This window comes from Phalangium opilio, unplaced genomic scaffold (assembly GCF_054372755.1).
Source record: "Phalangium opilio isolate 3A_F unplaced genomic scaffold, DU_Popi_V2 ptg000246l_1, whole genome shotgun sequence".
NCBI lineage: Eukaryota > Metazoa > Arthropoda > Arachnida > Opiliones > Phalangiidae > Phalangium > Phalangium opilio.
The window spans coordinates 78224-149779 of record NW_028324225.1 but is presented as its reverse complement, the minus strand read 5'-3'; the positions used below and the strand labels follow the sequence as shown (position 1 = coordinate 149779).

The following is a 71556-nucleotide window of genomic DNA, read 5'->3' as shown; positions in this document are numbered from 1 at the left end:
GGTAAAAGGGTTTCGTTTATATTGTTTAAATATTTTCTAATTTGTGTTTATTAAGGGTCTTTGGGTTTTGGGTTAATTGTATTTTTGATTATATATATTATATATATATATATATATATATAAACTGTTAATTAAAATAAAAATGTTTATTAATCAAGATGAATCCAGCCGAGTCAGTCTCGCATTCTTTAAAGTTTCTAATCGTGGGGCCAACGCAAGCGGGAAAAAAATTTCTTTTAAGTAACTTATTGCAAAATCATCAGCTTATGTTTGACCCACCGCATAAAAAGGTTATTTATTGCTACGCGGCCTGGCAGCCAAACTACGAAAAATTGAAACAATTGATTCCGGGAATTCAATTTATTCAAGGATTGCCAACGGCTGATCCAGACTTTTGGGAAATGAATCGCGATTCCTACTTGATACTAGACGACTTAGCTAGCCTATTATTTAAGCAAGCTCATATTGCCGATTTAGTGTGCGTGACGTCGCATCATTTAGGGTATACGGTCATTATTATTACTCAACAACTGTTTCCCAAGGGTAGCCAATCGCGGATAATTTCTCAAAACTCTTCCTATTTTATAATAATGAAAAATCCTCGATATGTTGCCTCTATTAGATATTTAGCGCAACAAATAAGTCCAGATAACCCGAGACGTATTACGGATGCGTACAGGCTAGCCACTAAAGAACCCTATAGTTATTTGTTAATTGATTTAAAACAAGAAACTCCGGAAAATTTACGATTAAGGTCGCGTGTTCTACCTCACGAATCGCCTATGTATGTCTATGTCGATTAAATTTAATTGTCATTTGAATTATGGCCCCACGCGTTAAACATCGATCAGGAAAACGCTCCCGACTCGTCGTAGCCCGTCCCTCGACAAAGTTTGCCAAATTTGTCCCTTATTTACAAAGTTTGCGTCAAACTAGCTGTAAACAACGGCGAACCCTCTTAAACAATAGTAGCACGCCCCAATTAAAAAGCATTCAGACACTTTGTAAGAATTTAAAGGGCGGAGGCATTTATTTGAGTAAAGACCGTAAGAAAAGGTTAGCAAAGTACAAGAAAATTATTAGACAACTCGGATCAAGTACCTTGTCGCAGAAAAGCAAAAAAAAGCTGTTGTTGCAGCAATCAGGTGGTTTTCTTACGACGTTGCTTGCAGCAATTTTGCCTTCAATTGTCCAAGCCATAGCTGCTAAACTATGAAACAAATGGTGCTAGTGCCGGCTAGCGCCGTAACTTCAACAGCTGCCCAAGAACATTCGGCCTTGGACCGAGAGATTGATGATATTTTAAAATCGCCATTGAATGCTTACGATAAATTATATAAATATTTAGACGCTTTTAAGAAATATTTAAGTATCGAGAAACAAATTCCTTTACCTAAATTTGAGGTCGTCAGTCCTACAATTGCAATGTCACCCACGCCGTCATTACCGGTCACCCCTAAAATGCCGCCGCGAAAAAAACAATTGTCATGGCCGAGCTATTCCACGTCATCACCGACAACAAGCACGTCGGGCAGTTCTTTTGCTACGCCTAAACGAACCGAGCCTCGACAAAGGGTTTTAAAAGCGAAACGGCTGCGGGGACACCAACACGAGAAGATTTTTACCAACAATTTGGGCCGACCTATGTTGGAGATATGGTGAAACGGCAAGCCGAAGTTCTGGCAAATCGTTTGCAAAAAAACATTTTTTACGCCAAAAAGAGAGCTAGAAGAAGGTGCTGTTGGTTATGCAAATCCCGACGACGCTTTTCAAGAAGAAATTGCCGATGAACAAGAGAATCTAGAGGAGGCGGAAGCGGACAATCTAACGGACTTGGAAAACCTGTTTGAGACGGCCTCCGCTAAACAGAAGAACAAGAAAAAACAGAAAAAACCTCGGAAAAAGAAAGACGAGCTTCAAAATCTCGGTACAGTAGTTCCATCTAACGAACGAAGAGCTAAACACCATAAATGGCGTGATATTGATTAAATGTAATATTAAGACAAATAAAAAATTGTTTTATTGTGAACAATATCTGTGTACATGTTTTTTTAAATGTAAAGATAAATATAATAAGGCGACATAGTCGTTAAGTTTAAGGTTATTAGCGTAAATGGCGTCTAATATCGTCTTTCGAGCCACGCCCTCGCAGCGGAGTGCTAGGTACAGACTACAATGCAGACCGCACAGTTGAAAAAATGGATGTTGAATTTGTTGTTTATTGTAAACAACTCGTTTCCCGTATCGTTTTAAATTAACTTTATAGTATCGCGGCGACTGTCCGTAAGTGCAAAACATTTCTACCGTGTCATTGTTAGAAAAGCACGCTATCCAATGTTCTCCAGCCTCTCCAGCAGCTTCGTTATTGAATATAAAGCAAAATTTGGGCCATTTAGGATGTGCTGGGAGTTTATCTACAGGGAAGCATCCTAAATAGTAGGGTCGCGTTCTTTTGTCGCAAGTTAAAAGAGCGTTTATTTGCGAAGTGTTCATAATTTAGTCTTGACAAGGCCCGTCTCGGGTAACGAGACTTTTTGTAGTTCAGCGCCGTAGAAAACACCTAAAATTTGTTCCCCCTTTAAATCCGCTACGCGATAGACGGGTGGTGACCTGGGTATGACGTCAACAACGCGAAATATTTCGTCAGTAAACGTGCCTCCCGAGCTAGTTTTTCTAAATACTCGACTAGCTATAGAGAGACGCACGTGATCGCCAACTTTAAGCCTCGGTGCGTATCGATTAATTCCGTTTGACTTCCCGTACAGTTTATTCCAAATGATTGATTCGTTATCTATATTAACATGAACCGGTGCAATTCCAGTAGTTGAATGAACCCGTTCATTATAGGCTTGAGTAATTAAAGGTAAATATTTAACGTAATTTTTATTCCCTGTGGCCGTAATAACCCGGGCAATTTGTTCCTTAATTGTTCTAATAAAGCGTTCCGCTAGACTGGCCTTATGCTGACTCCGGGCAAAATGTATTTGCACATTGTGACGTTTCAAAAAGGAAGCAAAGTTGCGCGAACTAAATTCTCCACCGTAGTCAGTGTATATTTTTAAAGGGATCCTCTCTCGAAATATTTTTTTAAAAGCTTCGATAACCTCGCCAGATGTTTTGTTTCTAAGAGGTATTGTCCATCCGTAGCGGCTTAAGACGTCAATGACGCACAAAACATAGCGAACATTTTTATTAAAACGTTTTAATTTCGGTAGATCCAACAAATCAGCTTGAAAAACGTCATCGATAGTCGAGGCGTACACCTGGTTGGTTTTGAATCGGAAACGTCGAAATCGGTGTTTCGTGTAGGCGGGTTGTTTCTCGAGAAAGGTGACTAATTTTGCTTTTGGCACGTGCGGTAAGGCCTTTTGTAATCTCGCTAGCGACCCATAGGCGGCCGGATTAGCCACGTCGTAATAAATTTTTCTAATTTTAGCGTCCATGTCTTAACAAGTATAAATAACGACTAAATGGTTTCCCAATAAACAACTTTATTTAATACACACAAAGGTATTTTATAAAAACAATATCAGTTAAACAAATACGATATATCAGTACATTTATTTTAATAGCCATAAATCAAGGCATTCTTTAAATCGGCAAAACTGTTGACAAAATAAGCGTAAATATCCTCTTGATCTTCAATCCATCCGTGTTCAGTCTCAAATTGATGCAAAATTTTCTCACGATCCAATTGAGGCAGCGCTTCGTGCAAATTACGTTCGACTCGATCACTGAAATTTGTGTCAAATTCCGAGCAGCTTTGAGAGTGGCATATTTGTTTTCGACACTCGACGTTGGCGCAAGTGGAAGTGACGTCAAACAAGGGTCTTGTACATAATCCCCCTGGACATAATCCCCCCGGACAAAATCCCCCTATTTTGGATTTGCCAAGACTTTTTCCCCCCGATTTTAGACGTGTTTGTACAAAATCCCCCTAGAGAAAACGTCCAGGACAAAATCCCCCAAAAGGAAAACTGTTCAACAAAATCCTACCGAAATGATCATTTTATTGAAAATCCCCCAGATAATAGGCATTTAGAAGTAAAGGTAAACGGAAGCCCAAATCCAAAGATTATCTTTAATAATAATGCAAAAGTATAATTCACAAGAGTGAAAGGTATTGCAAACAATGTTCCTAAACCAAAAGAAGTAAACTACTGATTTTAATTTAACTTATTTCCAAAATTCCAATATTTTGGAAAAGGCGGCATTTTATGGTTAGTCAGCAATATTTTGGAAAAGGCGGAAATTTATGGTTAGTCAGCGATATTTTGGAAAAGGCGGAAATTTGTGGTTAGTCAGCAATATTTTGGAAAAGGGGGAAATTTATGGTTAGTCAGCGATATTTTGGAAAAGGCGGAAATTTGTGGTTAGTCAAAAATATTTTGGAAAAGGCGGCAATTTATTGTTAGTCAGCGATATTCTGGAAAAGGCGGCAATTTATGGTTAGTAAGCAATACTTTGGAAAAGGGGGAAATTTATGGTTAGTCAGCGATATTTTGGAAAAGGCGGAAATTTGTGGTTAGTCGGCAATATTTTGGAAAAGGCGGAAATTTATGGTTATCAGCAGTATTTTGGAAAAGGCAGAAATTTATGGTTAGTCAGCAATATTTTGGAAAAGGGTGAAATTTATGGTTATCAGCAGTATTTTGGAAAAGGCGGAAATTTATGGTTAGTCAGCGATATTTTGGAAAAGGCGGAAATTTATGGTTATCAGCAGCATTTTGGAAAAGGCAGAAATTTATGGTTAGTCAGCAATATTTTGGAAAAGGGTGAAATTTATGGTTATCAGCAGTATTTTGGAAAAGGCGGAAATTTATGGTTAGTCAGCGATATTTTGGAAAAGGAGAAATTTATGGTTAGTCAGCGATATTTTGGAAAAGGCGGAAATTTATGGTTAGTCAGCGATATTTTGGAAAAGGCGGAAATTTATGGTTAGTCAGCAATATTTTGGAAAAGGCGAAAATTTATGGTTAGTCGGCAATATTTTGGAAAAGGCGGAAATTTATGGTTATCAGCAGTATTTTGGAAAAGGGGGAAATTTATGGTTAGTCAGTGATATTTTGGAAAAGGCTGAAATTTAGGGTTAGTCAGCGATATTTTGGAAAAGGCGGAAATTTATAATAAGTCAGCGATATTTTGGAAAAGACGGAAATTTATGGTTAGTCAGCGATATTTTGGAAAAGGCGGAAATTTATAGTTAGTCAGCGATATTTTGGAAAAGGCGGAAATTTATAATTTGTCAGCGATATTTTGGAAAAGACGGAAATTTATGGTTAGCCAGCGATATTTTGGAAAAGGCGGAAATTTATGGTTAGTCAGCGATATTTTGGAAAAGGCGGAAATTTATGGTTAGTCAGCAATATTTTGGAAAAGGCGAAAATTTATGGTTAGTCGGCAATTCATACTATTTTCTCCATCATTGGTTCCGCTTTTCCTCGTAGGGGGAATACTACTATTTTTACTACTATCCTACTAAAAAAAAATTCCACTGTGGAAAACGACCTCTAAAATAGGAATGACCCCTGAAGGGTTCCGTCTCCAAGGTGGGGATTTCGTTCCGTAAGCGGGTGATTTTGTCTCCAATTTGGGAGGGATTTTGTCTCCAGTTTGGGGGGATTTTGTCTGCAAATGGGGGGATTTTGTCTTATGCCCATTTGGACGGGGGGAAATTTTTGGGGGGATTATGTCCAGGGGGATTATGGGAGTCACCCCGTCAAACAAAGTGGTAGTGAGCTCGTTTAAAATTAATTCGCGCATGCGACAGACAGCTATCCCTTTAGCTTTGAGATCCTCGTCAATCAGCGGCTTTAAATCAATCAATGTCTGTCATCCTGTTTTGTTCAGGCTGAATCCTTCGCTGGTGCTAAAGTTCAGGAAATAACGACTGCCGCTGCCTCGTTCATAGTATCGAAGATCGATTATACGTTCATCTTTCGAGTTGACGAAGCATTCCAGCTTGAGGCGCTCTTTGACGGGCAACCAAATATGATAGCGAGGTATTTTTCCGTCAAAAAAGGACGTGAGTTCATTTTGAAACCGAAACAAAGCGTACCAGGCGTTAGGTTTTAATATAGTTTTTGTACGCGTATCCGATCTTTGAATTAATATTTTAGGTTCAATTGACTCAATGACGCAAATGTCGAGCTTTGGCGTGACGGTGTGTACTGGGTGCATATTGGCGCGCGACTGATATTGTATTTATAAAGTTTTAGTCTTTTATACGTTGGGGTGATTATAAATAATTTCTCTGTTTTTAGGTATTATTAATTGGTTGTTTGGAAATTCGGCCATGACAATGCACGTGACGTTTTCGGTTAGCGGCGAGCTAAATCTTAACGATAATCTCAAGTTACCAGTCTGGGGCATGGAATTTAGACCTAACGAAGCGAGATGTTCTCTACTCAAATCAAAAACAACGACAAAAAAGCCTTTTTTATATAAATCGTAAGAAATTATATTTTCCCGGTCAAGACCTAATATCTCGAGACCCTCGAATAAAGAATTGTAACATCTAACGTATTGATCATCGTCAAAATTAGGCGTAAACGGGATATCGGGATAATTTTGTGAATTTAAAGAGAATTGCATGAAATCGAGTTTGAAATGTTGGAGATCCAGGGGGTTGGAAGTTGCTTCCCCTACAAATTTTTTATTAGTAACGAAAGCCACGACAGTTCGCGAGGGTAATTGCCCTGTAAACAAGCTGTCCCTAATAAAATCTTGCGTTCCGGTGGTTATTAAGAAATTTTTCATAACAATAGAGTTTACTTCGTAGCGAGCGTTTATTCCCGAGTTTAACATCTGAGCGTGAGCTAGTTGCAGTTCGGGATTAACCTCAATTTCGCGCGTAAACAAGGTGCATTCCGTTAAATCAATCTTATACTTTTTGCCCGCTTCATTGTGAATAATAGCGAAATCCGTGGAGCTTCGATGAAGTCTAATTCGCACCTCGATATTATCTAGTAAGAATTTGGGCGTTTTGAACATATCCAAAAATAATTCGCCAATTACATCGCACGTCTTTGATTTTGCCACGCGTTTAGCGCGACGACCAATACCATTATCTTCCTTGTTAATATTGGCATCTTCTAAAGCCGCCGCCGGATCGATAATGGTATCCAAATAATATAACATAGAAGTTAACAAGGAATTGGCCGCTGTTTGTCCATAATTTAAAAGTATTTTAAAATAGGCCATGTATGGGTACATATTATTAGGTTGCTGGACGGCGACGCCATTAAGAAATAATTCTACTTGACAAAATAGCGAGGCAATTATTAAATTTGTTACCGAGACTTTCTTTTCCGCATCTGGAACGGCCGTGCCGTCCTCGTGTAAAACGCGAAATTTTAATCTCAGAAGAGTTTTAGTCAAATCATGATAATTGTTAGAGGGAGGAATGATAAATTCTACATATTTAGCATTAGTTAGTGGAGCAATTGGATAATGAGCAGTCGTTTTAGTCCCAACAATATTATTATTCACCACTGGCTTTTCAAATACTTCAAAGTCGGAAAGAACACTTTCGTAGGTCGACATGTTTAGTCTAGAAAATCGCGTTTAGTGCGTCGCTCAACACGTTTGCTCCGGCTTGTTTTAGCAGTCCTCTTCCGTTTTCGGCCCGTCCCGCTTTGAGTGTTGACGAACCGGTCCACGCCTTTATGTAGTAGGGAATTTATAGCTTGCTTGACATTTCGTTTAATTGATTCTCGAGGTGATATTCCGGGGTTTTGGGCATCGCTAATTACTCTACTCGTTAACCCAACAGCTTCGGATGCTAAAGTACTAATGGCCGGCCTAATAAAGGGTGTAATTTTGCGCAATGAAGAATTGAAAATACCGCCTACACTAAAACGACCCCCCGATTGGAAAACGTTTGCGTGTAAAGCCGGAAGGGAGGATCCTCTGTGGAAATACAGAGTATATCTATTGGGTACCATTGCTCAAGTTCTATTGACGTCGACGCCTAAAAAACAGTTTAATATATACTTTGCCTAAATTAAACGGGATATTTTCCCCGTAATCGGATTTCAATTCAATTTCAATTTCTTGTATATCGCTGGTTGAAATTGGATAAAAATCGATATTATTAAATATTTCCTGGTTCTCCTCGTCTAGCAGCGAAAAAGCCGGCATTTTTATGAAACGTAGCAGAGGGGCTTGACCACCACCCACTACTTGTTGACGGATAATATTGGTATAAACAAACATGGCATCGACGCCTATCATGATATCCGCGGGATACTCCGACGTCTCGTTATTGATATACCGATCCAATTGATTACTACTAAAACCTAACAATCGTCCCAATCCTCGTCCGGGTGTTGTTTTGGGAAACAGGATAGAAACCGTATCGTTTAATTTTGAAACCGTCACGGTTCCGTCTACATTCTGCGTAAATTTTAGACTTTTTCTATGCGTCGGCGATATGGCTTCGCTCATAGCACTTAAAACATCGCTAATATGATAATATACCCCGGGAGGAATCTCGCACGCGAAATTATCAACTCGTCTGGCTTGAGACCCGGGTAAATACGGCTGGTCAGCATAGTCGGGATCTTCTGGAAATCTATCCACATCGTATTCGCTAGTTCAAAAATTATTATTAGCTGTCAGGGTCATTGATCTTAATCGAGGATTTACCAAAGCTACTCCCGAGTGACTGTGTTTAAAAAATTCTCCCTCTTCGGGAATGTTAAATAACTGAGCCATTGGTCCAGCTACCGATACGCGAACACCTGGCTCTATTTCGAGACGAACATAGTATCTATTTTCCGTTTCCGTTTTGAGAATGTACATTTTAAAATACTGGCGGGGCATATATTCTTGAACACCCAATAACTGATTTATAATTTTTAAGTGTAAAGAGAAGGGAATTACGGCCCCGGTCGCCGTCAAATCGCAGGTATATTCGCCCGCGGGTATTTTGATTTTTGCGAAATTAGTCTTAGTAAATAGATACATTAGCGAGTCATGAACGCGATAATTTACAAATGTGTCATTAGTTGTTTTGAAATGCGTAAAATTACGCTCTAAAGGTTTAGTGGATAGAAAGGTTCCACCAACGTATTCAGCTTCTAAATTTAATATATCACGCAATTCCTTTGGGAAGAGCATTTCAATTTTTGCCGGACAATGGACTCTAAAATAACGTTCCGCTCCTTGTTTAATAATGCTAAATTCGACCTGTTGCAATCTTAAAGGGTCAAAATTGCGCGCAGTTATTTGGAGGTTTTCGGCAATTTCTTCATAAATCTTATATTCATTTGTCGATCTAAACTCGCCTGACATTTAAAAAAGAAATAAAGCCAGGGTTCTTCCCAAGCGGTATAGCGCTTTATGGTTCTATTGACTCGATATTCTAGATACGCATTGTTTTCATTTATGGTATATTCTTGTACCGTCATCCTCAAAGGACCAGATTGATTGCGTCCTGTGTAGTATTTATTGGGGTCAAGTTCGAGCAATTTAGCTAGTTGGGGAGAAAATTTAATTTCCACCCATTCCGGTGTTTTAAAATTATACATGATAGCATCACCCCGATTATCTATAGTGTGATATGTTACTTCAATATTTTTAAATACTAATTTTTCTAAAGTACGCGTTACGGCTCGATAAAGCCCTTCGGCGTTTTTCTCTGGCGTTTTACTGGCTCTAAAAGTTTGCGGTAAGAACAATATTTTATAGTTATCATAATCTTCAGGGTTAATTGGTTTTGGCTCTTCGGGAATAATTGGTTCAGGCTTTTTTTCGGCGGATCAACCGGCTGCGGAAACAAGGGTTTTTCATCAACCGGTAATATGGGTAGCTCAAAAGTAGAGGATGTTGTAGAGTCTGGAGATTTTGAGAGGTCAGGCTTGGATGGGTCGGGTTTTGATAGGTCGGGGTTCGGTAAGTCAGGTTTTGAGGGGTCTGTAAATATATATATTTCCTCAACCTCCGTTGGCGATGGGGTGGGCGTAAGTGGTTCAAAGGTAGAGGGTTTTGGAGTCTCGGATGCTAGAATCTTCGGGAGTTCGGGAGGAGGAAGCTTTGGAATCTCGGATGCTGGAATCTTCGGGAGTTCGGGAGGAGGAAGCTTTGAAGTCTCGGATGCTGGAATCTTCGGGAGTTCGGGAGCAGGAAGCTTTGTGGAGTCTATGGTGGGAAGCTTCTGAGAATCGGGAGCAGCAAGATTTGTGGGATCTGGATTAACAAGCTTCGTAGAATCTGGCTTTGGCTCTGGCTTTGGCTGTTCAACTTTTGGTGCTTCGGACTTTGCTGTCTCCGGCTTTGGCTTTGGCTGTTCAACTTTTGGTGGCTCTGTAGTCAAAATCTTTGAAGGATCTGAAGTAGACGGCCTAGTTGTTGTTGTTGTAGTAGTAGTAGATGTTGGGCTAGTTGTTGTAGTAGATGTTGGGCTAGTTGTTGTAGTAGATGTTGGGCTAGTTGTTGTGGTAGATGTTAGGCTAGTTGTTGTGGTAGATGTTGGCTTAACCGTTGTGGTAGGGGCTGAATTAGTCGAGCTTGGAGGTATTAGTTTATCCGTACTTGGAGGTATTGGTTTATTTGAACTTGGAGGTATTGGTTTAGTCGAAGTTGGAGGTAACGGTTTACCTGAAGCTGGAGGTAACGTTTTAGATGGGTCAGGCCCTGATTTTTTTGGATAATAAGGCTTTGGAGAGGTTTGTTTTGGAATAGTTATTTTGGGTGGTGGTGGTGGGGGAGGGGTTATTTTGGATGGCTGTGGTTGTACAAATACTACGGGTTCAGTCGTAGCAATAGGTATCGGAAGAAAAGGCGTAGTTCGCGGTAAAATAGGTATAGATGGCGGTAGAGGTTTATATTCTGGTTGAGGTTTTTTTCTTATTGGCGGAACCTCGTGGCTTGTTTTACGTTTAATGGCTGCCTTAGGAATGTACTTGTAATCAAATTTTTTTTTAAAACTATCTCCAACATTATCAATTTCGATTTCCACGTAATTGTTAGTGTAATTTAAACTTATATTTTTAGCATGCTTTGATACAGGATATTTGGATATATAGGGAACATCTTCGTAATTATTCTCCTTAAATTCAAATAGCGTGGCCAAGGGGGAATCAGCTGGTATTTTGAACCGTATGTTTTCCTCTCCTAAAACTTGCAGGTAAACGGGAAAGTTTGTATCTAACTGTTTTCCTAGGGCCCCGTCTTTATATTTATTCACTAATTTAAAAGATAATTTGCCTTTTAAATACGGATGACTGTTTACATCATCATTTAACAGCTCGACAAAATTTTGGGGCTGTTCGTACTCTTTGGTCTTGGTATAACGATTGACAGGTATCTCTATTTTTTGATATTCAACAGGCTCTCTAACAGCTGCATAGTTGTCACGGTTTGGGTCACTTACGACCTGAATTTCAAACTTGTTAAACTCTTCGCTTATATTCACCCAATGATTTGGAAATCATTTCTGCCAACCCAACTTCATAATCACTAGTCAAGTTAAGGGGTTGATGCAAATAATTTTTAAAACTTGATTGGGTATTGTTTGGGTATATATCTAGACACGTATTAGACGCTAAAGTTAAAAAAAGTCGTCATTCATGACTAACGCCTGTTTATCAACTAACCCCAACTTCTTAAACAAGCCTTATTTTATACATAAAAAGATCGTCCATAGCTCGGTAGACTGGCCGGGATTTGAACTCGCCACCTTTTTGGGTATCACATTAGTAAACCCTGCCTTTACCCACTGAGCTATGGACGATCTTAAAAAACACGCCGTTTATTTTTTATCAAAAACTTTAAAAATTCTTAAAATTTTAAAGTCGCACCTCGATATTATCTAGTAAGAATTTGGGCGTTTTGAACATATCCAAAAATAATTCGCCAATTACATCGCACGTCTTTGATTTTGCCACGCGTTTAGCGCGACGACCAATACCATTATCTTCCTTGTTAATATTGGCATCTTCTAAAGCCGCCGCCGGATCGATAATGGTATCCAAATAATATAACATAGAAGTTAACAAGGAATTGGCCGCTGTTTGTCCATAATTTAAAAGTATTTTAAAATAGGCCATGTATGGGTACATATTATTAGGTTGCTGGACGGCGACGCCATTAAGAAATAATTCTACTTGACAAAATAGCGAGGCAATTATTAAATTTGTTACCGAGACTTTCTTTTCCGCATCTGGAACGGCCGTGCCGTCCTCGTGTAAAACGCGAAATTTTAATCTCAGAAGAGTTTTAGTCAAATCATGATAATTGTTAGAGGGAGGAATGATAAATTCTACATATTTAGCATTAGTTAGTGGAGCAATTGGATAATGAGCAGTCGTTTTAGTCCCAACAATATTATTATTCACCACTGGCTTTTCAAATACTTCAAAGTCGGAAAGAACACTTTCGTAGGTCGACATGTTTAGTCTAGAAAATCGCGTTTAGTGCGTCGCTCAACACGTTTGCTCCGGCTTGTTTTAGCAGTCCTCTTCCGTTTTCGGCCCGTCCCGCTTTGAGTGTTGACGAACCGGTCCACGCCTTTATGTAGTAGGGAATTTATAGCTTGCTTGACATTTCGTTTAATTGATTCTCGAGGTGATATTCCGGGGTTTTGGGCATCGCTAATTACTCTACTCGTTAACCCAACAGCTTCGGATGCTAAAGTACTAATGGCCGGCCTAATAAAGGGTGTAATTTTGCGCAATGAAGAATTGAAAATACCGCCTACACTAAAACGACCCCCCGATTGGAAAACGTTTGCGTGTAAAGCCGGAAGGGAGGATCCTCTGTGGAAATACAGAGTATATCTATTGGGTACCATTGCTCAAGTTCTATTGACGTCGACGCCTAAAAAACAGTTTAATATATACTTTGCCTAAATTAAACGGGATATTTTCCCCGTAATCGGATTTCAATTCAATTTCAATTTCTTGTATATCGCTGGTTGAAATTGGATAAAAATCGATATTATTAAATATTTCCTGGTTCTCCTCGTCTAGCAGCGAAAAAGCCGGCATTTTTATGAAACGTAGCAGAGGGGCTTGACCACCACCCACTACTTGTTGACGGATAATATTGGTATAAACAAACATGGCATCGACGCCTATCATGATATCCGCGGGATACTCCGACGTCTCGTTATTGATATACCGATCCAATTGATTACTACTAAAACCTAACAATCGTCCCAATCCTCGTCCGGGTGTTGTTTTGGGAAACAGGATAGAAACCGTATCGTTTAATTTTGAAACCGTCACGGTTCCGTCTACATTCTGCGTAAATTTTAGACTTTTTCTATGCGTCGGCGATATGGCTTCGCTCATAGCACTTAAAACATCGCTAATATGATAATATACCCCGGGAGGAATCTCGCACGCGAAATTATCAACTCGTCTGGCTTGAGACCCGGGTAAATACGGCTGGTCAGCATAGTCGGGATCTTCTGGAAATCTATCCACATCGTATTCGCTAGTTCAAAAATTATTATTAGCTGTCAGGGTCATTGATCTTAATCGAGGATTTACCAAAGCTACTCCCGAGTGACTGTGTTTAAAAAATTCTCCCTCTTCGGGAATGTTAAATAACTGAGCCATTGGTCCAGCTACCGATACGCGAACACCTGGCTCTATTTCGAGACGAACATAGTATCTATTTTCCGTTTCCGTTTTGAGAATGTACATTTTAAAATACTGGCGGGGCATATATTCTTGAACACCCAATAACTGATTTATAATTTTTAAGTGTAAAGAGAAGGGAATTACGGCCCCGGTCGCCGTCAAATCGCAGGTATATTCGCCCGCGGGTATTTTGATTTTTGCGAAATTAGTCTTAGTAAATAGATACATTAGCGAGTCATGAACGCGATAATTTACAAATGTGTCATTAGTTGTTTTGAAATGCGTAAAATTACGCTCTAAAGGTTTAGTGGATAGAAAGGTTCCACCAACGTATTCAGCTTCTAAATTTAATATATCACGCAATTCCTTTGGGAAGAGCATTTCAATTTTTGCCGGACAATGGACTCTAAAATAACGTTCCGCTCCTTGTTTAATAATGCTAAATTCGACCTGTTGCAATCTTAAAGGGTCAAAATTGCGCGCAGTTATTTGGAGGTTTTCGGCAATTTCTTCATAAATCTTATATTCATTTGTCGATCTAAACTCGCCTGACATTTAAAAAAGAAATAAAGCCAGGGTTCTTCCCAAGCGGTATAGCGCTTTATGGTTCTATTGACTCGATATTCTAGATACGCATTGTTTTCATTTATGGTATATTCTTGTACCGTCATCCTCAAAGGACCAGATTGATTGCGTCCTGTGTAGTATTTATTGGGGTCAAGTTCGAGCAATTTAGCTAGTTGGGGAGAAAATTTAATTTCCACCCATTCCGGTGTTTTAAAATTATACATGATAGCATCACCCCGATTATCTATAGTGTGATATGTTACTTCAATATTTTTAAATACTAATTTTTCTAAAGTACGCGTTACGGCTCGATAAAGCCCTTCGGCGTTTTTCTCTGGCGTTTTACTGGCTCTAAAAGTTTGCGGTAAGAACAATATTTTATAGTTATCATAATCTTCAGGGTTAATTGGTTTTGGCTCTTCGGGAATAATTGGTTCAGGCTTTTTTTCGGCGGATCAACCGGCTGCGGAAACAAGGGTTTTTCATCAACCGGTAATATGGGTAGCTCAAAAGTAGAGGATGTTGTAGAGTCTGGAGATTTTGAGAGGTCAGGCTTGGATGGGTCGGGTTTTGATAGGTCGGGGTTCGGTAAGTCAGGTTTTGAGGGGTCTGTAAATATATATATTTCCTCAACCTCCGTTGGCGATGGGGTGGGCGTAAGTGGTTCAAAGGTAGAGGGTTTTGGAGTCTCGGATGCTAGAATCTTCGGGAGTTCGGGAGGAGGAAGCTTTGGAATCTCGGATGCTGGAATCTTCGGGAGTTCGGGAGGAGGAAGCTTTGAAGTCTCGGATGCTGGAATCTTCGGGAGTTCGGGAGCAGGAAGCTTTGTGGAGTCTATGGTGGGAAGCTTCTGAGAATCGGGAGCAGCAAGATTTGTGGGATCTGGATTAACAAGCTTCGTAGAATCTGGCTTTGGCTCTGGCTTTGGCTGTTCAACTTTTGGTGCTTCGGACTTTGCTGTCTCCGGCTTTGGCTTTGGCTGTTCAACTTTTGGTGGCTCTGTAGTCAAAATCTTTGAAGGATCTGAAGTAGACGGCCTAGTTGTTGTTGTTGTAGTAGTAGTAGATGTTGGGCTAGTTGTTGTGGTAGATGTTAGGCTAGTTGTTGTGGTAGATGTTGGCTTAACCGTTGTGGTAGGGGCTGAATTAGTCGAGCTTGGAGGTATTAGTTTATCCGTACTTGGAGGTATTGGTTTATTTGAACTTGGAGGTATTGGTTTAGTCGAAGTTGGAGGTAACGGTTTACCTGAAGCTGGAGGTAACGTTTTAGATGGGTCAGGCCCTGATTTTTTTGGATAATAAGGCTTTGGAGAGGTTTGTTTTGGAATAGTTATTTTGGGTGGTGGTGGTGGGGGAGGGGTTATTTTGGATGGCTGTGGTTGTACAAATACTACGGGTTCAGTCGTAGCAATAGGTATCGGAAGAAAAGGCGTAGTTCGCGGTAAAATAGGTATAGATGGCGGTAGAGGTTTATATTCTGGTTGAGGTTTTTTTCTTATTGGCGGAACCTCGTGGCTTGTTTTACGTTTAATGGCTGCCTTAGGAATGTACTTGTAATCAAATTTTTTTTTAAAACTATCTCCAACATTATCAATTTCGATTTCCACGTAATTGTTAGTGTAATTTAAACTTATATTTTTAGCATGCTTTGATACAGGATATTTGGATATATAGGGAACATCTTCGTAATTATTCTCCTTAAATTCAAATAGCGTGGCCAAGGGGGAATCAGCTGGTATTTTGAACCGTATGTTTTCCTCTCCTAAAACTTGCAGGTAAACGGGAAAGTTTGTATCTAACTGTTTTCCTAGGGCCCCGTCTTTATATTTATTCACTAATTTAAAAGATAATTTGCCTTTTAAATACGGATGACTGTTTACATCATCATTTAACAGCTCGACAAAATTTTGGGGCTGTTCGTACTCTTTGGTCTTGGTATAACGATTGACAGGTATCTCTATTTTTTGATATTCAACAGGCTCTCTAACAGCTGCATAGTTGTCACGGTTTGGGTCACTTACGACCTGAATTTCAAACTTGTTAAACTCTTCGCTTATATTCACCCAATGATTTGGAAATCATTTCTGCCAACCCAACTTCATAATCACTAGTCAAGTTAAGGGGTTGATGCAAATAATTTTTAAAACTTGATTGGGTATTGTTTGGGTATATATCTAGACACGTATTAGACGCTAAAGTTAAAAAAAGTCGTCATTCATGACTAACGCCTGTTTATCAACTAACCCCAACTTCTTAAACAAGCCTTATTTTATACATAAAAAGATCGTCCATAGCTCGGTAGACTGGCCGGGATTTGAACTCGCCACCTTTTTGGGTATCACATTAGTAAACCCTGCCTTTACCCACTGAGCTATGGACGATCTTAAAAAACACGCCGTTTATTTTTTATCAAAAACTTTAAAAATTCTTAAAATTTTAAAGTCGCTATCCTTGAAACATCTACGTGAATAGTTAATTAAACCCTACCGCTTCCAATAAAATATTTTCCTCAAAACAAGGAAAGTTTTAAGTCGTCATCCTTGAAACATCTACATGCATAGCTAATTAAACCCGACCCGCTTCCAATAAACTATTTTCCTCAAAACAAGGAAAGTTTTAAGTCGTTATCCTTGAAACATCTACGTGCATAGTTAATTAAACCCTACCCGCTTCCAATAAAATATTTTCCTCAAAACAAGGAAAGTTTTAGGTCGTCATCCTTGAAACATCTACGTTATATTCTAGTATATAAGAGTCGTGTTTTAAAGAGAGAGTTACCTGGCTACGCTCTCCTGTTTAACCGTGTTCAGTACCATCTCTACTAAGATGACTTTACCCGCCGATCGTGGACTCACACAGCTTTTGCTCTGTGAAAAGAGACCAAATTCGATTTTTCCCAACGCAAAAGTTGTCTAAATTTGTGTGGAGTCGAGGCGTCCCACAACGCAACATCGACCATGGTTCGAGACCAAATGCAGGATATTTATGTCCGAAATCCGGAAAATTTGGTCCCGGACCTTCCATTAAACCAGGTCAAATGATGATGTGGAGCTTTATGAATCGTTGTCGAGAGGGATCAACTTTAACTTCATTGCATTGTTATATGTGTCCACACAACTGACTATTGCAATGAAGGAGAAGTTCTGGCGCCAACAACCAGACCTGGACGAGAAGACCAGGCCCCACAGTGGCTCGAATGCAACTTCCTTTGGGAGGTAAAGGGTCAACGAAGAATTTTATGGGACAAGGCCCGTAAAAGCTCACAAGTCACACCCCACCACATAAGGTTCTACGTGCCCTGCACCAGTTGGAACACGTTCTCTTCAGTGGGTCTCTAATTGGAATCACGACTTCGATGTCCTTCTCAAACTTAACAATTTCACGACATCAACGAAGTGGCGAAAAACAACCAAGCCTCGGCCCATGATCTTCGAGAACGTCTTTCTGCAACAATCCTCGATTACCCTGCCTGTCTTTCATCAAAATTCATCCGGCATTGCGGCGTGAAAAGAGACCAAATTCGATTGTTCTGACCACACAGCGTGTACAGCCTACATTTTGAGATCAAGAAGTGCCAAAAACAACCTGTTTTGGATCTAGAAACCTTGTTGTTGAAGCGGCGGTAAATAACCTTAGTTTTAATTTAGGATTCAGCGTGTAACGCGTTTTTTATGGGGATGCCGAACAAAGCATTCCCAACTCAAAGAAAAGAAGTATTGACCTTTTTGATGACAAACAATGGCAATATCTTTGTTTATATTTATATTCTTGTTATTCTCTATTTTATTGTATATATTATTTGGTATTTCTTATTAAAAAATCTTTATTTGTATATTTGTCTTTGTTTCTCAGACATGGGCTTATGGCAGGAAATTCAAACAGGGATCTGGCAAAATAACACAAGTCTGGGTTGATCCATTAAAAAGGATCATAAAGGAGGCAAAGCATGCTGGAAGGCAGGGTATGTCAGGTAAGATAAAATAGGCTAATCTTGGTTTGGTTTGAGTTTGAGTTGGTTGGATGGCGGCCATCTTGGGGTGGCGGCCATCTTGGATCCATGTCTATCTGGGTAGCTATCACTAATTACTTCGCTATAAATAGATGTAGAGGGGTTAAAATGTATGACATCATTTCAAGATTCTCCAAAAACAAGGCAGTTAATGATTGCATGATTAAGGAATTCATGTTCAAAAAATATGCAATAAATTTTTAATTTTGTATTTGTCAATTTTATTATTATTCAGTTTTCAATCTTCATGTAATTTTTTCAAGTACTGAATGAAGTAATGTCCGTACGAGAGAGTACGAACTCCGTCACCCAGAATAAACTTCTTGTTGTCACATGGATTCAATGCTAGCTTGTTTTGAGTTATCGTGTGCAAACTATGTTTCACACTAGTAATTCTTTTCATAGTTATTTTGGTAGTTTTTCTTCGTTTCACACAATTTAGGTAATCAGCATGCGTCAACGTATTCTTAACAACACGCCTACACACTCCTTTCGCGGTCTTTTTTTCTCCCTTAGCACTCAGAATGCTGTACATCTTGGGACGTAAGCCTACGAAGCTTTGGATGGGCACTCCATCCATCTCATCCTTCAGCTTACCCAAGACCTTCCGATTTTCATTGGAAAATAAGGGATGATCTTGATTATAGCCCGAGAAATCGAATAACTCTTTGTTTTTCTGAAAGTCAACGTATACGTCCAAGGTTTCAATTGAATACGTCAGGCTATCAGTATCCGTGAAAAGTAGGGTTGCCCTTTCTCCGTAGTAGGCTCTTATGAAGTCGTAGTGAAACTGATATCTAGAGAGAAAAACTCAATTGATTTCACAAGGTTTATTTAAAAGGAAAAAAAGGTATCTTACAAAAACAATTTGGATAAATCCAGTATAGCAAAACCAGTATAAATTGGACGGTTCAGAGTTAATGATTTTTTAGCCATCTGTAAACCAACAAGGTTCTTATGAAAAACAATGAATCTTTCAAAAGCAGGGGATAATGCTTTCTTGATAGCCATCTCAGGTGTTTGAATGAGGTGGAAAATTATTCGATTGCGTAGATTTTCCATAGTTTTCCCTAAAAACATTTTTATTAAACATTTTTTATTATTTGAAAATTAAAATTTTTTATTAGTTTTTAATCATATATTAATAAGTACCAACCAAAAACGCTGTTGTTCATTAGCTTGAAGTAATCTTTCTCAAAGGAATTACCGGCATTCATTCGCTTCTCAGTATTAAAATTAATATACGGTTGAAGCCACGGGGTTTGTTCAAAAGTCAAAATACGATTAACTTGTTTAAGTTTTAAACCCAGCGATATGTAGTATTTTAAATTTCGATAGTGAATAACGTAATCACGTTTGTTGGTTAGATCAGTTACAAGTTTGGGTAGCGTGTCCTTGACAGTCAAACCATTTTCTTTCATCATAAGCTTATAATACGCTGAAAACATATCCGTACTTATTCGCTTGGATTCCGGTGCAAGAGGAAGGCAATTATGATCTTCATGAAGTTCAACTGGGTACTCCAAATCAACGGATAGTATGAATCCATATGGAGAGTCGTCTGGCAAATTTAATATTTGCTTCTCCGTATAATCTAAAAGATTTTCAGTTTTTACCCAGCTGAACCTTCTCGTAGGAAGATAATACTCCATAACTGTTCCTAAAGAAGTTGCGTATATGGTTAATTCGGTTACCATCAATTAATGTATTCACAATAAGATTTTATTACCATAGAGATTGTTGACATCCAAATAAACTATAAAGTTGGATGGTTTAGATTCGTCAAATGTCTCCGGGAGATACTTGTTGTTGGCTTCTGCATGTCTATGAGCCACCATCGCTACACCACCACGAATACCTCTCTCTATATTATTAACTCTATTAGAATATCTTTACACTATTTAATAGAACTCGGAAGAATATTACCTAGGAACAGATGGATATCCGGGTCTAAAATTAGATCAAGTTTAACCCTCGTCATGAGTAAGGCAGCCTCCCATGCAAAACCTATGGTATGGAGGCTTTAGAAACTCATTTTTGTGCTGTTTTCAAAACTAAATTAATAACCGGGGCCAGTGAAGGCATGAGCACAGTCCAGTTTATAATATTCCAAACACATTATCCTAAACTGTTCGAATACGGAGGCTAATTGAAGGCAATCGCAGGTTACGTATATATCGTGTTGTTCCCATAGGAATAGATTGAATTAACGCCGAAATTATTAATTTAAAAAAAGGTTAGAGGATAACGTACCTAGGGTTTGAATGTTGAACTCATTCCAAACATTACTTGTATTTTCATATTTCTCCTCGGAAATATGTTCGTTCGTGAGAGTGTTGATGAAATCCTCTTTGGAAGGTAGGGTACATTCATCGAATCTCTCCATATCAGACATGTAATTATATGGGTATGCAAGTTTGGTCAGCATGAGCTTAACCTTTTCAGGGGGGTATATTGCATTAAGAATCTGGAACTTCTTTGCTCCACCTGCGGCTAAATTAGAAACTAGAGTTTCCAATGAGGCTGGAAGAAATCTCATTGAGTCAACAAATCGTAGTCTCCCAATACTAAAACTGATGTAGGTTTCAGTATTAGAGGGGATACACGTGATTCTTTTATCTTCTACGAGGGTGAGTCCTGCCAGAATAAGATGTGAATCATACCTATTTAATGTTTAATCGGTTAATTTCTAAGCATCAGTTCCATCAAAGACAGGTTAAAATAATCACCCGCTTAAATTATGGGCGATCACGGGAATTACGTATCCAACCTTTAGCTTCAGATTACAAGATTGATGTGCAGTACCACGAAAATTCCCTAAATTAGATAAGATATGTTACAACTATTAATAAACATAAATTAGTATGAAATTCATACCACTGAAGTGACAATGATCGCGAACACCAGGATCCTCTGATGTTAAAATCTGTGTGCAAAGATAGCATCGTGTAGCCTTCTGATGTTCGGCTTCTTCCAGGGATGTTAAATTCATCGGTTCAAATTGATTTAAAGCCTCAGCAATAATCCCCTCCTCTATTAGAAGACTTTCAATGAAAATTTGTATTGCATCGATCCCTCTGTATGTCACCGGTGCTTTGGGTTGACCTATTATTTTAGAAGGTATGAATGAGACGTTCTTATTGGCTTCTCGAGGGTGTACATTTTACCATCAGGTCCAACTACTACATAACTAAACCCGCATGCTATGTGCTTATCCAGTATTGTGGTTGAAGAATTATTCACATCCGGTATGCAGGTATGAATAGGTTTCAAGATACTCTCGAAATCGCAATAAATAACGTAGGCTTTCTGTAAGATAGTGCGAAATTTAAAAAAATAATCTAAAGAAATGTATTTAAATAATTACCTTCTGCATCCACTCATATTTTTCAAAGGTGAGGGTAGGTTTATTAAACGGCATTCTCACACGCTGTGGTTCGTGAACACTACAGTTTTTAATATGCTCAGAGTAATTTCGCTTGGAATTGACTCCTGAAAGGGCGTGTAGGCAAAACAGACAGATACATATAGAGCCAATGTGTTTGGAAAAGTCACACAATAGTTTACTTAAGTTTTTAATCAAACAGAAATGATTTCGGCCATTTTTAGATATTAATAGGTCTACATCCCGAGTTTCAATAACTCTGTTCTCGCTAACGTACCGAGGGAAAACACCACTTTCGTAGGCGTATACATTTATAGAGAGATAGTTTTTTTCCTCAAATTTTTTTAGTTGCAGTGGGTTTAATTCGAAGGGGAAGGTAATATTTGCACAGTTCAGTTCATCAATGTATTTGAGGTAATTTACCACTCTGTCAGCCTTTGATTTTGCAGGATGTAATTTAGCCAGAATGCAGTATAAGAAGCATTTCCCATCGTTCGATTTTATATTTAAAACACCTTTACAATTTTTAATTGCCTTCGGTAGTTTAATAAACGTCCCTCCGACTAGGGGGCGATACTTTATAATATCCACTTGCAAAAGTGTTATACGTTCGATCACCCATCCACTCCCTTTTCCTTCATACTCCTCCATCGCTTTTGCAATTTGTGTAGTACAAATGTCAAGCAGTCTTGGTAATAGTTGAGGCATGAGGCTGGTCTGCGTCTTAGATCAAAGGTATGGAAAGTCTTCGACGACCTCTCCACTATTGAGAACTTTAGTATATTTTACTCTTTATAAAATATACCATTTGATAGCCTTTTTCAATCTCAAACGGTTTTCCAAGTATTTCACTAAACTTGGTGCGATGGAGCTCATAAATAAGTCGACATCTGTGAAGACTTTAGAGGGGGTGTATTTGGCGCTAAGAATCGCGTCTCCTAACACGGTAAATTCCTGAAAATCATCCGGTAGAACATTTTGAGGTTGCGTGATATTAGAGAGTTTTTTTTTTAATGGGGTGTTGTTTGGAATGTCTCCTTAATCTATCCTTTCGAGCAAAGGAAATCCCGCAAGTGACACAGCTATATTTTACATTCTTATGCTGCTCTTGTATATGTCGATTCAAATTAAATTGTCGTGAAAACTGTTTTAAACATATGTTACACGGAAACATGGTGAATTATCAGTATCATAACTCCCAATGAATCCCCTGTGTTAAAAATAAGAGTATTTATATGTTTTAGACTTAACACCCCCCCCTAAGAAAATCACTTAAATTTATGAATTTTAAGTACCTACTTAGTGATATAAATAAACCACAAATTCTGTTTTCTCAAACTTATTTCAAAGATATATTTTTATTTTTTATTATTATTTTTTAGTCTGAGTCTGAGTCCATTAGTTCCTCACTGCTGGAAGTACCGTCAGCGGGTTTGAGTTTTGCGAGACACTTCAACTCCTGCTCAATGATATTATTGAGCTCAGGTGTTTCAACTACCGGCTTCTTCTTGGTGGGGTGTTTTTTAGCGGCTACTGTATGAGTTGGTTTGGATTTAACCACCCTGCCAGCTTTCTTAGACTTTGATGAAGCCTGGATCGCTGGAGTGGTGGTATGAATCGCTGGAGTGGTGGTATGAATCGCTGGAGTGGTGGTATGAATCGCTGGAGTGGTGGTAGTATCAATAATTGCTGACGTGGATGTTGATGGAACAGATGGAAATCCGGCTGGGTGGGTGAAGGCCTCCTCTAGCGCCTGAACATCATCGTCAGTCTAACTCCCCCTCAACGGGAAACGCCAGCTTTTCGATCTGTATAGATAGTCTTGTAAAATATGCTAATAGAGTACGAAAAAAAACTAAATACATACCGTGATGTAGTCAGCTGCGAAACCTAGTTCGTTTTTACAATTGACGATGTTCGGGTGGTAGGGCAAGTGGACGGTTATACTACCATTTTCCTCATCTTCGAAGAACCCAGTCTGCCAACTGTGGTTCTTCCTAACTCGGAACCGCAAATACTTGAATGTCATTTCCAACCCCGATCGATCAAATATTGGTCCAATGACTGTCGTATATTACAACCCGCATACAGCTGGTTTTGGTGTGGACATCTTGATTTCTGATTGTTGTTGTTCTCTGAACTTCTTAGTTGGTAATAATATTCAAAAAGAAACTGCGGTTTATATAGTAGGGAAAGTTAATAATTCACTCGAGAATGCGGATTAATTTTAATTTTTATTCTTTTTATTTAAAACCACTTGAAAACCATTTTTCACATAGAGAGAGAGTTTGTATGCCTTAAAAAGTGCGCAGTTAGCTTTGTCAGTATGATATTTACAAGTCGTGGAGATTGAGTGTGTTAATTCTGTTAATTTGGGACATACTAAGTCTTCAAGATTTATCACCTGAACACCCAAAAAATCCGTTAAAAAATAGCTTTCTGCAACCCTTTAGTGTAGAAGGTTTTTCCCTTCCTTGATATCATCACAGCGACATCGTTTAGTTTCAAGTATTCCAACTCCCAGTCACCCCACTTCAATTGGCAGATATTGCTAGAAATCCAAGAGCATAACCGCTTATCAGCATATGATAGTTGCTCCCAAGGGTGTGGTGGTTCAAGAGTGAAAATCTCGTTCTCTCCCGTTTTTACAACGTAGTAACATATTTCTTTCAAAATAAATTTACTGTTCGCTCTGAGAAAAGCAGCCTCTACGATGCACGTCATTCCTTATTCCTATATATTAATTTAGAAAAATTTAAGAACAAAAATCACATTTTAAAAATCTCGACGATTAAATATTTAGCGCTTACGTTTTTGGTTTGACTTCGGATATTAGAATAAGACTTCGTTGGCTCATGAGTTGCCTTATATAGTACCTACTATTTGTTATTTCATTAAATTTCGTTTACCGAAAACATCTTCAAAACCGCTAGTCGAATTTAGTCTCACTTTACGGTAAGAAATTATTTTACCTCCTTTACCGACACGTATACTCATTAAAGCTCTTTGTCAGCGAATTCCTATGGGATGGGTTACGGTAAGAAATTATTTTACGTTCTTTTTGATGAGTGTATCCCCCACCGTAGATTTCAGAATACGTCGCACGGAGTCATGTGTAAGATGGGATAGCTTACTCTCCGTTCTAATTAACCGGTACAAACTCCACATGATTCACCGTCTAAATTTTATCTTATCAATCCCCGAAACATCTTCAAAACCGCTCGCCGAATATAGTCTCTCTTTTACGGCAAGAAATTCGATATACGTCCTTTCTCATGAGTGTACTCCCCCGTAGAATTCACAACTCCTCATATTGAGTCATGTATAAGGTGGGATAGTTCTCTCATTTATTACCTACTACTATTAGTTAACAAAATAAGGTGTGCAGTCATTACTTATTTCATTGGAAAATCACCGTTAACGGCAGTGCTATTTCTTGTGTTTAATAGTTTACAATGTAAACAAAGACGTCATTGTGTTGTTCTGTAGTAAGCGTGGTCTTTCATAAAGCATTATCTAATTAAATATTTCAATTATTTGGGTAGAAATGCCATTTTTTAATTAATACAATGGAGATATGGAAATAGCGGTAACGGAGAAAAGCACATGTGTAGTAAAGAACACGACTACACTGTTTTCTACCCTGATTTGAGCAAACGGTATCCTGAATTAACTAGCGCTAATGTTACCTATGTTGACGAGATAAACAAAGCATAAAATCATAGCATAATTACGACTTCGAAGTTAAGAACAGAGGATATGAGGCAACCTGGATGAGAAATAAATAAGGAGCACCGTGCTACGAATTACGCTAATTGTTTTTACCAAGGTTTAGTGAAATGAAATAGTTTAATTTACAAATTTAATGATAATTCTTACCTTAAGCGTTTTATATTTAAATAATATTAAGTTTTAGCAACTAAAAATACTAAAATTTGGCCAAATTACTTTCCTAAAGCTTCGCAAAGTTCATAAACGCTATTTAAGGCGACGATTTAAACTCTAGTATTTTGATGGCGTCGCCGACTCGCCGTGTCAACGTCACGGCGGCATTATTAAAGCCGTCTTATCGCGCTCTCTATGGGCCATTTCATCCAAAAAGCATTTTGAAGAAACTCTCAAATTAATATGAGGCAACTAAACGTTAAAATACGCCAATTTTTGGTCGCGCTGCTATTTTCTAGTAAATTAGTGTATCCATGATATAATATCGCAAATCGAGTTATGTTCAAAATGTTATCAAAATTAATACTTAAACTTAATTATTTTCCAAGAAAATCGCTTAGCGGAATGAGAAATGTTGTACCATTCATTTAAGACCATTCCCAAAACTAACAAACGTATAGTTTTTCTAACATCGGAATAACCGGAAGGTTTTTTTCAAAACTTTCCCATGTTATTTCTATGGGAAAAATTCCTGTTTTTCATAAAAAGGTGTGATTAATTTTATGGAAATGAAAACCACCCTTAGCAACTTTATTTTTTATAAGAAAAACTAATGGATGGATCTTTTTGAAATTTTAACCACACATAAAGGGCCCAAATTGTAGTTCTGTGGATGTTTTTCAAAACATTTAATATAATACCAAAAAAGTTACATCCAATCAAAAAACCACCCTTATACATGAAGTCTTATGTAAGAGAGCTACCGCTCTCTCAGAATTAACCTCTTCGCCGATACAAGAGCTTTCTCGTAACACTTTTATTAAAAGGCCATTTTCATCGAACTGCAAAATGTTTTCATAGCGCGTTTCACGGTCCTCGTTTTTTAAAATTCTGCCATCATCCCCCAAAGGAATATATGTTGTTTCGTGATAAAAAACTTCTTCGAAACTGTTGTGAAGCCTTTTTACTCCTAGAACTTGGACAAAATTCTCACCATCTACCAATCCAATTTCTTGCGCTTTCTTGGCGAAACTTTTGAAATCTTCAATAAGTAACGAGCGCCTTGCCTTGTAGGCCGAATATATTTGCCTTTTTAAATGGAATGTTTTTTTCCAGATAGCAACTGGCATTGGAGTTTGTGGGATGTAAATTTGGAACTTCGCTTTTTACGTGGATTAGCAACAGTTTTTGTCGTCATCAAACGTTCCGTGAGTCGCGTGACCAAAAACCGCTTGAAACTTTCGGCAGTCATCTTTTTATTTTTTGTTTTAAAAATTCCTTTGTTAAAGGAGATTTTTTAACATAATTCTTGATAGGTTTGGCACCCCCTTTTATTTGTCTTGAAGCGCCACCTATTTTAGGGGCCTGCAAAACCTTTTGAGTTTTTATTGAACTTGTCAATAAAGACTTGCGATTGAGTCCATCACTCGATTTTTTCTGTTATATAAAGAACATTAAATCATAAATTCTTATAAGTTCAAATTGTTCAAACTAGATGGCGCCTAGTAAGGTATAAAATCAATAAAGATTTACAGGTTTTTAGGATATAATAAGATAGGACGAACCTTACTAGTCATGTCATGTATTTTTCTATTAAGACTAAATAAACAGTATTAAACTTTCAAACTTGTACAATCGTTTATTGTAACATGGTATCAGATATCGCATCCTCGTCTTCACTTTTCAAGGGAGAGCGTGTGGTGTGGTAGTGTTAGTTTAGAACGCTTAAACCTTTTACTTTGACATATATTGCACAAACGAAGCCTTGGCTAGAAAGTCGGAACCACACCCGTCGTTGGAATGTCACTACATGAGGGAAATGCCGAGAATGATGAATCTTCTTCCATTATAGAAAGAGGGCCTATGACTGCTCCTCCATTTCAAATTACCCCTCCTGATTCATTACCAAATGCAGGAGATAAGCCTAAATGGATTAGGCGATTTGAAAGGTTTCGACAAGCCTCAGGACTTAGTCGTAGTGAAGAAAAGGAACAAGTCAACGCATTGATATACTTCATGGGACCACAAGCGGACGACATATTTGAATCATTCCAACTCGCACAAGAGGAAGAATCAGACTACAAGACAGTAAAGGATCGTTTTGAAGGCCACTTCGTGGTTCGAAGAAATCGTACTTTTGAACGCGCGAAATTTAACAATCGTCAACAACATGACGGTGAGACCATCGAAGACTAAATAACAGCTTTATACGCGTTATCGGAGCATTGCGAATATGGGGAAATGCGAGATGATCTCATGTGTGACAGATTAGTCGTTGGAATAAGGGATAAAGCCCTTTCGGAGCGTCTACAGCTTGACAAGGAGCTAACTTTAGAGGGCGCGATTAAAAAAGCGAGACAAAATGAGCAAGTTAAACTGCAACAACAAGAGTTATATCCTGAAAAGCAAGCACATAATCTGGACAGAATTCGCACCGTGAAACCTAATCAAAAACCTGTCCAGCAATACAAGAATAGAGCAAAGGGTCCTGTTCATTCTCAGGCTCCGCTAAAGCCTTTCTGGAAAAATGAGCCAACTGTACCACAACAGTATAGTCAGCAAGAAGGTTGCAAACGATGTGGACATGGAAGATTTCATCCTCGTGAGAGATGCCCAGCCACAAATGCAATTTGTCACAAGTGTCGTAGAAGAGGCCATTTTGCCAAGAAATGTCTAAATAACTCCATTAGGGAAGTTACAAGTGAAGAAACGAGAGCTGATGTTTTTTTGGGTTCGGTGGAGAACTGTCCTACTAAACCTTGGTATGTGACAGTGAAGATTAACAAACAGAGACTCAAATTCAAAGTAGACACAGGCGCTGATGTGAGCGTCCTTCCTGAAGCCACTTTTCGAGCAATGCACATACCAGAAAGCCTACAGAAAACCGATCGTACCTTATATGGTCCAAGTCCTAGAAGAATAGAATGCATGGGTCAAATATCGGCGAGAGTAGCATATCGGGATATTGAGATCACTGAGAAGATCTACATAATACCTAACTTAGAAACTCCTTTGTTGGGATTACATGCGTGTGAAAAATTACAAATTGTTGCGAGAGTCGATAGCATGGAGGAAGTCAATAAGAAGAACGTCCCTATTGTGGATGATTATCCTCAGCTCATCAATGGTCTTGGAAAGTTACGCCAACCATTTACCATAAAACCGACACCAAATGCGAATCCTTCAGCATTACATACTCCGAGAAGAGTGCCTCTCCCCTTAATGCAGCAAACGAAAGAAGAGTTACATCGCATGGTAAAAGAGGGCATTATAACACCGATAGACGAGCCCACGGATTTCTGCGCTCCTATGGTCATCGTCCCTAAACCTAACAAACGAATCCGGATTTGTGTCGATCTGACGGACTTAAACAAATATGTTAAGCGAGAGCGGTTCCAGTTGCCGTCAGTCGATCATACATAGGGACAATTGGCAGGTGCAAAATATTTCTCGAAACTCGATGCCAACAGTGGTTACTGGCAGGTACCGTTGGATCCCAAATCAGCTAAACTAACTACTTTCATCACGCCATTTGGAAGATATTACTTCAATAGGATGCCCTTTGGTCTGAGCTCAGCGTCCGAGCGTTATCAGAGAGAAATAAGCTTATGCATAGAAGGTATCACGGGCACGGTTAATCTACAGGATGACATCCTGGTATGGGGTTGTACCAAGAAGGAACATGACGAGCGGCTAAAGTAGGTTTTCCATCGTTTATACAAAGCCGGGATTACATTATCCCGAGACAAGTGCGAGTTTTCAGTAAAACGGGTCAAGTTTCTAGGACATGTACTGGATGAAACAGGCATACATCCAGATGAATCGAAAATTGAAGCCATAAAGAAGTTGCCGCCGCCAGAAACCCTTACAGACCTAAAACGATTCTTAGGCATGGTTTATTACCTTGCTAAGTTTGTTCCGAACTTGTCTAGCGTACTCAAGCCTTTACATGACTCTGAAAGAGCTGCTTTTTTTATATAGTACCTTTGCATTTCGTCTTGTTGTTTTTGAGACTTTTTCGAAACCTTATTCATTGGAGCCCTAGTTTCAGCTAGTAACGCTCTTGCAGATTGTTTTTTCAAGAGGTTTTTTTCCTCTTAGCTTTTTCTCAAAAAACCATTTCCAGTTTTTATAAGCAACAGAAATAGTTCGTAATTTTGAGTTACAATGATGTTTCGGAGCCAAAAGAAAGTCTAATTCCAAGTGACTACAGATATATTTTTGCAAAGCCACAGGTCTTTTTGCCAGTGACAGAAGGTCTATTTGAAAGCCACAGAAAGTTCAATTTGAAAGCCACAGAAAGTTCAATTTGAAAGCCACAGAAAGTTCAATTTGAAAGCCACAGAAAGTTCAATTTGAAAGCCACAGAAAGGTATATTTGTAAGCCACAGAAAGGTATATTTGTAAGCCACAGAAAGGTCTATTTGTAAGCCACAAAAGGTCTATTTGAAAGCCACAGAAAGGTCTATTTTTAAGCCACAAAAGGTCTATTTGAAAGCCACAGAAAGATCTATTTGTAAGCCACAGAAAGGTCTATTTGTAAGCCACAGAAAGGTCTATTTGTAAGCCACAGAAAGGTCTATTTTTAAGCCACAAAAGGTCTATTTCTAAGCCACAAAAAGGTCTTCGCCGTAACGGCCTGGTCTGGATAACAAATGGTTTCCGTTAGTGTCAGAATGTCACACAAAAAGAAAAGGAAAAAAGGATACAACACAAACAAAGAAGAGAACAGAAAAGAATATATATATATATTGACGCAGGTGGGTCCGTCCGTAGTTTGGCAATGCTTATATTCGTGACGAAGACCACAGTAGGCACAAATTGGATGCGGCAGTCACATTTATTACGGACGTGACCAAAAACTTGGCAACGGTAGCAACGAAGCACATTGAAGCGTTTTTGTACAGCCAACGCACGAAACCGACATGGAGATAACCATCGCTGATAATGGTATGAGAGACTCGGGCAGCAGCGGAGATGGTGCAGCAAGTGGTATTATTTCTCGTTTTAAATTTTTTTAGAACCGTTATATCTTCTGGGGAGCCGGTTTTGAGCTAAAATATGCTCCTGGATAGTATCAAAATCGTGGGATTCGTCAATGTTAGAGATGATTAGGAGGGGGTGCCGGGGTTTGGCAGAGTCGTATGTTAGCGCATCCGAGAGAGCGGGGGTTTCGTCGACGAATTTGCGAAGCGTGTCTAGATCGGTTATTGTGTGTGTCGCAGTTGACGCAGGTGGGGTGAGGAGATTGCGGGGGAGGAACAGGGATTGGTGTAGCAGGTGTCAAAGCGCGAAGAGATAACAGTTTGTCAATGAGGGATTCTCTTTCGATAAGGGCGCCTTCCTGTCGGGCGAGTGCAACTTTTAGAGAAATAACCAGGTCACTTGTCGCAGACCATGTTTCTTATAGAGAAGTTTGTTGTGCGACTACCAATAAGCCTTTGTTGGTAGCAGATCGGGCGTTTATAAACGTAACAACACGGATGGAAAGTCGGTAAAAGCGGCCATGGCTGTGTGGGAATGCGACGGAGTGGGTTTTAATTGTGGTTGTGACATAAGTACTCGTATTAAGCGAGGTGGCGGTATTGAATCACGGGGAGGCAATATCCTGGTAAAAAAGTATCCGGAACCGTATTGTTGAGCATTTCCATGTTAGGTTTTTAGGCAATGTTTGGATAAAGCCTAATAAGTCCAAAAAAGACGGATAAGAAGAAAAAAGTTAATATCTGGGAACTGAGGGATACATCCGCGCGGTCGAGGGCCCGAAGGGGGCCATGAATAAAAATTGCGTTACTGCAAAAATGTCCGTAACTTCGCGAAAATGACGGGCAGAGACTCGAAAACGGTCTCAAACTTAAGATCGGCACGTGTTGCAAAATATACGACCCATAGTAGAAGGCCAACCGAGCCCTAGTCGCGTGAAACAACGGAGAAGAGAATTAACATCACTCAGAAAATAATTGTATAAGACTAACCAGTAAGGTCGTAAACAAAAGAGCGTCAAAAGTAACATTAGCAACGACCGTAACCGCGAGTAAGACCGATGGAATCTTTTTAACGGGCTTTCGCAGGATGTTCGATGAGCACTTAAAACGAGCAGACGGAGGTGACGGACGAATTGTAGGCCCTCATTCGCCACAGAATTCGCTTTAGCGAATGCACCAGGTGGATATAGGTATGTAGCTTAAAGCATGGTTTTCACTTGGCGTAAATCACTACTTTTCGCCCGACGTCAAGCGACAACCGAAAAAAAACCTAGTTACGCTGGACAGAAATTACGTTGAGTGTGGCGATATTAGCTTTCTATTTTTTCGGCCGCGTTCAACGTTAACGCTCTGCGCGAGCCAATCAGAAATAAGCTAGAGTCGTGACGTCATTTTCGCCCATGCGTGTTCGGAAGAGGCCGTCTGCGGTCCGCCATCTTTTTATTTATTTCGATCCTAATCGAGTCAGTTACTTGTACAAATCCCTGAAAATACTGAAGTTCAATGCTGAAAGGGTTATTGAAGAATTTAGGAACAATACAAATCTGTATGATAATAGAAACAAAGATTGCAACAAAAAAAAGACAATAGATGGACCTCAATTAGTGCAGTGTTGAGTTTATCTGTTAAGCCTTGGTTCCATTATTTGCGGGAACTATGCTAGGTGAAAACGCTATAACGCTGGGCGACAACGTAAAAAGCAAATCTGACGTTTGACGTCCAGCTGCAAAGTAGTTTTTTTTCGGTCAAGTGAAAACCATGCTTAACGCTACGGCATTCCAAGAATAAAAAGTTTATAATGATTTATCTTTGAAAAGGCTGGTCAGAGAGGAGCCTTTTTAATGATTTATCTTTGAAAAAGCTGGTCAGAGAGGAGCCACTGAGGCCAATAACAGTAGTTTCCCGCGTGTCGATGTTTGAAGGCATGTTCAGAGGGATCTTGCAGAAGAAGATAACGGATGTAATTCGTGTTCTTTGCAACCACGGGAATCCCTTGGACAAGCGCCCTGATTGAAAATAGGGTATCAGCTTAACGCTATTGGTTGATTTAAATATTGCAATTTCTTGGTAAAAAATCCACGTACAACTGCTCGGACGATCGCAAAAAGAAAAAGGCACGTTCCGATAAGGGAAGTAACGGAAAACAGTACTCAAAAATACCGAAAAACAATTAAATTAACGGAAATCTCGGAGAGCGCCAAAAACGCGACTTAAGCAGACGACGCTTAAGAGAGTCATAGTTACTCCCGCCATTTACCCGCGCTTGGTTGAATTTCTTCACTTTGACATTCAGAGCACTGGGCAGAAATCTCATTGCGTCAACACCGATCAACGGCCATCGCAAAGCTTTGTTTTAATTAGACATTCAGATTCTAGATTTATTACTCCACTATGTCGTTTTCACATAATGGGGATATGCTAGGCTCATCATGGTCCCAGCTATCAGCCAAACCACAGACGAGGGAAGGGAAAAACCTTTACAACGGATTAAAAAACCATTCGAGCTTGACTCTAGTTAATGTTCTAAGTGTCAATTGAATACAACTGTGTGAGATGGTGCATTAAATTTCTGATATCCCCTATAATTGTTTCATGTTGTTATTGAGGAACGACAGCAATTACTTTAAAACTATTTAGTTTATTGTGCAGGACGACAGTGAGAGTACACGCGGTTAGGTACAGTGCTTTTATAGATAATGTAAAAAACTAATCGTTCGTTCAATTAAAAAACATCTATCGATAAAACAGAGACTAAAGTAATAGAGTAATGAAACCAAAGGTCTTTAAAAAGTTCAGAGTTAGTTACAACATTGCATTTGCTAGATAATTTTTAATCCTATCTGGCCTACCTGGTTGGTTAGAGAAAAACCCAGCGCATTGTGTACAATCAAGTAAGTAGTGCAGGGCATCTGCCTCAGCCTGACCACAGAAATAAGAATCATCTTCGCAACGACCAAACCTACTTAGATATTTTGCGAATTGGCGGTGTCCACTCTTAATTTGGCTCACAAAATGGTCAGGGACGTTCGAGCTTTCGCTAAAACTTTTCCTAAACTGGAAATTATTCGTTCTCTTTTCCGAGAGCGTCCAATCGGACTGCCATTGATCCAGGAAAAATGAATGTAAATAAATATTATTTAATTTTTGACATAGAGTAACCTATTTCTACCTCTATGTTTTCCCTAGTACATGCTTCTTTTGCGAGGGCATCTGCTCTTTCATTCCCGAGGATCCCACTATGGGCTTTAACCCAAGAGATATTATAAAAAAATGTCTAGGTTTGGACCAAGGCCGAAAAAACAAACTATATGTGTGAGTTTTATCATTTGACTGAAGTTCAGATATTGCAATTATTTTAGTTATTTTTATCCGTTTAATCCTTAATCAATATTAAATTCAATCAACTGATTTTACTGTTAATCGATCCATTCCTCTGAATTAATTGAAAAATTACATATCTGCGCTTTTTCAAGAACAATTACATTTTCCGAGGTATCAACATAGAATATTTGAAATATTCTATTGACTTTCTAAAAAAAGCAAGTCAACTTAGACATAATTCATTAGGAAAATGTAAATATTTCGTAGTGGATTCCAAACAAGGGTGTTGCACGAATTTATACATGTAATTTATTTAATCGAAATGCTTGTGCTACATTTCTATTGTCGCCTCTATGAAGAAAAGATTGCACTGCAATTTCCCTCTCCGTGCCTTAGAATTTCTTGTTCATAACTCATTCTTCAATTGAAACGTCACCACCCCTTTCTACATTGTTGTCGCTACTTGTACACCTGTTACGTATTACGTGTAATCATTTCAGTACGCGTAAAAACCATTTCGGAAAACACACAGGGCGAGGCCACCATTGGGGTATTCTCCCTCACACCAAGGGTCACCGCCAGACGGTGCCAAAGTTCACTACAGGCAAGAGGCTAGGCAACTCTCACTGCCTATAGCGGTGCTCTACGCAAGAGAGAGAGAGAAAAGACCTCAGTGGTGGCATCAACCCTGTGTTTTAATTATCTGTATCTAATTTCCAAAATGGTCCAACAAGATGAAAAGTGGTGCTGAGGGTGGGGGCTTACAGAGTTTTCTCCAAAATTTATGTCTATTTTTAAAGGGAGCGAACTCCTCTAAATCGCTCAAGGGGATGGCGAGAAACGGGTGTATTACCACGTGTAATAAACTATACTTACAGAGAGACAGAGAGATTAATAAATATTAAATAATATAAAAAAATAAAATTATTGAACTTACCAGTTACAGTTACGGGCCATTGGTACTTCGTCGGAAGGGGTTGACTTTTTTCGATGCTCCTTCGGATTTGGGTTCTCAGTGTGAAATGATGTTTTACTATAAGCCTAATAGCGCTTTTATAATATTGCTAGGATGGGGGAGGCTCATAAGTTCATGATAAACGGACCCTTTAACTAACTTAAACCTTTTACGAAAAAATAAGGGGGAAGGGCACCCGAGTGAGGGTCTTCTTCTAGAAGTTTATGTTCAAAATGGGGTTGGCATACTCTTAATATTTTTAAATAGACCGTTATGAGCCGCTAGACTAACACGCGCGTTCTTTTTGAAAATGGAAGAGATGTTGATTTTTACAATCCTAATGTATTGGTGGGGAAAATAAATTGTTGGTTTGTACAGGATGGATTTTAGCGCTATTAGGGGTAAAGAATTATATCAAAGACAGTGTAACCGTAAAGTTTAAATGTAGGAAAGGGGGCCTAATTTCACGGCTCACAAAGAAATTAAACTAAAACTAGAACTAAGAAGTTCCCAGGTTACCCGTTTAAAGGACTTATTGTCCATGACTAGCTATATTTACCAGGTAGTCCATTCTTGAAAGAATAACGCAGTACGTGATAGAAATAATAATACTGATTTTTATTAATGAAACAAAACGCGTCTGCACTTGATCGCGAGTTCAAAAAACTGACTGCAACTGACAACTGACTTTTTACAGATTGTAGGCGGGGGTTTTTATCCCCGCGAAAAATGTTTTTTGAGAGTTTGAACTGCAGTGGCGCTTAAGACGCCACTCCGGGACTATTTGACATTATTTAGTATAAAAATACAAAATGAGTTTAGCAGACGACGCGGTTTTTCTCCCGGGAAGGAAGTGCTGGCTGTGAACGGTTACATCCTCCCCCCAAAGAAAAGTCGTCTGCTGCAAGGAGAGTTGAACCCGTGTGTGTTAGGCGGCGCAGACTCGGCGCCACCTTTCTTTGTCCTGTGTCTTCGGCGGGCCTTGTACGCCTCGCAGTGTACCTTTCATCAAGGACCATGTGCGGTGGAGTAGTCTTGGGCCTCACCGAGGGTTCCACGGGAAACGGTGTTACTGATGCTGAATACCCTTGCATAGATACTTGTCAATGAGCGTCCCGTACAGTCTCCCATGGCTCTCGCGAGATTGCTTGACGCGAAAAGTTAAAATCACGAGAAGTCACATCTGTGATTGCATGCACGCGTAAATATTGTTCTACGTCTGCGCGAGTCCAATTGTCTTATGCGGATAATTCGCTGGAGGGTGATAATTTATGTCCATGTCAGGACCTCCAGGCTCTTGATTCTCCCTCAGTAAAATCTCACGTTTCCATCCTTTACGGAAAGGATTGACAAATCTCATAGGATTGAGGGGAACAGGGTTGGACAATTCCGCTTCGTCTTCCTCAGATTCAGAGTAAGAACTGGAATCGTCAGGGTGAGATAGAGAAGAGGGTAGAGGGAGAGACTTCTCCCTCGAGCTCCTATCAGGAAAAGAAGGAGGAGAAAGGTCTGGCGGTATCAGATTCACTCGGAAAACCGCTGGATGATCTGAGAATAAGGCGAATGAGTCTGGCTCAGATTCCTCAGGTAGATCTTTTTCTTCTTCCGAGGGGAAATAAGAGGATCCATCATTGGATGAAGATGAGGTTTGATTGCTCCTCGTTTCTTCTCCAGACGACTCGGTCTGCGCTTCTTGGTCTCTCAACAATCGTTGCCTTCGTTCTCGTCGAGTCTCACGACGTTCGTCACCAGTACTGACTCCAGCGTCCCGAAGTACAGGTTTAGACTGTGACGAGGTAGAACTTGAAGACGAACTACTTGAAGTTGAGGATGACTGGCTTCCGTCCGGTTGGCAGACATCTTTGTTTGACCAATACAGCTTTAAATGAGCGATATTCTCGATTCCTTTCTTTTCTCCAGTCTCTGGGTCTTCTAATTGATATCGCAATCGGTCTATCTTTTTTGCGATTTTGTAGGGACCATCCCATTTGGGACATAACTTAGCGGCGACATCACGTGCCGCTTGAGACAAGGGATGCGTCTCCTTCCAGACAAGCGCACCAACGGGAAATTCAATCCCTTCCCGCCTTTGATCGTAGTAGCGTTTCTGGTGTGCTTGCGCTTTCTTGGCAAGTTCTTTAGACAAAGCAAGTTGCTTCGCTAAAGCTGAGAGCGATGCGGACCTTTCAACAAAGTCCGCTAGTGGCATACCCACGTCCAAGTCCCAGGGAAAGTCTTCCTTCTGTGTAGGACTAAGTGTAGGCGACGCGACAGCTTGTTCAACATCCTCTATAATCTGAGGTGTTTGGGTTGTCAACCCAGTGATTATGCATGAATTTAAACGTTGTTCCGTAAATCTGACAAGTTTTTGTACCAAAATCCAAAATGGCACGATATTTATACTGGAAACTTTTGGCCAGAAAAAAATCTTTCGGTAGTGAGGGAACTACGTGAAATTCCTGCGTTAGTTTCAAATGTCCGAAGCGGAAATTTACTCGCGCGCGTCCCTTTGTGAAGGTATAACGTCCATCGCCTAACACTATACATTAAGTCTCTTCTTCTTCCGGAAGTACCAAGTCTGGTTTTAAAGTTCTGACTAAATTACGCCACAGATATAAGCTGATAAAACCAGCATCAGCGCCTGAATCTAGTCTAGTCGCGAAAGTTCCAAGCGAATACACGGCTTCTATGGCCACGGGAGGATCAACCTCGCAGCGACGCACATACATAGAGCCAAATTCCATATGGGGCTTTACTTTCTTCGCGCGGCGGGAAGACGATCCCCTTTTTGTCTTTCCGCTTTCGCGTTTTTTGAAGCTTGCTGCTGCGCCACTGCATTCTACGTGACTTAAATCATTTTGCTCTGTCTTAACCTGTGTAGGAATCTTTGGTCTATTGGTATTTCTTGCTTTAGGTGTCGCAACCTTTGATTTCGCACCTCCCCCGGCGGTTTAGTCAAAACCGCAGCTGTGGGGGAATTTCTTCTCCCACTCGATTCGCGCAGCGTAGGCTTTGCCCTTTCGGTAGGATACAATGAGCTAGAGGGGGTATGTTTTATTTTATTTGTCCATTAGTTATTTCTGAACATTTTTCGCTTTAATGATTACAAACTGTTGTGAACGTAGTTGTTTATGTCTAAATAACTTAGGTTCTTCAGTTCTTCTGTGTTATTTTTAAAAACGTGTAAACATTCCGATTTGTAAGGCGCGCTTTAACGTTTTGAGCACTTTTCTAATAGCGCTGATACACATTCTTTTTCTATTGACGTCCATCGCCGAGGCTCACCTAGAAAAACAGAACGGTTATCTGTTGTGATATGATTTATTTTCTATAAATTTAATATTCGAGCAGAAACTGGGTAATTTTGACACATTTTTAACTAAGATTGAATAGGATTATAATGAATTTGTTTTGAAATTTAACTGTAAAATTAATGAGCTAGGTCAAATTGTAACGATCATTAAATATTCGCCCCTTTAGTCTACATGTTTTCCTCAAGGACGATGTTCAACTCTAATTTCATGCTCTTCCTGCTACGTGAGTTAAAACTTTGTACTGGCGTTTTTGTTAAGATCCGATATCATTGGCCGTTACTTGGGCGTTACGTGTCCTTTCTGAAATGTTCATCGGTATAGAAACTATTCCTAAATTCAACTTGTTTAAGGTTGATTTAGTCCGTTTCAATCTATTTCTGATTCACCTACCTTGGCAATTTTTCCCATAAAAAAGCGAAACCGAAAATGAATATTGGTTTTGGACTTAATACATAAAATGTAACAAAGAAATCAAAGGAAAGTTTCGCATCATCAATAAAAAGTGACGTATTAAGAATTACTAAATGTGATATTATTCATCTAGATGTAGCGGTCATTAAATATTCGCCCCTTTAATCAACTTGACTTAATCAAGAACGAGGTAATTTCCCGTGTCGCTTTTGCGACCGCTCGTTTGCGTATAAAATCTGACGAGTTCATGAGAAGTCAAACCCTGAGCACGATTCGTTATTTCAATCCACCTTTAATAAAACGCAATGGTCTAATGAGGAGGATTATATCCTGGCTTCAGCAGAACATAAGATGGGGCACCTCTACAAAAAGTAACTGAAATGCTACAAAATGTTGAAGTCTCGGGCCGATTACTCAATGCGAAGCAAACTCGCAGAAAAAATGCAGCCTAAACAGCTGTTCTGGAGCTCTTAAAGCGAGTCTAGATCATTAGGCTCCAATGGACACTTTTAGATAAGCTAACGGAACCGGCTCCAAGCGTGTTCGCGCGCTTGCAGCTTCGATGTTGCAGGAAGAACAACGGGAAATATAAGGAACGGTGCAATTTTCCGCCAAAAAAGGCCAGTATCTTTTAACCGTCAAGAGGGCGAATAAAGAAGCGATGGGTTTGTCATGGATGCGAATCGTTAAAGACAAAAGCGACGTGATGCTCGACGAGCACAATATAAGAGATACCAGGGACTATTTAAGAGCAATCGTAAAAAGCCATCGTCAGAGATTTTCTCAAACTTCGACGAGATCCAGGTGAAGTCCACCCTGGAAGATATAAACGCAACGTTTACGGACCTCTTCTCTAAATCATCGAAGATCGATAACGCTTTGTTTAAGGCGCGGGATAGATTGTGCAACACATACTACCCTATCGCTGTTGAAGACCTTAAAACAGCCTTACGGTTTAGGAGTTACTCGTCGCCGGGTCTTGATGGCGTGACCCTACTTAATCTGAAGCAAATTGATGCCTTTTTGTTGGCCCTCATACTTAACATATTTCTTTTCAGACAGGACTTGCCATCTTGTATGAAAGAATCTCGTACAGTTTTCTTACCTAAAAAAGGAAACTTGTCTAAGGCAACTAACTGGAGACCTATCACCATCGCACCGATTTTCATCAGAGTGTTTCACGGCATCCTGAGTCGACGCCTACTAAAGGCTATCGATCTCCACCCTGAGAAGCAGGCCTTCATTCCTGACGACGGTATTAGCGGGAATACCCTTGCTCTAAACTATGCTATCCACGAGGCATAAAGTCGGCAGAAAAACCTCTTTGTGGGATCTATTGATGTCTAAAAGGCCTTCGATAGTGTGTCGTTATCCGTTCTCTGCGAGTCGCTGGTATTGAAGAAGAGATGGTACTGTACATCTCCACCAGCTATAAAGGGTGCTCTACCGTCATATTTTGCGCAGGTTTGAAGACCGATCGTGTGCACGTTACCAATGGATTCAAGTCTCCAGTTTTGTTTAACGCCGTTATGGACGAACTCCTCAATGACTTTCCCTAGGTGGGCTTTAACATTATCAATGAACCATTTATCATCTTGTGCTTTGCAGATGATATAATCTTGATGGCGAGCTCTCGGGCGGGAATGAATTGCCTCTTGAGCTCACTTTTGACCTTTCTCGATTCGCTTGGTTTGCACGCAAAACCGCTTAAGTGTGCAACACTTTCATTATTCAAGGTGGGCAAACGCAAAAAGATCGTCAGTAGGGCTAACATAACGTTCACGTTAAATGGCATGGACAAATCTAGGATAGAACCGGTCACGTTACTGACTTAAGGAAAAGTGCGGTTACATTGCAAGAAGTTCTTTCAAGATCTCGAACTGAAACCGTATCAAAAATACGCATGTTAAAGGACTTTCTGATTCCAAAATACATAATCTCATTAAGTAAGATCTGTAAACAAGACTGACAATCTCTGGATAACAAAATTTGGGGTTTCGTTCGTCGAAACTTGCGGCTTCAGCACAACTCCTCCTTGGGGTTTTCTACGCCATCGTAAGGGATGAAGTCTTGGGTCTGGTTTCGTGTGCTACTCGCGCACCTCTGTTTGCTCTAAAAATGATTGAGAACCCTTGAAAATCTACATCGCTGGTCTTACAGAGCCTGTATTGAAGTTCAACCTTACCAAGCATTTTTGGGAGTGTTACACCTATCCCCGATGGCGTAAAGGAGTATTGGAGCGTCAAACTGTATGAAGTAGTATATGGCACTGGCTTGTTGCAAGGCAAAAACTGTCCCATCTCAAACTCTTTGCTTATAGAGCTTGACCGTGAGAGTGATGCTCGCAGATTCTCTAACCTTGTAAAGATTAGGCTAACTTACTACCTTGTAAAGGTGCACCCTCTAATTTAAGCAATAAATTTTGCCGTAAAGAATGCAATAGAATCAAATCCTTGTCGCATGTCTCTGAAGCTTGTAGGGCGAGTCATGCGGCACGAACCGTTCGGCACGATAAAATCGTTAACCTAATTTACTCGGGGGTGAAGAGTTTTCTCGTTAAAATCTTTAAAGAGAACATCTTTCACTTACCTGATGGTTTCGATCTTAAACCCGATTTCCTGTTTGACCAGGGGACTAAAATATTATATAAAATTAAACCTCAGGGAGTCTCTCCATATCAATAAAAATGAACACAAAAACATGCTTAAATAAAGACAATGACCCTGCCAGCTATCTAACTGAACTTTGGTATGAAGTTGAAATGATAAATTAGACGAGGGAGGGGGGCCTACGTAGTCGAAAATTAACGCATAGAAACAGAAACCAGGCCAGACCTGAGGATGCCTCTGAACAGAGACGAAACTTGTCGTTGTTCGTTTAGATAGAAAACGTTTTTATAAATTTATAAATAAATTTTTATTGTGTGAATTAACGTGGTTTTAGTTAGTTTTTCAATTGTACTAAAATAATCGTTGTCAATGTTACTATCACTTGGGAGACACCGAAGAATATGAAATGCCATTTGAAAAAGAAAGGCCAGCAAATACGACCGCCAAGACTTTCGAAACATTTCAACCAGGTTCCCTAACAGACAAATTAAATTTATGGGCTTCGTTATTAATGCAAGATGTGTTTGGTGCGACCTTAATAACTCCCCTTGTGAGGTTTTGGAACTGGGTGAGAGATGGGGGAGAATGCAGCGGCGCCGATAGCAATTTTTTCCAGGGGGACTGGGGCTCATGATTTGTGATTTTGGAAATAACGGCTGTTAATTTTTTATCATAATTGCATATAATTAAAGATTGTTTTGAAGTAGTGGGCATCAACTTAAAATAATAAATGAAAAACGCTGATAAATTCTCATTGACGCCAGGTGGGGTGCTTCTTTTATACATTCCAATGATATTATGCTATGGGTAATTAAATGTGAACATTGGACATTTTAAGGCACTCAAGGAGAACAAAATACAAGTTTTTGCCAAAAATTGATGCTTTATTTATTTGTTTTATGGAATGTATTTTTCCTAATTTCGCTTTTATCGATAAAATTATTCACTAGAATATTAAGGGGAATAATGTCAGCCAAACCTTTATAAATATGTAGTATAGCCAAGTTGTTTAACCTCAGTTGGCCCACAGTGTTTCGTAAATATGTTTTAACCTTTTTAAAGCGCTAAAAGATCTCTCTGCAGTGGGTGAGCTTACCGGTAACGTTAGCAAAATTCTTAAAAGCTTAGCTAGTTCTGGTAGCATGGTCTTAAGCGATAAGCGCTCAAATAAAAACGAAATGACATCAGCTACATGACAAAGCGTCTTTTTTTGAGACCTCGCAGCATCCAGAAGCATGTCTCTGTGTAACAACAGGCGGTTTTTGTCAAAGTCCGATCCGTAGAAATTTGTTATTGTATCTACGGGAGCTGTTTGATTTCCAATGATGAATTTCTCAATCGCTTCCAGATGGTTCAAAACTTCGGGATGAAATCCTTCTTCCAAACTTGTGATGGTACGGTCCAGGACTTCATAGTATTCTTTTCTGAAAGCTTCCTTTGGCGTGCTAAATGTCGTAGCTGTACTTCCACTGTCGAATCGTTTCGGTAACGTCCTTTGGCGGGAACCACCTCCTGCACTTTGCGGAATTCTGTTAAGGATAAATACTTATTTAACTGCGAATTCTGCGATATCGATAAAATGAAAGGATTTTAACAATGCACTTATAAAAATTCTTACGCGACTTCGTGGCTATTGGCAGACGTGCAAGTGGAAGTCCATAAATCGTCAAACCCACCCTGTCGTTTTTGTTTCAGAATTCTGTGAATATAATCAATCTTCGAACGAGCTTCTTTGTAGTTTAAGTTAACTTTTTGCAATTCGCCATTTAAAACTTCCACACGCTCAAAAACTGATATTATCGTTTTCAAATAAAACAAAAAGTTAAATTTCTTCATGCCTTTCAAAAATCCCGAAGCTTTAAAACCAGCATCACTTGTCTCAGTTTTAGATGTGGTTTCAAAAAATTCAATAAGTATCCAATAATTTTCTAATAGTTTTTTCACTGAATTGACTCGAACCATGAATTTATTTATTAACATGAATATATATCTGCATTGACTAGTTAAACTACATATTCAGGGATGGGAGGGGCTTAGTTTGAGTGACGTCAGAGAATTTCCGGCGGTTTGTTTTTAAAGCTAAAGCTCTTGTCACGCGGAAGGCTAATTATGCTTGTAAATTGATCAACTACCGCATTAATTTAACTCCAACAGCAGGGAAAAACCAGCATCATCAATTCTCACGATTTAAAATGTTAGTAGTTTACTTTCAACCGTTACATTCATTTTCATAATGGCCAAGGCTTAGCACTTTACCAACAGTTTTCAGTTTCAGATTAGGAAAAACATTGCAGGCACTTTTTATAATTTCCTTTAAAAGATCAATATCACTTTCGGACATCGTGTTGAGATATTTATTCACGTATCGGCGATCATTTTTAATATTCAGTTGACGCAGTTTGGTGAACCTAACCGAAAATTGTATCCCTCATACAATTTTGTTAAACTGGTCGTCTGCTGTTCGAACTTCCAGGTGTCTCGATTTTGATTGGCTACCGCGATGACGTTAAACGCGTATGTAATAGAAAGGTCCCTCCCATCCCTGAATAACATGATAGAAAGGCTAATGATACACATATATATTCATGTTAATGAATAAATTCATGCTCGAACGCACCATCTAGTTGGGCAAAAAGCGCGTAAATTTCTTTCAGAGCTAGGGTGAAGATTTTCTTCATCAGCCAGAAGATTTTTTAATGCGAAAACTCTTTTAGCTGATGCTTTGACGAAAGTTATGAGATCTTTGGCAATACCTATAAAGTTTCGAACAGATGGGATTTTTTCGAGAGCATCTTGTACCACAAGATTCAAAATGTGCGCGCTACAATGTACATACAATGCCCTTTTTTCGACTTCCAAAACCCGGGCTCGAAGACCCGATAAATGACCACTGACGTTACTAGCGCCATCATAGCACTGGCCCCGACAGTTTGAAATATCGAGTCCACAACGTATCAAAACGTCATTTAGTATTGAAAATAGCGTTTCAGCAGATGTTGAAGGTGTGTCATAAAAGCCTACAAAGTATTCGTGAATATCAAATTTGTCATCCACAATTCGGAAACAGAAAGCGACTTGTTCCTTTACTGACAAATCAGTGGTTTCATCAACTACTAAACTAAAATAATTGGCCTCTTTGATAAGATCCACTATTTGTAGAATAATAGATTTCCCGAGTAATGACAATATTTCATTGACCACATCGTGCGATATCCACTTGGTTTTCCGTTCGAGCCAAACTTCAAGTTCTGGCACATCTTCAGAGCGTAACAGTAGCAGCTGGTAAAGGTTCGAGCTTTGGTCTGTATGTCCTCGTAGGGCCAGGCCCTGCTTCGCCAAATAAAGGATAGATGAAAAGATTTTCATTAAGGCTTGGCGAGATTGTTTCATTTCTTTAAGCTTTGTAGCTGATAGCGCAGACGAAATGTTGACATTAGAGGAAGAGGTTGTCTTTATAGCAGCTTGGTGAAAACTACTTTTTTCGTGACTGTTAAATCTTTCAATAGCTTTTTTCCAATTTGAAAACCCTTCTTCAACAAAGGCAGATAAAGTTCCCTTCTCCGAAGAAGACACAGTGCCCACAACGGTTTTATCTTTTACAGCAGTTTGACAAGTTTTGCAAAAAACCTTATCGATATCTTTGATGTAAAAAAGCCACGGAAAAGAATTATTCCATTGTTTTTGATATTTTCTTTTATAAGCATTGTTTGTTTTCCTTCAGGAAAAACTTGATTCGTTAGATTTGGTTGCTTTTGAACTCGATAAATCACTATAACTATCGTTTGGTTCCGATGGAATTGAATTTGTCGAACTTATTTCTTCAAGTTCAAAATTGGAAGTCAGTGGAACGGGTGGATTAGGAGTAGGTTCCACAGGATTAGGTTGAATAGGGGCCGTAGCTTCCTTCCATTTCTTCAAATATTTGTCCATATTGACTTGACCAGAGTCACCAGACTATAGTCGACATAGAAACAGACAGAAGCTTCTGTGAAACAGTTTAACAGTTACACTTTTATTATATTCTGGGGTGTGGTGTGGTTTAATAATACAGGTATGAGGTAATCAGATATTCAGATTTAACAAAATAATAACCATCATTAACTTACTTCATTGAACTTCAGTACATTTCATATTAAGCTTCGGGAATCGGGCCTTGGCATTTGGCAACGAAAAGCCGAAAGCAAGTGTCACGAGGTACAACAGCAGTTGGGGGCTCAGGCGCGGTACAAAACGAAAAAACTTCGCGCAGGGCCGCAGGCGACGAGTACGACGTAATAAGTCTCTATAAGAGTTAGAGTAGCGCCGAAGCGGTCCTAGCGGAGGAAAATTTCAGCTAAAAAAACGGCGGTTACACGATATAACTCGTTTCCTTCATTGCCTTTATCTAAACTGTGCTTTCCCCTCCGCTTCCTCCTTAAAAATTCCCCCCAATCCCCCCTCCATTCATTTTCATTTGTACCGACCAGTTTATCTCTCTCTCTCTCATCTCATGCAGCTCGCGGCTAGCGCTAGCCGCGCCCGCTAAGCGGACTTAGACATTTTTTCCTGGCCTTGTTGGCCCTTGAGTCCACAGCCCCTGACTCCCTGAGCCCCCATGCCCCATTAGGTCACCCATATTCCAAGGGGGGCTCTGCCCTCCCAGAATTTCCTCAGGGGGGGCCCGGGCCCCGGAGCCCCCCAGGATCGGCGCCGCTGGGAGAATGGCTTGTCAGGTTGTGCTGAAATAAACGTTCAATTTATATAAGTGCATTATGGGCAAAGTCTACCACAATAGGTATGAATAGAGATTGTAGCATTAAGGGGCAATGGTAAAGGCGCCCAGCCGTGAGCCTTAATTAATAAACTCCTAAACACTAGCCAATGAGCGCTCTCCCCATCTTGCGAAAAGCGGATCTCTTTTACTACCTGAAAAGAAAAGAAAAATAATTAGAAATTTAATTTAACGAAATTAAAACTACTAACCTTTGGTAACCTATTTCGACCGGAAATAGAAACAGAGCTGTACTAATTAATTAGTTAGCTAATTAAAATTATAATTGGCATTTTTTACTAAAGGAAAATGGTAATTGAATTTTATTTACTTTACTGCTAATTTGGAAGTAATTATAATTAATTAGTATGCATCGGAATGGTAATTATCAAATTAATTTAGTTTTGGATAATTAGTTAATTGGATTTCGATATGCTTGCGACGATTCTAGTTAGTTCGTCCAATACGTGTTCATTCTCGTCCTATAACGTGCCCATATGTATCTGGAGATAGAGGAATTTAAAGCCTTGTCTTTCACGTTTAGCTCGCTGTAGGGGACACATTTATTTTTCTTCTCTCCTATAACGCGATCAACGTCTCTCAATTAAAAAAAACACCGCCGCTGATAACTGTCTCGTATGGGTGATAGGCACGCATAAACAATTTATAAAATTAAAAAACTAGAGTTCTCTCATAGTAACGAAACTAGAGCTCCTCCTCTTTTATTTAACCGTGAAACTTTGTCCTCTCCTTGCCAACCAGGAGAGCCAATTCAGAGAAATCGAGACGAAATTATACACCCAATGTTATTTCTATGGTCCTAACCCGTCCCGCTCTGTTCTCATTTTACTGTGAAACAAACTTACCCTCCATGCCGTCCAAGGTGCGCAAAAGAGCCGCTTCGGAAAATTTGAAGACCGTCGAATTTTTATACCCAAAGTTAATTTTCCCTTAGGGTATCATACCCCATCTTATATCTCTGAGAAATTCATACCCATCCCGTTCTCCCATTTATATACTACTACTGACGTTTTGAAACAAGTTAGTTTCTGGAACTTAAAATTTTGGTTTAAGTACCCGCGTCAGTGAAATATGCTCATTTAGTTGCAAACAGGGCAAAAAACATATATTATCAATAATGTAGTTTTCGAATTCCCTTTTAATTCGTATCTACCGTTTTTTTAATTTTGACGATTAAATACCACTTTTTTCACTAAATTTTGTTTTGGAACTTTATTCTCTAAAAATCTAGCGTCACTACCCTTTTTTCATTAAAAAAATATAATTCTTATTTATTGGTCAAAACAATTGGTTTATAGCGAAATGTTTTGAAGCATTGGATTTTTACTAATTAAGTTGTAATAATTTTGCAAATTTAAAAAACCTATAATTTGATAGTTTTAGCTTTTTAATTAAAATTCATGAAGCAAGCAATTTAATTTTTAAAACTGAAATGGATTTAATGTATATAAAATTTATTATAAATTTACTAGGGCCACAAATTAATTATGTACGATAACTAAATTTATATCTATGAAAAGTAAAGTCCTGACTGACTGACAGACTGACTGATAACCAACGCCCAGCCAAAACCGCTTGCCTTAGAAGGCTGAAAATTTGTAGGAACGTTACACATAACTAGAAGGCGCGTACTAAGAATGATGTTTCCAATCCCTTGCCATCTTAATAAATCGCGCCCAATATGTAAAATCTTCTCTGTGCAATAAGTCCGCGCGTTTCAACTGATTTCGCAAATACTTAGTACTATGGTTTCCTATTACCTATGGACGGGCTGAATGGTCTTTTGGGTTGAATTTGTTGCCATCATTTTAAATGGCGGCCAGAAATTTAAAAACGCTTCTCTATGGAAAAATGTCAGCGTGAAAAGTAATAAAAAATGTCTAGACGGTTTGCTGGGCAACGCCGAGTGCTTTCGCTCCTAGGGTGGTACAGAAATATTAGATATCAATATAATCTACAAATTCTTTATATCATTTTGATGGAAGTTCTTATTACACGCGAGCGACGTTGGCAGTTTTAAGTATTTTTATATCAATTATCAAACAGTATAATTTTCAAGAAAAGAGAAATAAACACAGATTACCAGTCAACAGATGAACACATGTGAGATGTTTCTTTTATTTCGAAAGGAATACCAGTGGTTGCGACTAAAAGCAAATCAAAACCAGAACTTAACTATGCGCGAGTGAAATTCCATTACCCATAATTGTCTGATTGTCAATAATTTCGGTTCCGGACTCTTTATGAATAAAAATATGTATATCTTTGAAGTATGAATAATTTCACGTTGACAAAAATTTTCGAATAGTTAGAAAAGTCTACACAAATTATAATGAACCAATTTAGGAAAAATTTAAGTATTAATTTCTAATAATAATTTTTAAATAGTTTGCCCAGATTTAGCCCCCACTCCTCAATTTTAAACTCTAGCGACGCTACTGGCTGCACACCACCTATCCAAATTCCAAGTCTCCTCATATCACCCAGACAATGGTTTTACTCATCTGAAATTTCTGTTGGTTTCAAACAGTGTATTCTCGACTTTATAAAAAGTGCTTGCAAAAGAAATAGAAGTAAAAACCAAATTATGCATATCCCACCGAAATACAGCACAGCGAATAAGGTGTCGCCAATCGTTAATTATTCATTTTCCCCAGGCGATTCTTACCATTAATACATGGACAATCTACTCATATTCTCAACACTTGTAAGCCTCAAAGTGACTACAAAGAGTAATAGGTATGTCTTGGTAATACACCGAGCCTTAGTGCCAAACATATTAAGTTTTGTTTTGTGAAAATTATAAATAAAAGCGTAGTGATCTTCCATATAACTATGGTTCAACACATCATTGACAGACAATTCAAGTCGCAATATATTTTCATCCATGCTAAAGCCGTTCAATCAGCCCCCCTCCCCCCGCAACTGAAATGCCAAGCAGAACGCCAGCCCTCGACATGTTCACACTTCCCACTAAATTAACAAAACTTATGAATTCTGAACATTGTCTTTAATAATTATCATGAAAAAAGCTACTCAAAATATTTCCAAATTGCATTATCCTTCAAAAACGACGCCATAAATAAAATCTCACTAGGCAAATTCTATGATTCATCATTCTTTTATGTAAAATGTTTTATCACCCACTCCTTCTTAGTTTGATGTTAATTTAAATATTCTTTTTTTCCATTAGGAAAGCGCTCACGTTTTTTCATGGCGTCCAATATTACCCGAATTAATTAGGCTCAAATTTGCAGTTAAGCCTAGGCCAAGATGCAGAGGTATTTTGAAAAATTAATAACTTCCTGCTTTTTACATAAATATAACATGACTAACAACAATTTCTACTCGGAAAGCGCATTAAGGCCCTTTCAGAGAGGTTTTCACTTCTTCCCAAGTTCCATACAATGAATTTTTAAACTAAGGTTTCAGAGCTCATGAAATGCAACCTTTTTAATCGAGAGTCTCTCTAAAATGGGAAAATGGCGTCGCCTTATCGAGTCAGCAACGAAGGTGTGACGTCAATCACGTGAGTAGTAATCTTATCTCTCGTTATCAGTCTTGAAAGTACACGTAGAATTTTTCAAATGTTTTCTTGCCTATTCAAAATAGTGAAAAGATAATTTGGGCCTTGTTTAAAAAACCTCAGAAAATTTAGAGCTATGCCCAGAAGCGTTTAAAAAATAAAAAAAAAAAACAATTTTGAAAGTCACCCAACTTGAGTTATCATCCCGCGTCAAATCTGAAATTTTTACGGAGGCCGAAGTATGAGAAATTCTGAATGAAGAAAATATTTTCCATTAGATATAGACGATATACACATTTGTTTAATATCGTGTTAAAAGTACATCCGCTTTGTTTGCATAATCGTCTCGCGTTTAAAATCACCAATGAACTTAAAAAAAAATAACAAAAAACGCTCTAAATGACTAATAAGTACAACATCTTTATACCAGGTCAAACTAGAAGACTTATCGTTAGATGTTAACTCCTAAGCCTTGGTTATAACAGGAGTACAAAAATTGGTAATACTGTTTTCATTTTGTTTAGTACCTGTTGCTCTCTCTTGTCAAAATTGCTACGAGTATTACACATATTTTCCAAAAGACCCTACTAAAAATTTCGAAAAGCTCTTAAGTCAAACTTTAAGGGAAATGAATTCACACAGTATGGAATTATAAACGAAAAAACTCTTGTTGCTTTAAAAAAAGTCCAATTTAAAAGTAACGAAGATTGGTTTTGAAGTCAACCCTTCTTATCCATTCTTGGGGTGTTCCCCTGACGGTCTAGTCAACGATAATTTGGTCAAAATGAAGTGTCCAGTCATTGACACTTTTCACTCAGTTTGACCCAAAGAAGTTGAAGAACACACACTTTAATTTATGACAAGCTTATCAGAAACACCCTGTGTACTTCCACCCTTAACGTGCGCGTTCCTTGTTGCTCGAAAGTTCATTACAATTTTATAAATAATATACATTTAACTACAGCTACAATAATCATAATGCTTCCGCGTGAGTAACGATAAAAGCCTAACGCGAACGTTCTCTGTTGCGCAACAAGAAAAGGTTCATTTTATAGAGAATATAATGAAAGTATAGCCAAGGAATTAAAGCTCAACTTCAACAGGAATACACTTCAGTTAACGCGGAACGGATTTACTGTTTTGTTAAGAAAGAATAGTTTCCTTTATGGGTTCAAATTCGTTAAAAAAAGCGAAAGTATCATTGTCTTAAAAGGATTTGTCGAGTGCAGCACCGCGCTTTATCGCGAACACACTCAATCGTTTGTCCAAAAGTGGTACTTTAAATCTTTTTGAGAAAAGCCTTTTAACTTAATCGAACGATATTCAAATTCGGCGAGAAGAAGTGACAGAAGAATTCGTTTTTCGTTCAGGCATTAAGGATCAGAAATTTTGGCTGAGCTCTTAGTGGATTCAAGTAAAATATTTGATGATGGAAGGGTCTAAAACTATTCGTCTGTATTCCTTACACACGGTATGATGCATTTACCCGCTTTAAATGAGTTTTTGAGCGAAGTCTGATTGAATACTTAGCCTATCGCTTAATCGCGAAGTCGAGTAACTTATGGTTAATTCCAATTGCTTCGACATCACTCACCAATTTTCTCTATAACATCATAAAAAACGACGCAGTCGTTTTAAACAGATCACCTTAGAGCGGATCTCGGCTCGAGAACTCGTTTTGAAATGTTAATTTGATATCCGAAGACGAGCTGCTCTATTCTCAGTGTGGTAAACGTACTAAGCTATTAGGGAATTAAATCTGAATTTGCCCACTTCAAGGGACCGTCCATTGATTATTAAATTGACCCGCCATGCTATTTTTCGATCGTTTTTTTTTCGTCTTTCAGTTTTATCCCTTAATTTATCTGAGAGCTGATCGAAGCAAGATTAATAAACCCGTAATTGACGACTACGATGGAATTATTGCCGAAATCATGATAGCAATAAGAAGAAATCTGAAGTAAATATGTTCAGCGATATCCTTGATAAATATATAATGGTTTAATTTCATCTAACCTATCTTTAAGCTTAACAGACTACTTGGAACTCTTATTAGATCAGGAACACATAGATTTATTCCATTTAAAATCTTTAAAAGGCTTTGGATCCCATACTAATATATTGAAACGTTGTTAAATGGTCCGCTCCTCTTTCCTTTCGTTTTATGTAGGACAACCCTCGACCCTAATGTACTCGTTCAGAACACGCAAATAGAACTTGTTTACATTCTGACTAAGCGCTCATAGATCCCATTAGTCATGGCACAGCTCAAAGGCCCTAGCTAAGTGAATGTCAAAAGTGACGGTCGGTACCCCTCCTCCCATTTAATCCAAGCACAATGGCAAAGAAAATAACCTGTTTAAGATTTCAAGTAGAAGAAATGTATTCTTGATTAGCTAAATAAGATAATATATATCAAAAAACCAAAGGCGTTCCATACTTTGCGCTTTCGAATGGAAGGGGCAGCGTACCGTTTAACGTCGGTTGCCTTGCAAATTCAAAATATTAAGCTGTTATAAATTATTCCACATCGTGCGCGAGACCTTTCAAAACTCATAGGCAAAATATACAGCCAAAGCCTTAAAAATCGCTGATAATGGTAAATGATGCGCAATCCTTTATATTTTTAGCCTAACCTATCAGCAGGTGTACGGCTTTGTAAGTATCCCCTTCTTTGATTATATTTAATATGTGTAGTGATTGTATAAAGCCAGCAGATGAAGGGTCACAAACAAGAATTACCATCTTCACTCACACTAGTTTTACTCCACTTTTTGTTATGGGTTTAACAATACATAACGTATAGATACTCTTCCACTTCCTTTAATTCATTATGTACTGGTGAACAGAGACACAACACCTTTTCTAGGGCGTTTCTCTAAAGGGTTGAATGTCTGACTCTTATAATTTGAGATGGGTAAAACTTTAGAACAGCCACCAGCTTAACCCAAACACCCTCAAGTGAGTCTGGAAGTCAGAGAAATTATATCTTCCTTCCTTTATTTCAGGATTCACCAGGTAGTTTTGACTTGAAGACCTTCCCGAACGTTATTTCGTATAACCGTATGAAAAAATTAACATTTGCGACTGAAATCTATTACTCCAAAGTCACCATGTTCTCGCAGCTTTCTCAAACGCAACGTGATACTTTTCTTTCGAATATAATAAGGATACCTTTATGGGTAAGACAACAGAATACATAGACTAGTCCTAATTTTGTTTTTAATATTGAAAAATATACCAGCAATTCTCAATTCAACCTATCAGTAAACATTTTATTCTTTTTAGTTTCTCGGATTAGTTTTTCTCGCCATTTTTCTTCTTTCGGCGTTAACAAAGGCTTTCGAAAAGTCAAACAAACTTGGGTCTTACATGTGGATGTATTTGGCACCACTCTTTCAGCAAAGTGACAAAGCACCACCAATATATTTTAAACTTTTCTGTTGACACGTATAATTTAATTTAAGGTTTTGAGGTGAAAATTGTCCACCGGGTTTCGGCGCATTTGTTGAATATCTGGTACGCGACTTTGATAGTTCTAAACATTGTCGTGTTGGGCTATATAACAGCCGATGTCTTAGTGGGGTAGAAAATTGTAATGAATCATTTAAGCGACATCCTGAAAGTTAAAAACGTCAGATTCTTGCCGCATGGCTCCGATGCCATGCTAGACTTTTTTAGAGTGAGTAATTTTATGGCTCTTTATTGAAAAATTATACTTGTACAGAGTGACAGATAACACGTTTCTATGATGATTTATTGAAGAAAGTCTCGTCCTGTCCCTCGAATTCTCATTAGCCTAGCGAACGAACTGTTTGATGATATCTCCTATTCAATTAGGGAATACCTGGTAATGATGGAAAGAAAATTCGAAAAAGATATTATTTCCCGAAGAAAGGTGTCAATCGCTTTAAGAAAGTCGTGAATGGAGAATTGGTTTATATCGACTGGCACGAAGAAGTGGCTGGTCTCGAGAAGTTTTGTAGAGAAGAAATGAAAGGGGAAAACGACGGACGTCCCTTAATTTATCAGTCACCTTTTCCTTTGAAAACAGATTCCGTTGGGTTCATGATGTCACGAAATCATACAATTGACAAGGAGACTTTGGAACGAATTAGTCAAACGTAAGCCTGTAATAAAGTTATAACGCTCTATCTCTTACCACAGAAATAGCCCCCTTTCCGGGTCGAATAGCGTTATAAAATGTAAACGGGGAATGGAATTGTGCTCGAAAACCCGAGATAAGTAAATTTTTCAAATTATTGAGAGGGAGTAAATTGACTACCAGTAAATTAAGTTTATTCAATGGAATAGGGTGATGGAACATTAGTTTCTTAAAGGGGCTGTCCGACGCCCTCTAGTTTTTTACCCACCCGCCATGTTAAGCTCTACGAGGAAGATCGTCCTTTGTCCCACTGTCCGAACAGCATCTTAAGCATGTAAGTCTTAATTTAAAAAAAACTTTTAATATCTGGGCTTTCAGTCACTTGCTTACTCTCTTCTTATCGATACTTTTTAGGTCTTGGTTAAATCCAAGACGTTTTGATTAATATCTGTGACTTCAGTCTTAATTTTTATTAATTTTGTGTAGACACGTTGGTGATTTTATATTGATTATTTCAACGCTTATTTCTGCATGCCGTAGAATAGGGAGCTAACAGTTCTGACCCTGAAACGTCACACCCTTCTATCTCTTACTGGAGTTTCATCCCCCCTAATGGTTGGAAACAGTATTCTACGCGCAAAAATGCCGACCAGATAGGGGCTGCGTGACATCAGACTATCTCTTCTCCCTAGCCAGTTGTTAGCTCCGTATAGGAAGTAGTTCATCATTCAATAGAAAATTGTTGAGAGATCGGAGCTATGGGAACGTCACATCAATATTTTTAGTCTAAATTGTATGACCAAAGCTGACAAAGATTGTAGTATCACACTATAGAGAGCTTTCAGATCCGATAGTAGTACGTCACACCCTCCTAAGTCTTACCGCGGTTCTGGTAGCCACATTGGGTGGTCTCAGCTTCATCCCTGCTTTAAACCCACCAATATGGCAGCGTAAATTACGTCACGAGACTTGGCTCCTCCTCCAACTGAAAGCTCTCTATTTCAGGTGGACCAAGACCAGATGCTCTATTACAATTTTTGAGCCCCATTTCCAATGTCATTGTTTTAACAAGATCTTATTCAAATGGATAATTTCTTCTAACCTTGACAGGAAATGAAACATAGAATATCCCATCTTTTGTGGCGCTCTAACTTTAACCTAGTTTAAAGAACTAAGATACTATTTTTTGTCGAAAATGGCATTAAATTAGTAAACTAGCAATACTTAAGCACTATTTCGGGGTGAAAACAAATCCAATTTTGTAATATTTTGGGAAAGATGTCAATTTGATAATAATAAGAAATACAATAACAGGCACACATTCAGTCATTCAGTTTTAATGTTATTAGCTTCGCCCTTAAGTACAATTCTAATTGGATTCAGCCTTTGGGAAATTGAAGTTGGTGTTTAAATGATTTTCCAGAATGCTAGGAGGTCAGGCAATGGAAGTATGCTTTGATTTATTATTAAATATAGGAAATAACAGGATTAAATTATTATTTACTTGTAATCATGAAATTAATAATAATTTTATGCGCTGTAAACTATTTTACCTTTAATAAATAAAGTTAAATGACAGTTACGGTAATTTATTGATGACAAAATTTAGGGTTAATAATGTTATTTCATATAATAGTTAAAATACAAATAGGAATGTTTTTAAGTAATGGCTGTTAAAAATTACTTTCAAATCATTAAAGTACTAAATTGCATTAAGAATGTTTTTGTTTGACTATTTTCAACTTTTTAAACACTCATGATTATGATATTGGAAGGCGCAAAAGATTTATTTAAATAAACATTTGGTTTGATACTTGCCACGTTAAGCATGTAATTTTGGCTTAATTTCCCTAGTTGTTATTTAATTATGGTATTCATTATAAATTTATTCCAGTCAATAAATATATTGTTTTTTACGTTTAAAGGTAAAAGTTGCATATTTTAAAGTGTTTTTCCAAAGAAAATTGTTTTTGACACCAGAAAGGCTTTTGAGGATAATTAGCGATTGCGTCCTGCTGCCAAAAAATAGACCTTAACAGGGAAAAGCTAAGAGTAACTATAATTAATTTTAAATGAATCTAAAATGTAAGTTTCACAATGAATGCGTGAGAGGGATTAAAAAAATGTTCAAGGACAGTCATACGTGAAGGTTGGATTTATAAAGTGAGAGACTTCAACATTATCGTATGAATGCCTATAATAATTTTGTTAATCTCTCAAGTGAACAATTCAATGATGAAAAAATATTTACACACATTTAATCCTAGGATTGTCAAATTGAGACTATATAATTGCCAGAAAAATAGTAAGCATGTGTTTCAATATTATATTTTTTTAAGGTATAAAAAAGGGAAGGGGAGTTTGTTAAATTAGTCCTAATATACTTAAAGATGCTTTTTAAAATTGGTAGTGATTTGTTGGTGTAGAATCTGCAGTTTAGTTCAGAGAGTTAATGAGGTGCCTTGTATTTCATTAGTGACATCTCCAATCCAGTTGATTTTAGGTTTTTTTCTATATTTATTACTATTGAACTCAGATGGCGTTGGGAGTTAATGTCATTAATTGTAGTTTTTTTACTGGTTCCATCGCGCTTGATTTTGTTTTGTTGATGTAAAATCTGCAGTTCAGTTCAGAGAGTTAATGAGGTGCCTTGTGTTTGGTAGCGACATCTCCAATCCAGTTGATTTTAGTTTTTTTTTCTATATTTATTACTATTGAACTCAGAAGGCATTACTGCTTAACGTTTTTTACTCACAGTATTTTTTTTTAACTATACCCGCGATCGTGATTTATATCTGCGTTGGAAAATAAAAGGACAGTGAATTAACCTACTGCGGTGGTTAAACGTGGTGCGGCCGATTAATACCGGGACGAGTGTGCTTGATGACAGGGTCAATTGCTTTCTTATTCACCTTAACTGAAGTAATTGCCGTAGCAGTCAGTACCCGGAAACCCTACTTCCAATACATCCGGACCCGGTAGACAAGGCGTCGTACAGCAAACATTCCGAAAAGATAAGTCGATTAAAAAAATATTCAGATAGATAAAGTAGGGAAAAAAATAAAGCACAGATTGATAACGTAGGGAAAAGTAATAAGCCTTATATAAAAAACTATACTAGTGTCGCGTGAAAAAAACGTAAAAAAAACTATTTAATTATCTGTCGCCTAAAACTAAGGCCTACCGGAATCTGAAACCACCTTTTGCTCCAGCCGGTCGCTTAACCTCCCAAGACCCTCTGACCCTGGACACTCAGTCAAACTTCCATCTACGTAGTTAAATCCTTCTTTATCACGGCTAGCGCAATCCCACGACCATTATGACTAAGACTAGGGCGAACTCTAACACTAATTCGGGTGAAGAAACGGAACTCAGCTCTGCGGAACTGTTTAAAGAACTTAGAAAGATATCGAATAAATTAGATGGATTAAGCACTAATCTGCACGATACCAAAGCATCTGTAGTGGCAATTGAGAAAAGACAGCTAACCATGGAAAGATCAATTGCGGATATGCAGGACGCAATTAAAGACATGGGGTCTATACAGGATCGGATCTCTAACATAGAACAGAATGCTGTAGACGTAGAATCGCGAACTAAAAGCCGTTTTGGAGAAAATGAAAGGAAAATCGACAACTTAGAGGCTATGATAAAACGAAATAACCTTGCCATCAGGGGTATTCCGGACAGTGACATTGAAGATAGAGCTACACTAGTCAAAAAAATCCAAGACATATTTACTCAAAATCTCAATTTAAACATCCCCATAAACCAATCTCAAGTGTATCGCAAAGGCCCCTATCTCGCTGGTAAAAACAGAGTGGTCATTCTAAAAACGGAAACGTATGACATAAAAATGTCGATTCTTACTAGAAATACCATGCTTAAGGGCACAAGCATATTCCTAGAACACGATTATACTTCTAACCAAAACTTAGCTAGGTACAAGTTAAGACAATTTGCGAAAACCAAACTTCCAAGCCGATATAAATGGATCAATAGCACCTCGATTAATATAGATTTGGACACTTTTAAATACGACTTTGCCAATGATGTAGTTATAAAAACTTAACTTGGTTCTTGCTTTTTTTTGTTGTTGTTTTTTCTCCTTTTTTTTCTTTTCTTTTCTTTTTATAAATGTTTTTGATTTTCTAGTTTTGTATAAAAAGGTTCGGGTGTCAAAATTAACTCCAGATGATTAACATAATATTTAATAATATTCGTAGTGTGAAAGCCAATTTTGGTCACCTATTAAGTGAATGTCAGTCTCTAAAAAATGATATTGATATATTCGCCTTAACGGAAACCTGGTTCAAGGGCGAATACTCTGAATCGTATCCAAACTTAACTTTTACTGGACGGAATCGTACATATCAAGGGGGAGGTGGTGTTGGGTTTTATTTGAGGAAGGAGCTGAAATTCGAAGTAGTACTGGAAGCCTGTATCTTAAATGAAGTCTGCGAAGTGCACACAATTAGAGTAAATAATCTATACATAGCAGTTATATATAGAACGGGACATTTGTCAGACGAATTTTTTCTACTGCTTGAATCAGTAATCGAAAAAATGGGACCACCGCGAGGACGAAAAGTCATAGTTGGAGATTTTAATATAAATTTAAATGAAACCAGCACCACAACGCAGAGACTAATAGATCTGACAATCAGCTATGGCCTAAACCAATTGGTGACTGAACCAACAAGGGTAACGGCAACTAGCGCATCCCTAATCGATCACTGTTTTACTAATACTACCGCGCAAGTCAAGGTTATGAACAACATAGATGCATCTGATCATTTCCCAATTAATATCTCTTGTCACTGCCTCCAAGAAAGTAGACCTAAAATTAAAATTAGGAATTTCTCGCAACACAATATAACTAAATTTATTAATATCCTACAAAAAAAAGTTTGGAAACCCATGGTACATACCGTAGACGTAAACACTGAATTCAATGAATTCCATGATTTCTTTGTTGAGGCTTACGATACTACATTCCCTTACTATGAGGTGACAAAAAGTGATTCCAGTAAATGGATTACTAATGATATACTCAGTGCCATAAAAGTAAAAAGAAGGACCAAAAGAATATCGAAACGTAACCCTACTGAGGCCAATATAAGACAATACAAAGACCAAAGAAATCTTTGCAATAAGATGATTAGAGACGCAAGAATTAACTATTATAAAAAAGCATTGGAAGTCTGCCAGGCTGATCCGAAGAAGACATGGAAAACAATCAATGACCTGTTAGGGAAAGGCAAACTTAAAAAAGAAACATCGATTGAAAACACCCCAGACAACTTCAACAATTTTTTTAACCCACCTCAAACTGACCAAGGCCAATCTATGAACGCATACAAAAACACACCAGTTGTCGAAAACCTACCGAATACTATGGCCCTTTTCCAAGTAGAGGAATCGGAGATATTAAACATAGTTTCACTATTAAAAAGCGACTCTGCTGCAGGCTTTGACGATATCTCACCAAGAATACTAAAACTTGTAGCGCCATTGATAATAAAGCCTCTCACAAACCTAATAAATCTGTCTTTTGACAAAGGCCAATACCCGCAACGTCTTAAAAAATCAATTATTGTGCCCATACACAAATCCGGTAACAGGCATTCTCCCAATAATTACAGACCGATCTCAATCCTCTCAATCTTTGCCAAAGTCTTTGATAAATGCTTTAATAACAGGCTTGCAAAATTTGTAAATAAGTTCCAACTGATAACGAATAAGCAATTTGGATTTAGAGAGAACTCTAGAGTAGAAGTAGCTAACCTAAAGGTCTATAAAAAAATTGTGGATCAACTTGATAAAAACTCTTACGCTTTGGCAGTATTTTTGGATCTCAGAAAGGCCTTTGATACCGTTAACCATTCACTTCTACTGGGAAAATTATATTCCATGGGTGTGAGGGGCAAGAGTCATAACTGGCTAAATTCATACTTACAAGGGCGACAGAGTCAAACCAAACTTAATGGTAAAGTTTCCTCAGAAAATGTGGTGCTATGTGGAGTTCCTCAGGGATCAATTCTCTCTCCACTTTTGTTCAACCTATTCATCAATGATATAGTTGCGATCGATAAAGAGAACTTTTTAACCCTGTATGCGGATGACACGGTCAGTGTCAACGGGGGATCAGAACTGAATCATGTTATGGCTGATGCCAATAAGCTACTCGTCAAAATAGATACCTGGCTTAAAGTTAATCTTCTTGAGTTAAACACCGAAAAAACCGTGTACATGATATTCTCCAACATTAACAAGCCCCGCCACAACAATACCAGAATTCGACTAGGAGATAAGATACTACAGGAAGTTGTTTTATATAAATACCTCGGTATATGGTACGATCCACATCTAAAATTTAATACACATATAGATAACATAGTAAAGAAAATTGCATATGGAACATATTTGATCCATCAAAACAGAAAGATTCTCAACTACGAAATACGACTGCAGCTCTACTATGCGCTAATTTACTCTCACCTAACATTCTGCATTGCGATTTGGGGCAATACATCAAAATACAATTTGAATCGACTACTAATACTTCAAAAAAGATCTCTAAGAATAGTGGACAATAAACCATATTTGGCACCAACCGCCCCGATATTTAAATCCCTCCAGGTCCTTTCTATCTATCAAATATATGAATTTGCTTGTTTACTATTGATTTTTAAATCACTAAAATCTAACATATTTAACCCGTTTCTTTTACGCACACCTTCAGAGCACCATACACGACAATACCTACTATTGGAAATAGAATACGCGCGCACTTCTACAAAATTCAATTCTATCTTTTGTAAAATGACCAAGCAGTTCAATGACCTAAACCCTTCCCTAAATATAAGTATAGGTAAATTTAAAACTGTAGTGCGGCAGTATATTTTAAATCGTATAACATAAAATGGTAACATATGAGAACGGTTGAATTGGATTACCTTAATGTTTAATTCAATCTAACTCTAGAAATGTATCTATTCTAATGTTTAACTCTAATTTTATAACTCATTTAAACTAATATGTAACTAACTGTAGATTTTTTTTGTTTGTTATTATGCTAAAACCTAATTTTAAAATTTAATACACTAGTGTCCAACTCCCTTTGTTCTTATATTTAAGCTAAATATATTACACCTAAAATTATTAAAAATAAACATAACATTAATGAAAATATAATAAAAGGCATGATTAACAACTATGTATAAAATATGGAATACGGCTAAAAGTCATTTTTTGACTTGGCCTTGCATTGTAACGGGCAAGACCGTAGTGGACAAAAGTAAATAAATTATTATTATTATTATTAACGTCATTAATTGGCAGCAATTTTTACTGGTTCCCTCGACCTTGCTTTGTTTGGCAAACGTCCGTTAAACAATGTAATATACCATCATGGTATATTAGCTTTAAGGCGTTTTGATGAAAATTGAAATCCAACGTTAATCAGTTGGTATTTTAGAGTAACGAGTGAAGTACTTGAGGTTTAATCGAGTGGTGAAGGAGGGGGGATTTGGGGTATTTCACCACCCGCGGACACGGGGTAGTCAGTTCCTGTAGGGTACGCATGCTGACAAGTCCCTTACTCCCTCAAAACTTTGTCGCCCAGAAGCTTGGCTTACAGGAGTGCGCCCAACTCCCAACATAGTCAAGCACATAATTTTAGTAACAATCCATTGCTGTTCTAAATTTTAACAACGTTGAGGCAACTTTTTGCCCGGAAAAGGTTGTTTTGCGAATCTATAGCTGTTATGAACTTCTATTGTGTTGATAAACTTGTAGGCGCGGCTTGCCAAACCGTAACGTAATTATATAGGGAAACCAAAGAGTTGACATGTATTATTTGGCCTTGATACAGCTTGATGTTCTATAGACACTGACTCAAGCCAATAGAAAGATTATTTCTTTGAATATCTTTGCTGTTCTTAATCCAAAGACGCTTTCACTCTTTGAACACGCCAGTATAAAGTGTCTGTTATTTCGGTGAAGTTGAATATATTTCTTGATTTGTCTATCGAAGTCTTGTTGCGGGTTTTTTTCTAATGATGATGATCATCATATTTTTGAGCTGTGTAGGTTTAGTCTTTTATTATACTGGTAATAGCTATGATGAATTATTTTTCTGTTGAAGCTTAGCATGTAGTTGTACGAAATTAGTCTTTAAATTGTATGTTTCAAACTTGAAAATATACACTGCTTGTAGTATTTATTTCGGAATAATTTTGATCTTCGTTATATTAGTTACGTAAAGGGGCGGGGGTTGAAAGAAAACTTTACAATTTACTGGCAATTATATGTTCATTTAAATATAAGATTTTGAGGGTCTATTTTTAAAATTTTGTCACGCAACTCTTAACTTTAAGTTTGGAAACAGTGCTGCTAGAACATGGCAATTATTGTTTTGCGCGTGGGTTACCAAAGGGACAATGAAAATATTATTAATTTTTGGGGAAAAAAAAATATTCCAGAAGGCTTTGCAAATTGTACCCCTGTTGGATTTACGCAATGCAATCTGCCACGCAGACTACCCCAGCTGGTGAGAAACACAAAGAGACTATGCAAAACTTCCTGGAATATTAATTGGAAAAATGGTTTAGTTGTTTTAATTACAAGGGTAATGTCTATATATAATATTGGTAACCACAATTTGGGAAATAATTTTCACACTTTATAAAAACAAATTATACAACAATAGTAGGATATTAGTTATAGGACAAATTAATAAGTTCATATGGCTTTTTTTAAGCCTAACTAATAAATAGTTTAAAAATCAATTTTTGTAAGTGGCATCGGATTGGGACGGGTAAACATTATTGATAAGTTATAGAAAGAAAAGGTTATATTAATAGATAATATTTAAACATAAAATCTTTGCTAATCTTTGATATTGTAACAGGATAATATTAGATTAGATTAATTTAATTTAATGTTTTTGAATGGTTTTAAATTGTTAATGTAAAAAAGTTATGGGCGTCTTAATTTAAAAAAATAGCGCGCTTAAAAGAGAAAAAAATGGAAGATGCGAAACTGATATTTAGAAAACTCTTTGAATATATTAATTTTAATCAGTATTTATTTAAAATTTGGATACGAGTGTCTAAATCTCAGTTCAAAAAATCTGTTCAATGTTAACTAATAGGATGAGTTTGTCTCAATAGTTTCACCAGCTTATTAAAGAATTATATTTAATCACATAGCATTACCAACAGGGGTTACGTTTTTAGCGTGTTTTTTACATAAAACACAATTGGGGCAAGACTAATACAGAGTACTAAAAACCCTTCACTAGAAAATTCTAAAATTAATGCAAGAATCATCGCCTTTTTTTCGTAACAATAGCATGGCCCTACAATCCTCCCTCCTTTCCCTTTCACGGTTATTATAGTAGGCAACATCAAAATTACTCCAGAACCATCGTTAACCTTAAACTTGCTCTAGGATTAACAATCTTACCAGTCATAAATTACTTTAAAGGGAATATGAAACTATTAGTATATCTTTGACAGATATGATGCTCCTTTCTGGTATGAATATTGAAATTTTGGACTTTACTCGGGGTAATTTTGATATGGATTCTTCAAGCACGTTAGATTCTCTTTAATGCGTCTGGACTCTTTCCAAGAGCAGAACAGTGACGTCAGTCAAGTTACTGACGAATCTCTCCCTTTTTCTGATCACTGTATCACTGACCTCGTACCAGCCGTTGTCTTTTCTCACAAAGTTCACATAATGTCCCTCGGCCAACGATTCACCTTTATGAATAATCACCCCTTTAGTTTTAAAAAGCATCTTACTCATAGTGACATTTTGATTTTCAAAACTTGATATTTTGGTCGAAATCTTAATTGGTCGACCATCTTTGTAATCGCCACGGAGAAGACACAAAAATACGTACTTCCCGCTGGATATCAATACATCACGCTCTTGTATTTTTGGGTTGTTACAAAATACGCATGGCACCTCTGTTAATCTCATCCTTTTTTCTAGAGATTTCCAATCAATTTTATCTCGGTTTTCTAGTGGAAGATTGAAAATGTTGCTTTCAACAATATTCTCCGAATTTTGTTCAACTTGACAATTGGGGCATTTGGTAACGTTTCGCGACTTTGACCAAAAAAGATCTTTCAGAGCTTTAGAGTAATCGGCTTCCATTTCTTGACTTAGTGTCGTTAAAAGGACCATCAAAAATTCACTGGCGTCTTGTTGATCGTTTAGCGTAAAATGATTTCCGACAGCCATTCTCAGTTCCAACCCTTTACGACTGAAGCTTCCTTGAGAACTCTCGATGTCGTTTATCGTGTTATGGAGGCAACGTAAAACTGGTTTTTCAACGAATGATCCATTGTAAGATTTAACCAATTCTCTTAATTCCGGCACTAATAAGAGTAGTTGCAAAACGCTATTAGAATAGCACGTTACTTGGTCATCGTTAGCTAAACCCTTCAAGGGCAAACTATCCAAACTCTGTTGGGTTTTCCTTTTCTTCTTCGGTGTTTCTGCACATCTCTCTTCCTCGCCTTCTAAAAGGCTTTTAGATAGTGTAGGCGCACTTCTTTTCCTACCTCGACTTTCTTTCAACTCCGTTATTTCCAAAAGAGGCAGATCTGGCCTATATTTTTTGCGAAGCCTGTTATACTCCATAATGGCTCGTCCATCCACCTTAATTTTAGTCGGATCGAACTGTAATAGATGGAGTCCGGCTAAGGACGTCACTCTCGATAAAGCCACGTACGCCATGCCAGTTCCGAATAAATTCGGACCCAAATCCATAATGGCGCATTTTAAACTCATGCCTTGGCTTTTGTGTATCGTAATAGCGTACGCCAGGATGACGGGAAACTGGGAGCGTTTAACGTAAATGTTTGCCATGAGCAAAAATTTGACGCAAATTTTCTCAACTAAAAAGTCAGTGTTAGCGTCATCGTTATTCGGTTCGCGATCTACTCTGAGAAAAATACCAGTAACGTTTCCTTGTTCGTCCTTCTTGAATCCAGTTACGAAACCCATCGTACCATTTACAACGCCTTTTTCAAAACTGATATTCCTTCTGACCATTATTCGGCAGCCAACGCAAAGAACTAACTCGCTCTCCAAACCGCCTGTTTTGGACGGTTCGTTTTGTAGCCCTTGCAGTCTCCTGAGAATGTTTTTATTCATTTTTTTCCCATAGTCAGCGAGTCTATCCTGACAACGAATGACTTCAACTTTCTCGCCGTTTTTTCGCAGCATATCAAAGTTGAATTTTACGCACATGGCTAATTTAGGCATCAAACAAATTGGGTGAAACCCTTCATTGGACAGCTTAATGAAAAGGTCCATAGCCACCTCGATGTTTTGACCTCCCTCAACCAATCTAGTTCCTAAGGTTGCAACATCAGCTTCGGAAATATTTCCAATTCTAACTCTGCTTAGAATGTCGCCGTAACTTTGGTCGTTGGCTTGTCTAACATTTTGCGTTAGTTCATCGTATTTAAAAAACTTCCAAAGATCACTTCCTCCGATGCAATTGAATCTAAGTCTGGCTTCTTCGGAAGTGATTTTGATAAACGCGGGATTTCCTTGAACCGGTGGCAATTGGAAAAAGTCTCCCAAGACAAGAATAAATACAACTCCACCAAATGGTTGGTTCATTTCCCAAAATTCGTTCAGCCTCAAGTAAACGTGTGTCAGTAAAACCGATGAGACCATAGAAATTTCATCAATAATTAACAGTTTTAAATTACCCAAAGTTTCTTTCATAATGCTCATATTGTCAGAACTTAGGGAATGGTATTCGGCAATACGCCCATGATCTACCGGCAACATTAGTAATCTGTGTAATGTTACGCCATTAACATTCAACGCTGCCAAACCCGTTGGCGCGGCAATTGCCACGCTAGCAGGATTTTGAAAGCGTCGCCTTACGGCGTTGGCGAGAGTGTCGATAAGAAACGATTTGCCAGTGCCACCAGGTCCCGACACAAAAAGGCACTTGTTTCTACATTTTTCTCCCTCTTGGGAGAAGTGATCCATGATGTGATCATAAATTCGCCTTTGATCCGAGTTTAGTAACGCCACATTGTCAACATCAGTCTCGAAATTCATTTCCATGGCAGCTTCCACATCAGCCATCGCGTGTTCGGTTTCGATAACAATTTCCTTCCCTTGCAGCGCATTTTCATTGTCGTAACTTTCAGTCTCCGAGACTATGGTTTCTGGCTCTTTCGCCTTTTTAGAAGCCTTTCGTTTCTTTTCAACTTCTTTGGAAACCGAGAGTTTCTCGTGGTATTCTCTCATGTCTTTTAACACCGAAAGCGAGTTTTCGAAAGCATCGGCGTATGTTTCAAAATCGCCCAATAGCTCAGTTTCGTCACGCCACGGTTTGAAGAGGATCAGTAGAGCGTGACAATACTGTTCTTTCTCCTCTATCGGGTCGTGAATGAAGTGCTCTATTATGTACGGCTTAATTCTCTTTCTCATGAAACCCAGATTGTTTTTCAACTGGATTACATTCGCATTTTTCTCGACACCCTCGGAGCGCATCGCATAATCGTAAAACTGACCAAATTCCCGCAAACTTAGATTTTCCAAGCTGTCAGGACGATTCGGATATTTGTCGTCGACGAACCCTTTTTGGCAAGTGTCCGTGCTTTCGGGGTCAGTTTCCCTCAATCGCGCGAGTTCCTTGTAACCTTTCAAAATTCTCGATCGGTTTTCTTTCAAGTTAGTGTTTATAAATTTAGTGCTGTCAGACTTGTTGTAAAGGTCTTGGCCCAGCATCATATCGAGAGCTTCATAAATTCCTATTTGCTTGCACGTCAAAGATTTCAATCTATAGGCAAATAATTTTTTGGACAAACTTTCGTTGCCTAACTCGGCAAAAGTTTGGTCCATGTCAGCCCGGTCTCCCTTTGTCACGTAAGCCGTGACATAGTTTGCCACTATTTCCGATTTGTCGGCGACAAATTGCAAATCCATGTTGGCTTTGGAAGCCAAAAGTAGCGTGGGATTGTAATCATTGATTAAAACTTCGTGCTGTTTTCTCGGCAAGTCGTACAGTCGTTTCTGCACCTTTTTCATTTTACGGTGACGAGTAACTGATCTAACAGAATTCATAGTAGCAATGTTTGTTACGTTTCGAGGGAAACCGTAACGACACACTTTCAATCCTTTTTTAGAATTTTTCACCTTCTTATAACAACTGGAGGTGCATTTGTGAGTTTGGAATTTTTTTACCAGCCGGTGTAGTTCCGGACTTACCGATGCTCTTGGCATCGAACACGTGACGTGTTTTTGCACGTAATCCAAAATAGTCTCGGTCGAAGAAGTTCCAATCTTTGGAGCGTCCTTGGCCCACAAAAGCATATGGTAGTGAAGTAAACCCCGAGATTGGTATTCAACCCTCCAAAAATGATGTTCTATCATGCCAAGAACTGGATTTTGCTTACACAAGACAAAGTTGTTTAACAGCGACCGCACTTTGTTGTGAAAGTGCAAATTGACGCTAAGTGGGTCTAAATTCAACAATTCAGCCACCGTCATCGACTCTACTCCTGGAACGTCTGAATTCACTTTTCTCAAGTGATCGTGCAGTTCCATATCATCGTACTCGGCCGGATTAAAAGTTAGAAGCCAGGTGGGAGGACCAAATTCCCGAATCATCGCTAAAACGTATCTAAGAACTTTATACCAGTAGTCCTTCGTTCCTCGAATATGACCCAAGAAAGTAGCTAAATTACTCTCAAGTTCTTTATCGCCAGATTCAACTCGATTGAGCAAATTTTCAACCCCAATTGGCATGGGTTTTTTAACACGAAGAACGTAGTTCAAACTGCTAGAAATCGCTTTCATTTCGCATTCTTGATAAGAATGGAACAAATAGGCGTAATCTCGTCTAAAAATTGGACTTTTGTTCAAAAGACGGGATAAACGATACTCGGTTTCCGTTATTTTGCCAAATGGTCTATCATCGTGCTTGCCAAAGCGACCCCGAGGGAACAAATGAATGAAGCTCATGTATTCAAGATTTTTGTCCCAAGTGCTAACCGGCTCGGCTTCGACGCGCTTCATTTGGTAAGCGCCAAGTAAATCTTTCGGTGGTTGAACGTTCACTGGATGAATAGAGTAATGATCGTACAGATCATTGGCTTCACCCTCAGATAGTTTTCGCAACAAAGCCTCGGGCTGTGTTAGAATTTTGTAGGCGTCGCCTGGTGCAAGGCTAGACTGATTTTCATCTTGGTCTTGCATGTTCGAAGCGTTTTGGTCACCTTGGACGTCGTGACTACTATCCGCTGGTCCTTCTGTTGGAAGCGCAGCGGAAGCACGTGTCAACGCATCAGATCCATCATTAATTAACGCAAGTGGATCTGTTACGCTCAGTAATTCTTCGGGAGTCAATGAATTTTCATTTCCATCAATTTCTTGCGTGCCACAAATATATTCCTCATTCATTGTCGAAATATCAATGTCTTTGTAAAAAGGGTTCATCTTTTTCAGCACACTGAATGCTTTCAACACTTTTTCGAGGCAAACAACCTGTTGCCAAACTTTTTTGTCCGCTGTGGGAACGCCATTGACCAAGATATGCAGTTCGTGATTTTTGGGCAATGTCTTGGGAATCATCTTCAAATTTTTCTCCACGGGTATTGGAAGATAAATTACTCTTCCCTTCAAAGCTTTAACCGTGCCAAACTGCATGTTGGAGTTGGTTTTGGTGCCTAACCGCACCACAGTGTGGAAGGCCTTCACAAGCTGAATTAAAACTTTCTCAAACATGTTTAAACTGGTGACATCTAGTGGAGGATTGTCAACCGCCAAGTTGTTCAGAAAACATCTGATGGGAACTTTACCCTTTCCCAAATCCGTAGCGCAGTAACGACATAGTAGCATGTCTGCTTCTCTCGTGTCGGAATTATTCATTATCCAACCAGCTCTTAAAATCAGATAGGCCTCGTTCTCAAAAACAGCTCTGTTTACCAGTTTTTCTACTGCTCTTAAATCAGATTTTTTCAGTAATCTTAAACAGCAGTCGCAGGGCGTATCGTGAAACTCGTTGGTGTTTAGCATTGCCCGAGCGAATTGATTCTCGTAAAGACTCAAGATTTGACTTTCATCGAGACTCGGCTGAGGAGCGTTAACGCTTCCTTCGGGAGCATCGTTTTGTTCCTTATTTAAATTTTTCCCACGTGTAGCAAGGGTTTTCCTTAATTCCGCCATGACATTCGTCACAGACTCATAATCACCACTTTCAATTTCAGTTGAGATTTTAGTTAACGCGTTGAGTAACGCTTTGACGTGATAAATATTATTCAGAATATTTCTAATTCCCGAATAGTGAGGAGCCAGTTCAGCTAAAGCACGCAAATGACTTTGGCACTCTTCGCTATCAGCGCAGTAAGCAGTGTGTCCTAGGAACGGAACTATTCTCACCACTATTTCGTCCCCATCTGGTGGTATAGACACGTTTGATTTTTTGCAAAATTGTTTTCTTAATTCGCAAAGGTCCAAATCAGAGTCAACAATTTTAGTCAAAGATTTTTCATTCGCATTGGCAACTGTGTTTACGAAAGCTAGTACTTTTGCAATGGCTCGAGTTCGAACATTACAAATATCACTGCATTCCCAATATACAGTTTTGTTTAAGGTTTCAATAAACCCACCTTCATTGATCACAAAATTTGCTTTTGGATTCTTCTCTTCAGTTTCAATAATGTTGAAGAGATTCGTAACAACACCCGACTCATTAACTTGTAAAACTAGTTCAACATTACTAGTTGCGTTATTGTTTTTCATGTCAACGATATTTCCCATTTCGTCAACAAACAATTCTTTAGTCGAACTGGTAGCACGGTCTCTCAGAACTTTACTTATACTACCATCAGAATCCAATTTAAAAATTTTGCCGTAATGTGACTCATCGCCATTTTTCAATATTTTACCATTATTTCCAATCACATAATAGGTAGTTTCATGAAAATAGGCCTCTTTCATGCTACTGTGAAGCCTTTTCCCACCCACAACTTCTGCCAAATTGCCAGGGTCAATGGACCCAATTTCTTTGATTTTCTGAACAAAATCCTTAAATTCACTAACAATGCTCGTTAGTTGGGCGTGGTAAGCCGAATATAATTGCCTTTTCAAATGCAATATTCTACCAGCTAGCACTTGGCATTTTAGCTTGTGAGAGATAGACTTCGTGCGTTGTTTTTTAGTCTCACCGTTAAAAGACTCTGACGCCGCCAGTCTTTCAGTTAGACGTTTGACTAAAAACCTTTTATAGCTTTCGGCTATAATTTTTTTGTTTTTCGTTTTGAAAATCCCCGCATTGAGGAGCTTTTTCGCAAAACCAAATTTATCTACTTTAGTTGGTTTATGTTTCGGTTTTAATTTTTTTGAGCAAAAAGCAACATTAGTGGTGCCACCTGGTGCCATAGCCCTTTTACAACCTTTTGCTGTACCAAGCGCAAGTTTACGCTGAACATAGTTATTTGCATTTCTTCTCTGAAAATTGTCTTGGTTTTTCAAATAACATTCCTTATTCTTAACTCGCTTTGCTTTCTTTTTTTGCAAAGCTTTACTGTTAACTAACAGTTCCAATTTATTTAGGGCTCTTTCTTTTTGCATTGCTAAGCATTTATTTTTTCTCTTTATTTTCTCCCGACAAAACATTATGAAAATTTACGAATCGCACAAGAAAGCAAATCTTATTCAACCCCTGCAGAGTTCTAGTCAGTACAAGCAGTACCGTATTTGACACAGTTTGCAATGGGTCACAAGGAAACCTTAATCCCACACTGGAACTTGCAATTTGGATACACAAAGAGATCCAATTAATGGGAACACAGAGAACCCAATTAATGAGAGCACAGAGAACCCAGTTAATGAGAGCACAGAGAACCCAATTAATGAGAGCACAGAGAACCCACTTGCCAAACACAAAGAATTGGCCGAATAATAGGTACACAGGAAACCTTTTAGGCGCACAGAAAGAACCCAGTGTCAAAAAAAAACTTCTGACAAAATTGCAAATTGTAAAAAGAAAAAAAAAATACAATATAAATTAATGAAGATAATATAATTAGAAGGGAAAGTGAAACCTATTAAGACTAAGAGTAAATAAGACAATTTCACAATCTGAAATGAGAACAAAAGTTATTGTACAATAGGAACATAAAAAACCAAAAATACTTAAGTTTATAAATCATATAAAACCTTAAAAATTAAGATTCGTGGCAATTAATATTCTTTTACAAGTCTTCGGAATTGTAAGAGAACGGAACGAGGTGGAAATTGTAACAATTCCCGCCAAAATAGAAGCCAAGGCTGCCAAGTGCCGAGGGAATAAGGCATAAGCTACTTGAATTTAGTGCCCTCTGGAGTAGTAGCATGGAGCAATTATAACTGGATACGTTGCTGTAAAATCTAGTCTCCAATCCCATTTTATTGCTCTATGCCGCTTCTCCTAGCCCAGGGAATTTTTTTGGCGGGAAAGTACTGTTACCAAAGCCCCTGCCAAAGCTATTACTTTATTTAAAGCAAGCTAGCGTATATCAACCTCGTAAGTATGTTTTAAACACAATTTCTAATAGTTAAAATTATTAATTAACGGGTTTTGAAGCTAAGTCATAAAATTTGAAGTTATAATGTTTAAATTTATTGTTAAACTTTAAACTAGATAGAAAGTAATTGATTGTAAACTATTCAATGAAATTTCTTGTTTGTCGGTTTGGGTTTAGTAATGGAAGGCAAAAATATAAAAGTAGTAAATGCCTACTTTTACGGCGGAGGCGGACTAGGCGGCGGCGGTCGCGGACGGGGCGGAGGACGGGGCGGAAGACGAGGCGGAGGACGGGGCGGACGACGAGGCGGCGGTCGCGGACCTTGGCAATGGGTCCGCACTTGTTATAAGTGCAAACAGGCCGGCCACATAATGCGGGAGTGTCCGCAAAACCGAGGTACTAAATATTTTCGATTGCTTTTCCCAGGGCTACCTAAAAACTTCTATGCACTTCGTTAAAGGTCTCATTTAGGGAAACTAGTTTTAAATTTAATAAAATGTTATAGAGAGCTTTCAGTTGGAGCTGAGTCTCGTGACATAATTTACGCTGCCATATTGGAGGGTT

The 71556-nt window shown here is 38.4% G+C and overlaps 5 protein-coding genes and 1 long non-coding RNA gene across 6 annotated transcripts; 3 read left to right on the top strand and 3 right to left on the bottom strand.

The window, feature by feature from the left end:
* Positions 1–18339: 18339 nt before the first annotated feature.
* On the bottom strand, positions 18340–20344 carry LOC149611121 (uncharacterized). Its single transcript, XM_089858450.1, has 6 exons — positions 20235–20344; positions 20094–20174; positions 19897–20031; positions 19324–19827; positions 19027–19237; positions 18340–18964 (listed from the first exon to the last, which is right to left on the bottom strand). The coding sequence occupies exons 1-6, from the start codon at positions 20284–20286 to the stop codon at positions 18406–18408; spliced, it is 1542 nt and encodes a 513-aa protein (XP_089714576.1). The 5' UTR covers positions 20287–20344; the 3' UTR covers positions 18340–18405.
* Positions 20345–20388: 44 nt separating this feature from the next.
* LOC149611120 (uncharacterized) lies at positions 20389–21649 on the bottom strand. Its single transcript, XM_089858449.1, has 5 exons — positions 21535–21649; positions 21335–21476; positions 21045–21272; positions 20897–20984; positions 20389–20830 (listed from the first exon to the last, which is right to left on the bottom strand). The coding sequence occupies exons 1-5, from the start codon at positions 21586–21588 to the stop codon at positions 20389–20391; spliced, it is 954 nt and encodes a 317-aa protein (XP_089714575.1). The 5' UTR covers positions 21589–21649.
* Positions 21650–43633: 21984 nt separating this feature from the next.
* Positions 43634–44962, bottom strand: LOC149611119 (zinc finger MYM-type protein 1-like). Its single transcript, XM_089858447.1, has 2 exons — positions 44761–44962; positions 43634–44670 (listed from the first exon to the last, which is right to left on the bottom strand). Exons 1-2 carry the CDS (start codon positions 44960–44962, stop codon positions 43634–43636), a joined length of 1239 nt encoding a protein of 412 aa, XP_089714573.1.
* Positions 44963–52188: 7226 nt separating this feature from the next.
* Positions 52189–52937, top strand: LOC149611118 (uncharacterized). Its single transcript, XM_089858436.1, has 4 exons — positions 52189–52246; positions 52338–52511; positions 52618–52735; positions 52797–52937. Exons 1-4 carry the CDS (start codon positions 52220–52222, stop codon positions 52916–52918), a joined length of 441 nt encoding a protein of 146 aa, XP_089714562.1. The 5' UTR covers positions 52189–52219; the 3' UTR covers positions 52919–52937.
* A 590-nt stretch (positions 52938–53527) lies between these two features.
* On the top strand, positions 53528–54218 carry LOC149611117 (uncharacterized). Its single transcript, XR_016376425.1, has 2 exons — positions 53528–53574; positions 53644–54218. It is a non-coding gene; the product is annotated as an uncharacterized LOC149611117 (long non-coding RNA).
* Positions 54219–56291: 2073 nt separating this feature from the next.
* LOC149611116 (uncharacterized) lies at positions 56292–58746 on the top strand. Its single transcript, XM_089858501.1, has one exon. The coding sequence runs from the start codon at positions 56754–56756 to the stop codon at positions 57504–57506; it is 753 nt and encodes a 250-aa protein (XP_089714627.1). The 5' UTR covers positions 56292–56753; the 3' UTR covers positions 57507–58746.
* The last annotated feature ends 12810 nt before the right edge of the window (positions 58747–71556 follow it).

Coding starts and splice junctions, on each gene's coding strand:
- LOC149611120 (XM_089858449.1), bottom strand. CDS start 21,588: ATGCCGTTTAATAAACCTACCCTCACCTTTGAAAAATATGAGTGGATG. Junction 21,477..21,534: donor AATATGAGTGGATGCAGAAG/GTAATTATTTAA, acceptor ACTATCTTACAG/AAAGCCTACGTTATTTATTG. Junction 20,985..21,044: donor CGATCATTGTCACTTCAGTG/GTATGAATTTCA, acceptor TATCTAATTTAG/GGAATTTTCGTGGTACTGCA.
- LOC149611119 (XM_089858447.1), bottom strand. CDS start 44,962: ATGGACAAATATTTGAAGAAATGGAAGGAAGCTACGGCCCCTATTCAA. Junction 44,671..44,760: donor AACCAAATCTAACGAATCAA/GTTTTTCCTGAA, acceptor TTTACATCAAAG/ATATCGATAAGGTTTTTTGC.
- LOC149611116 (XM_089858501.1), top strand. CDS start 56,754: ATGACTAAGACTAGGGCGAACTCTAACACTAATTCGGGTGAAGAAACG.
- LOC149611121 (XM_089858450.1), bottom strand. CDS start 20,286: ATGTGTTTGGAATATTATAAACTGGACTGTGCTCATGCCTTCACTGGC. Junction 20,175..20,234: donor TCATGCCTTCACTGGCCCCG/GTTATTAATTTA, acceptor TCCATACCATAG/GTTTTGCATGGGAGGCTGCC. Junction 20,032..20,093: donor GGATATCCATCTGTTCCTAG/GTAATATTCTTC, acceptor TTAATAATATAG/AGAGAGGTATTCGTGGTGGT.
- LOC149611118 (XM_089858436.1), top strand. CDS start 52,220: ATGTCTGACTCTTATAATTTGAGATGG. Junction 52,247..52,337: donor ACTCTTATAATTTGAGATGG/GTAAAACTTTAG, acceptor CCTTTATTTCAG/GATTCACCAGGTAGTTTTGA. Junction 52,512..52,617: donor TAATAAGGATACCTTTATGG/GTAAGACAACAG, acceptor TATTCTTTTTAG/TTTCTCGGATTAGTTTTTCT.